This window comes from Suncus etruscus, chromosome 1, assembly GCF_024139225.1.
Source record: "Suncus etruscus isolate mSunEtr1 chromosome 1, mSunEtr1.pri.cur, whole genome shotgun sequence".
NCBI lineage: Eukaryota > Metazoa > Chordata > Mammalia > Eulipotyphla > Soricidae > Suncus > Suncus etruscus.
The window spans coordinates 191,304,278-191,367,901 of NC_064848.1; the positions used below are offsets into that span (position 1 = coordinate 191,304,278).

Consider the following 63,624-nt stretch of genomic DNA (forward strand, 5'->3'; position numbering starts at 1 on the left):
CCCGGTCAGCAGTTACTGGGACCACAATTGGCACAGGCAGATGGCACTATGGATCAAACTTCAGCTCTGAGCATCTCCTGGACTCCTAATAGGTTTTTCACTTGTTTGTTTTTGTTTCTGTTTTTGTTTTTGGGTCACACCGTGGAACTTAGGGATTACTCCTGTCTCTGCACTCAGAATTCGCTCCTGGCAGGCTCAGGTGACCATATAGAATGCTGGGGATCGAACCCAGGTTTGTCCCAGGTTGGCAGCCTGCAAGGCAAACGCCCTACCATTGTGCTATCACTTCGGCCACCAATAGATTTTTCTATGGCTGTTTTGGAGTCACACCCAGCAGTTTTGGGGGCTAGTCTCAGTAGATTGCGTTGCCAGGGATTGAAACTAGTCCTCCTGTGTTCAAAGTATGTGCTCCAGTCTAATCCCCTAATAGTGAGACTCAGGGGTTACTCCTGGCTATGCACTCAGAAAATGCTCCTGACTTGGGACACCAGGGGATAGAACTGCAGTCTGTCCTAGGTCAGCTGTGTGCAAGGCTGTTGTTTTAAATAAATAATGATGGATCTGGATGGTGATGGATGGAAGTGGATGGTGAAGGATTTCTCTCTGCCATCCCAGGCCACGTGGCTCCGCAACCCCCATCAACCGGTGGGTCTGGGGTTCAGGAAAGCGACAGGTATAGAACTCACTCACAGGCAGGCATCAGGAAGCATCAGCTTTATTCATACCCTATCCACCACATGTGTGGCCTCTATCCTAACCTTTCAAGCATTCAGCCATTCTTAGCTAGCCCTGCATCTTAACTCCTTTCAGCCATCTTTCCTTTGACCTCCATGCTGGTCAAAGACCCAAAGAGGCAAAGACCCAAAAGCCAGAGAGCCCAGCAGGGCAGAAGACTCCTAATCCCCTGGCTCAAAGGCTTATCTACCTTTTCCAAGACCCCTCCCAGGAATGGGCGGGGTCTTGCAGATAAGGTCACACATAATATCTGGTTCCCAAGACCCCTCCCAGAAATGGGTGGGTCTCAGGTAGCTACACCTAAATCCAGGGTGGAGTTACACAAGGCAAATGTCCTATTGCTGTGCCACCGCTCTGGCCCCTCTCCCAATAGTTTTTTTTTCCCCATTTAGGGGTCATGCCAGGCAGTTTTCAGGATTATTTCTGGCTGTTCACTCCTAGTGGTGGCTCAGAAGACCATTTGAGATGCTGAGGATCAAACCTGGGTTGGCTGCATGCAATGCAAACATCCTACCCACTGTATTATCTTTCTGGATCCCCCAAATAGTTTTAAAAATTACATTTTTTGGAGGTGGGACACTCCCATTGGTGATCAGGGGCGACTACCAGTTAAGCTCTTGGGGGTCACTCCTGGCAGTGCTCAGGGCACCAGAACCAGAGATTGACACCAGATTCCTTTTTTTTTTTTTTGGTTTTTGGTTTTTGGGCCACACCCGGCGGTGCTCAGGGGTTACTCGTGGCTGTCTGCTCAGAAATAGCTCCTGGCAGGCACGGGGGACCATATGGGACACCGGGATTCGAACCAACCACCTTTGGTCCTGGATCGGCTGCTTGCAAGGCAAACGCCGCTGTGCTATCTCTCCGGGCCCGACACCAGATTCCTATATGCAAAGTATATGTTCTAGTTACTGAGCTATCTCACTAGTCCTAACATTTTTTTTAGGTGCGATTTCTTTTTTGGCAGAAGGAGGGTACAACTGGCACTGCTCAGGACTTACATCTGTCTCTAAGTTCCGGAATCACTCCTAGTGAGTTCATGGGATCATATGTGGTGCCAAGAATTGAACCATGTTGATCACATACAAGGTAAATGCCCTACCTTGTGTACTATCTCTCTCTGTTCCTAAATTATTTTTTGGGGGGGGACACATACTTGGCAGTTCTCAGGAGTTACTCTTGTCTCTGCACTCAGAGATTACTCCTGGAAGGCTTGGAGGAGCCATATGAGATGCCAGGGCAAATGCCCTACCAACTGTGCTATCACTCTGGCCCTCCTAAATATTTTTTATTTTATTTTATTTTGGGGTCACACCCAGTGGTGCTCAAGGGTAGCTTCTTTTTTGGGGGGGTCACACCCGGCAGGTTCAGGGGTTACCTCTGGCTCTGTGCTCAGAAATCACTCCTGGCAGGCACGAGGAACCATATAGGATGCCGGGATTCAAAACATTGTCCACCCTGGATCAGCTGCGTGCAAGGCAAATGCTCTACTGCTGTGCTATCTCTCCAATCCTCAAGGGTAACTCCTGGCTCTGCACTTGGGAATTGCTCCTGGCAGACTCAGGGAACCATATGGGATGTCAGGAATCTAACCTGGTTCATCCAGGGTTGATCACATGCAAGGCAAGCACCCTACTGCTGTGGTATTGCACTAGTCCCTAACTTATTTTTTAATTAATTTTGTCTGTTTATAGGTCATACCTATTTTTAGGCTGTGCTCAAAGTTTACTCCTGGCTCTGTATTGGGGTATCACTCCTGGAAGACTTGGGAACCACATGGGGTGCTGGGGATTAAACTAGGGTCAGCTACACTCAAAGCAAGTACCTATTATACTATCTCTCTGGCCCCTAATATTATATATATATATATATATGTTTTGGGGCCACTCTTGGCTCAGGGGGTTACTCCTGGCTCTGCGTTCAGAAATTGTTCTGGCAGGGACCATATGGGATGCTGGAGAGCAAACCTGGGCCTGTCACAGGTCAGCTGCAAGGCAAACACCCTACCACTGTACTATTGCTCTGGCCCCTAATATTATATATTGCTTTTTGGGCCACACCCATTTGATGCTCAGGGGTTACTCCTGGCTAAGCACTCAGAAATTGCCTCTGGCTTGGGGGGACCATATGGGACGCCAGGGGATCAAACCACGATCCTTCCTTGGCTAGCGCTTGCAAGGCAGACACCTTACCTCTAACGCCACCTTCCAGGTCCCCTAATATTATATTTTTACAAGGGTCATACATTTTAGTGTCAGTGGGCAACTGGGGCCATACCTGGTAGTGCTGGGACTTAACCAGGAGTCTCAAATAAATAAAGCACATACTCTGCCACTGGAGTTGTCTCTCCAGCTTCCAGGTTCTCAGGTTCTCAGTCTTGCTTTTTTTTTTTTTTTTTTTTTTTTTTTTTTTGTGGTTTTTGGGTCATACCCGGCAGTGCTCAGGGGTTATTCCTGGCTCCAGGCTCAGAAATTGTTCCTGGCAGGCACGGGGGACCATATGGGACGCCGGGATTCGAACCGATGACCTCCTGCATGAAAGGCAAACGCCTTACCTCCATGCTATCTCTCCGGCCCCTCAGTCTTGCTTTTTTGGTGTTTTGTTGTTGTTGTTGTTGTTGTTGTTTATTTTGGGCCATACTCTGCAGTGCTCAGGACTTATTTCTGGTTTTGTGCTCAGAAATCACTCCTGGCAAGTTCAAGGGACCATATGGGATGCCGGGGATTGAACCCGGATCAACTGCGTGCAAGGCCAACATTCTATCCACTGTGCTAAAGCTCTGGCCCCTCTTTTGATGTTTTTGGAGGGGCCATACTTGGGAAGTTCACAGTGCTTGGGAACCTCTCCCCTCTCAGTGCTTGGGCATTACTCTCAGAGGTACTCAGGGGACTATGCGGTGCCACAGATCCAACCTGGAATTCAACATCCAAAGCAAGAACTTCAGTCATTAGAACTATATCTCTCTAGCCACAGTGATTCTTTTTATTTTGTCTTTTGTTTTTGTTTTTTTTTTTTTCGGGCCACCCCCGTTTGATGCTCAGGGGTTACTCCTGGCTACGCACTCAGAAATTGCCCCTGGCTTGGGGGGACCATATGGGATGCCGGGGGATGGAACCTCGGCCCTTTCTTGGCTAGGGCTTACACGGCAGACACCTTACCTTTAGCACCACCTCACCGGCCCCGTGATTCTTTTTTTTTTATTTTTTCTTTTCTTCTTTTTTTTAAAAATATGGAACACTTCATGAATTTGCGTGTCATCCTTGCGCAGGGGCCATGCTAATCTTCTCTGTATCGTTCCAATTTTAGTATATGTGCTGCCGAAGCGAGCACGTGATTCTTTTTTTTTTTTTTTTAAAAAAAACTTTAGGGGCCGGAGAGATAGCATGGAGGTAAGGCGTTTGCCTTTCATGCAGGAGGTCATCGGTTCGAATCCCGGTGCCCCATATGGTCCCCCGTGCCTGCCAGGAGCAATTTCTGAGCCTGGAGCCAGGAATAATCCCTGAGCACTGCCGGGTGTGACCCAAAAAAACCACAAAAAAAAAAACAAAAAACAAAAAAACTTTAGGGGCTGGGCGGTGGCGCTGGAGGTAAGGTGCCTGCCTTGCCTGCGCTAGCCTAGGATGGACCGCGGTTCGATCCCCCGGCGTCCCATATGGTCCCCCAAGAAGCCAGGAGCAACTTCTGAGCGCATAGCCAGGAGTAACCCCTGAGCGTCACAGGGTGTGGCCCAAAAACAAACAAACAAAAAAAAACAAACTTTATTGATTGATTGATTCATTGATCAATGAATCACCCAGTGAAGGTCAGTGTCCTCCTGGCTCTGCACTCAAAAATTGCCCCCTGGCAGGACCATATGGGATACTAAGAATCGAATTGGATCTTTCCTGGGTCGGCCGCATGTAAGGCAAATGCCCTATCACTGTGCTATCTCTCCGGCCCCCACATTAATTTTTTTGGGGGTCACACCCGGCAGCACTCCGGGACTACTCCTGGCTCTATGCTCAGAAATCACCCCCAGCAGGCTCAGGGGACCATATGGGACTCGGGGATTCAAACCACTGCCCTTCTGTATGCAAGGCAAACGCCCTACCTATCACTCTAGCTTTTTGGCTTGCTTTTACTTTTCCAGTGCTGAAATTTAAACCCAGCATGCAAAGCAAATGCTCTATCACTGAGCCACCACCCCAGCCCACCAAACACTATGCAAGTTTTCCTTTTCTTTCTTTTTTTTTTTTTTTTTTTTTTTTTTTTTGGTTTTTGGGCCCCACCCGGTGATGCTCAGGGGTTACTCCTGGCTATGCGCTCAGAAGTCGCTCCTGGCTTGGGGGACCATATGGGACACCGGGGGATCGAACCGCGGTCCATCCAAGACTAGCGCAGGCAAGGCAGGCACCTTACCTCTAGCGCCACCGCCCGGCCCCCGCAAGTTTTCCTTTTCATATTCAAAGCTTTTACTTTTTGTTTTCTCCTTCCCTTCCCTTTGCTTTGCCTCTGGGACCTACTAGAGACCTCTGACTTCAGCCTGCCAGGCAAGCATCCTACTACTAAGTTGTCCCCAGGTCCCCAGGCTCAACATTTTCAAGAAAATTTCTATCACACTGTACCTAATACCTTACAGACTAACATTTTATGTGATGCAAACTAAAGCATTTCCAGAGCTTCGAAGTTTCTGCAACAACATCATGTTCAGAGGTTGAATAGTGTCCCACTGGCTTGTTTTTCCAATTCAATATTCAACGCCCTTCAGATTGACAGCAAGAGTGTTTCCAAATTTGTTGTCATTTTTAATCATGTGGTGATGCACATTCTTGTGACTAAATCTCTGCAGATATCTATTATTCTCCTAAGACAAGCTCTTATAAGTGGAGCTTTTTGTCACGGGGCCTGCACATGTTTAAGGTTTTATTTTGTTTATTTTTGAGCCACACCTAGCAGTGCTCAGGGGTTACTCCTGTCTCTGCACTCAGAACTCCTGGCAGGCTTGGGGGACCATCTGGGATGCGGAGGATTGAACTTCGGCTGTCTGTAAGTCAGGCAAATACCCTACCACTATGCTATTGTTCTGGCCCCTGTTTAAAGCTTTGGGATGGCAGGTTTTTTGTTTTTTTGTTTTGTTTTGTTTTGTTTTGTTTTTTCTTTTCATTTTGGGGCCACACCTGGTAATATTCACATGTTACTCCTGGCTCTGTGCTCACTCCTTGCTGGCTGGGGAGACCATATGGGAAGCCAAGGATCGAATCCACATCAACTACATGCCAAGCAAATGCCCTATCCACTGTACTATCACTATGGTCCCTGGGTGGCTTTTTTTTTTTTTTTTTTTTTTTTTGGTTTTGGGTCACACCCAGTAGTGCTCAGTGGTTACTCCTGGCTCTGTATTAAGAAATCGCTCCTGACCGGCTCAGGGAACCATATGGGATACACGGAATCAAACTGGAGTCCATCCTGGGTTGGCTGCATGTAAGGCAAATACTCTATGACTATGCTATTGCTCTGGCCCAATGTTGGCATTTTTCTGACCCCAAAAGGGACCCGTCCAGAGTTGCCTCAGGAACCGTTCAATTCTAAAGAAGGTTGGCAGAGGGACAGAGTTAGAGGGTGCAGAAAAGGATGGTCACTTGACTGTGAAGATTCATCAAGCACCGAGGAAGTTTTCTGTGGGACTGGGAGGTGTGTGTGTCCAGAGGACTTTTCTTGGCCCCTTCTCAGCCCCTCCCACCAACAGCCATAAATGCAGCAGCAAACCCCTCCATGTTCAAAGCTTTCACTTTATATTTCCTTCTGGTCCAGCTCCCAGAGATCTAACCAGCACCGCAAACCTCTAGCACTCAGTGGTCAGAACAGGCTTTCAAAGACCCACCTCAGGGGTCCAGCACCCCTAGCTAGCCTCACCTTCCAGACTGAAGGAAGATCCCCCCACTCCAGATGTTTGGAGAGGGGTTAGGGAGGGAAGTGGGTGGTGGATAGGGGGCGTGCATAGCGGCTGGGATGACTCACCTGCCACCATGGGAGAAAGGGATGAGGGATGAATGGATGGCAAGGCGGAGGGAGGGGCCTTGAGTGCCCGCGTCAGATTCTGCACATCTGCAGTGCGTGGGGCTGAGCCATCCCGCTGCGGGGTGCAGGGAGAGAGGCTGGGCCAGGCTAGCTGACGTTTGCTTCCCGCCTGCTGGGTCGGCTCGGAGCTTTTCATGAATGACTCACTTCATTGTCAGGCTGATTCAGTGCTCGCCTGGGGACCTGGGTTTGGGTGGAGGGGGGGCATGCGGCAGTCACAGCCCCCTAAGTACTTTGCACACGATCTCAGGCCAGGTGGGGCTCCAGTATGTCGGGGCTGGGGTCAGGAAGGGAATAAAGAAGGGGATAAACCACCGTCTGGTCTGCCCCCGCCCCCGTTCTTTGAAGTGTAAAGTTTTTTGAGGTTTTTGTGTAGCCTATCAGTAGTTAGTGACAAATGAAACGCAAATCTCAATGTCTAAGTTTTGTGGGTTTTGGGGGGTGCTCAGGGGTTATTCCTGGCTCTGTGCTCAAAAATCACTCCTGGCTGCCTCAGGAGACCATATGGGATGCCAGGGATCAAACCCGAGTCAGCTGTATGCAAGGCAAATGTTCTACGCGCTGTGCTATCCCTCCAGCCCCCTAAAATTTTTATTGTTTTTGTTTGGGGCCATGCCTGGCAGCACTCAGGGGTTACTCTAGGCTCTACGCTCAGAAATTGTTCCCAGCAGGCTCAGGGGACCATATGGGATGCTGGGATTTGAATCACCGTCCTTCTGCATGCAAGGTAAACGCCTTACCTCCATGTTATCTCTCCCGCTCCGAGCTCCCTATATTTTACTAACCACATTTCTTTTTTTTTTTTTTTTTTTTTTTTTGGTTTTTGGGTCACACCCAGCGGTGCTCAGGGGTTACTCCTGGCTGTCTGCTCAGAAATAGCTCCTGGCAGGCCCGGGGGACCATATGGGACACCGGGATTCGAACCAACCACCTTAGGTTCTGGATCGGCTGCTTGCAAGGCAAACACTGCTGTGCTATCTCTCCGGGCCCTACTAACCACATTTCAAGTGCCCCCTTGAAATGTGTGGTTAAGTGGCAGCCCTCATTGGACAGGGCGAGAAGAAAAATAAAATTTCAAGCCTGAAAGATAGATAGTACAGCGGGTGGGGATGTTTGTTTTGCACAGGGCCCACCCGAGCATCCCAGATGGCCTCCCGACCACTGCCAGAAGTAAGCCCTGACTGAGCACAACTCAGGCTGTGGTCCAAAAACCAAAAGAGAAAAACTATCGTCAGAAGTTCTATCCCACACTGCTGGTCTGCATAGCTCTCACGCACTCAAAGCCACACCAAAAGGCACATATGTAATCCACAACACTATACATAGGCAGCACCCACCCTCCTGCCCAACCTGCAGTTCCACAGGCGCCACCATGGTCCATGTCGAGGCATACAAACATATAAACACGCAAACATACGCAGCAGCACACTGTGACTGGTGGCGCCATGTAACTGCTCTGTAGAAACACAAATTCCTGCAAAATGCTTTCCTGAATATGCTGAAATAGATACAAACTCAAGCCATGTGGTTCCCATCACCAATCTCAGCACATGTTTGCAAACTCAAGTAGGGGGGAAGGGAAGCTACATTGTTGAGCCCTTGCCAACATGCCAGGCATCGAGCTAGCCATTTCAATGCACTTCTCACTGCAAGTTTATATAGCAGGATGTTTTATTGTTGCTTCCTACATCAGGCCAATGATGCTCAGAGAGGTAACTTCACCTGCCTGATGCCACACAGCCAGTTTGCAGCAGCGTCCATGTGAACCAAGATTTGCACCACCTGCAGGAATGTGAGCAAAGAAGCATTGAAGAGTTACCGTGTTTGCTCTGGAAAATACTGGCTGTGATTATTATGGATTAAGTCAGGGGAGGGCTAGAGACAACGGACAGGGGTTCAGATATTTCCCTTCCATGTGATCAACAATCCCTGGCACTGTATGAAGTCTCCTGAACACCATTAGGAGTGACCCTAGAGCACAGAGTCATGAGTAGCCCTGGAACCACCAGATGTGGCCCAGCTGCCCGTTCGAAATCAATTATTTAAAAAGTCAGGGTAATGGGGCTGAAGCGATAGCACAGCATCAGGATGTTTGCCTTACATGCAGGATACTAGGATCCCTGGTATCCCATATGGTCCATTGAGCCAGAAGTGATTTCTGAGCGCATAGTGAGGAATAACCCCTGAGTGTCACAGGGTGTGTTCCAAAAGGCAAAAATTAAAATTAAAAAAAAAAAAATAGGGGCCGGAGAGACAGCATGGAGGTGAAACATTTGCCTTGCATGCAGAAGGACGGTGGTTTGAATCTAGGCATCCCATATGGTCCCCGGAGTCTGCCAGGGATGATTTCTGAGTGTAGAGCCAGGAGTAACCCCTGAGCACTGCTGGGTATGACCCAAACACAAAAATATATATATAAATAAAATAAAATAAAATAAAAAGTCAGGGTGATGGAATCTGAGAGGTAGCACAGCAGGTAGGGTATTTGCCTTCCAAATGACTGACCCAGGTTCTGTCTCCAGCATTCCATAAGGTCCTCTGAACCTGCTAGAAAGAATTTCCAGGAGTGTAACCCCTGAGTAGCGCTGGGTGTGGCTCCAAAACAAAGACAACAAAAAAAGTCAGGGTGCTCTGGAGACACCCCTCACTCCACTCTCCCAGCCAGGAATCAAGAGTCTTCTGAGAGCAGGTCCTTTAGTTCAGATCCCAGCACCCACTTTTCCCCGTCTCTGAACCTTTTTCTGAGAGTCCCTCCTTCTCAGGTCTGGTTCTGTGAAAAGAACCTCACTAACTCCACTTCTGAGAAGAACCTGGTACATCACTGTAAACACACGGGTCTTGCTTTTACTTGCCTTTCCTTGAGCTAGCAGGTCTAAGATGGTGAAGACATATGCTTTGGGGAGGGAGTTCTTCAACATGGGGGACTTTCCAACTCTCAATCACAAACAATCTTCTCTCTAGGGCCTGCCAGCCCCTCTCCAAAATGTTCCACCCACATTTTCCATTTGTTCCAGTCCCCACGCCATCCCATTCAGGTTCCAACAGGAGGCTGGGTGTCTGGGGCTCCTTTCTCCTCATAAGGTGGTGAGGAAAAAGCTCCGACTTGAGGCTGGAGCGATATTATGGTGGGTTGTGTGTTTGCCTTGCATAAAGTCAACCTGGGTTCAATCCCAACACTCCATATGGTCTCCCAGACTTGCCAGAAATAGGCCCTGAGCACCACAGGTGTGGCCTCACATTTAAAAAGAAAAAGAAAACAAAGCTTTCTTTTTTATTTTTCTTTTTGAATTTTGGGGTTTATTTTGAGGGGATTTGGGACACACTCGACAGCATTTAGGGGTTACTCCTGGCTCTGTACTCAGAAATCGCTCCTGGCAGGCTCAGGGGACCATATGGGATGCTGGGGATAGAATGTGGGTCTGTCCCTGATTGGCTGCACGCAAAGTAAATGCCCTATTGTTGTGCTGTCTCTCCAGCCCCTCTTTTTGGATTTTGGACCACACTAATTGGTGCTCAGGACTTATTCCTGACTCTATGCTCAGGGAGTCAGTCTTGACAGTGCTTGGAGGGATTAACTATATGGGATGCCAGGGATCGAACCCAGATCAGCTACATGCAAAGCAAAAGTCCTACCCACTAAACTATTGCTCCAGTCCAGAAAGCACAAGCTTTCCCTGCAAATTATTGCCCCTAAATGACAGGCTGTGTGAGTCCAGAATGTGCCTTCCTATAGGGGCCTCCATTACCTAATCTGTAAAGTCATGCCTCACTCCTCACCCTTCTTGGCATCTATGTAGAGATAAAATAGGCTTGTGGTTCATATTGGAAACTGGAAACTACAGTAGAGCCAAGAGTTCTTATTCCTTTTGGCCTTGGGCTTCATGATGTGCCTGAAGCTTTATCTGTCAGCCCAGATCCCTCAAAATGGACCTCAATGCCCCCATCATGACACAGGATGGAAGGTAGTGTGTACCAGTAAATAGGAGGGAGTGGGGTTTTGTTTCCCAATTTCAAAGTCCAGAGGCCTTGAGGAAATTCCTAATTTTCATGAAAGTGCAGGTTCTCCCCTGACCATCATTCTATCCTCCCATCTGACACAGGTCAGGCGAATGGGTCCAGGCAAGTAGAAAGAAGGTAAAGCTGCTGGGAGGTGAGCTTAGACCACCCCAGAAAGAGTCAAAGATGATTCAGACCAGCTTAGCAGGAACTGAGTCAGGGGTTGAGGACATGGCTCAAAGGCCACATGTGTGAGCTTTGTGTGTGGGAGATGGCATTTGTGTGTGGGAGCATGGCATGGCTCCCTGGTAACCCCCAGGTGTGGTCAAGACCAGCCCCTTCTTGTTTGTTATTTTTCTGTTTGTTTTTGTTTTTGTTTTGGGGGGTCACATTGGCAGTGCTCAGGGGTTACTCATCGCTCAGAATTCGCTCCCGGCAGGCATGGGGGACCATATGAGATGCCAGGTTTCGAACCACCAACCGTCTGCATGCAAGACGAACACCTTTCCTCCATGCTATCTCTCCAGCCCCAAGACCAGCCCCTTCTTGAAAAATAAAATAAAATATATTTTCTGTCTGCCTTTGAGTTCTCCAAAACATAGCCAAGTATCATGTTTACACAGTACTGGCAGTAAAGTCCAGGCAGTTGTTTTTCATGTGGCCAACCCTGGTTCTATCCCTGGAACTATGCATGATCTACAGAACACCTCCAGGAATGACTGTGAGCACAGACCCAGAAGTAGACCCTAAGCACAGCCAGTTTTTGTCCTCCCACTCACAAAAGCAACCAGAGCTGCCACTCTCTAGTGACAAGGAAAGAAATTGATTTAAGGCTGAACTTCTCACTATAGGCTTTAGTGAAAAGAATGTCTTCCCAGCTCTCTGGGACCCTCACTCTCTTATTTAGGGGGAGGCCCACATCTGGCAGGCTCAGGGAGTACTCTTGGCTCTGCACTCAGAAATCACTCCTGGAAAAAAAAAAAAAAAAGAAATCACTCCTGGGCCCAGAGAGATAGCACAGCGCATTTGCCTTGCAAGCAGCCGATCCAGGATCAAAGGTGGTTGGTTCGAATCCCAGTGTCCCATATGGTCCCCCGTGCCTGCCAGGAGCTATTTTTTTTGTTTGTTTGTTTTTGGGCCACACCTGGCATTGCTCAGGGGTTACTCCTGGCTGTCTGCTCAGAAATAGCTCCTAGCAGGCATGGGGACCCTATGGGACACCGGGATTCGAACCAACCACCTTTGGTCCTGGATCGGCTGCTTGCAAGGCAAACACCGCTGTGCTATCTCTCCGGGCCCTGCCAGGAGCTATTTCTGAGCAGACAGCCAGGAGTAACCCCTGAGCACCGCTAGGTGTGGCCCAAAAACAAATAAACAAACAAACAAAAAAATCACTCCTGGTGGGCCAGAGTGTTAGCACAGCGGTAGGGCTTTTGCCTTGCATGCAGCTGACCCAAGAAGGACCTGGGTTGGATCCCTGGCATCCCATATGGTCTCCTGAGCCAGGAGCGATTTCTGAGTGCATAGCCAGGAGTAACCCCCGAGCATCACCGGTGTGGGCCAAACAAACAAACAAAATTCCTGGTAGGCTCTGGGACCATATGAGATGCCAGAGATTGAACCCAGGTTGGCTACATACAAGGCAAACAAGTCCTACTAGCTGCCCTCACCTTCATCTTCACCAGCTCTCCTGGACTCAGTTTTTGAATTTTGTTCAGGGGTTGCCAGGCTCAGGCTCAGGGCAATGGCAGACTCAGGGCTTAGGGTGATGCCAAGCTCAAAGCAATGCCAGGAATTACTCCTGGCAGTGCTTTGGGACCATATGGGATGCCAGGGATTGAACTCGAGTCAGCTGTCTGAAAGGACAGAACCCTATTTTCTGTGCTATCTTTCCAGCCCCTGAACTCACCTTTTGATCTGCATCTCCTGTGTATAAACTTGAGGGCACAAGGAGTTTTATTCATTTCTTTATCCCTAGGGTCGAGCCCTGGGCCCAAGACATAGCCAGCATTGTGTCATTGATTCAATAACCCTATTGAGCATTGTGCCCCTGTGCTGAGACTACAACGCTGAACAAGCCGGGCAAGCTCCCTGCCTTCACGAAGCTCATATTCTAATGAGGAAGACACACAATAAACATGTAAAGCACAACAATGACGCATTATGAAGAGTGCTGAGAAGGGAACAATGTTGTCATGAGAGAAAGGGGATGTGACTTGAGAGAATAGATCAGATTTAAACTGAAACACGAAGGAAAGAGATCAAAACAGGTTTGCTTAACAAATATGTGTTTGGGCTGGAGAGATAGCATGGAAGTAGGGCATTTGCCTTGCATGCAGAAGGACAGTGGTTGGAGTCCTGGCATCCCATGTGGTCCCAAGAGCCTGCCAGGGGGAGATTTCTGATCGCAGAGCCAGTAGTTACCCCTGAGCACTGCTGGGTGTGACCCCCCCAAAAAAAACAAAACAAAAAAAAACAAATATTAAAAAACAAACAAACAAAAAAACCTCCAAATATGTGCTTGAAGAGGGGCTGGATTGATGGATGGATAAACAGATGAACATGCAAGCCAATAGTGTGAATTCTGGTTTGAATGAAAGTCATGATCTAACATCCAATCTTTAGGGGGGCTTCATTTAGTAGAGGCAACAGGGGTGTGAGCTCAAAGGAATCAAGGTTTCCTTCCTTAGCTCTGTCTGGGGGAGGAAAAAGGAAGAACCCAGGAGCCCTAGTGGCCGGCCGCTGGGGGGCGACCAAGAGCCGGTTCCCTTCCCCTTTAAGGCCGGAGCGGAAGCCCGGGAGCGAGAGGACTTATGGGTCGGAGGGAAAGAAACGAGACCGTCCCTTTAAGGGGGCGGAGCCACGGGAACGGCGGCGGCTTCGAATGCGGCCTAGGGCGCTGGTGTCCGCTTTGGGGCCCCCTTCGCCCCCAGCCTGCCCGGCCTCGAAGGCGTCTCTCTCTGGCCTCCCCCGGGACACCGTCGCTCTACTGCGAGCGACGAGGCTGCGAATTGAGCTGTGGGGGACCCCCCAACGGTCACCATGGTAATGCCTCGACCCCCCCTCCATTCCCCAACCCCAGGCTGCAGGAACCGAACCACCTCCCGGGGTCCCCGCTGTGAGCGTCCTGGGGCCGAGCACTGCGGCCTTAGGAGCCCTGGGAGGAGCTGGAGAGAGAGCATGGAGGTGGGGTGTTTGCTTTGCATGCAGAAGGACGGGGGTTCGAATCCCGGCACCCCAGAAGGTCCCCCAAGCCTGCTGGGGGTGATTTCTGAGCGCAGAGCCAGGAGTGACCCCCCCCCCCCCAAAGAAGCCCTGGGAGAGTTCAGTACACCACCTCCCACTGGGCCTGTGTCCCCTCCTGTCGCCTTCCAAGCTTGCTAGGGCGAGCCCTGGCTGCACCTCTCTAGGTGTCCCGGGCCTACCCTGTGCCCATTCCGATTTTGGGGTAAACAGGGTCCGGTTCCTCTCTGCATCCATGCATTTGACGCCTCTATCCTGGAGATGCGTTGGGCAGTGGAGGTTCCACCTTCCAAGGAACCTGACTTGAGGCCATGAATTATTCCAGGGGAGGGGGGACCATAGATTGATACTTTCTGCCTCTGTTCTGGGCATTCTTGGGGTGTGTGGGTGTGTGTGTTATGGTGTGTGGGTGTGTATTTTCTGGTTCTATACTCAGTGGTCACTGCTGGCAGGACTTGGCCAACCAGAGGAGCTGCTGGAGACCTAACCAAGTTTAGCGCAGGGCAAGGCAAGCAAGCACCTTACCCGTAGTCCTATCTCCAGCCCAGTGGTAGTTAATCTTTTTTGTTTGTTTGTTTGTTTTGAGGTCACACCCGGCGCCACTCAGGGCTTACTCCTGGTTCCACTCTTAGAAATCACTCCTGGCAAGTTCAGGGGACCATATGGGATGCCAGGAAATGAACCCAGGTCTGTCCTGTGTTGGTCACATGCAAGGCAAATGCCCTACTGCTGTGCTATCTCTTCGGCCCCAGTAGTTACTCTTAATATTTGCCAGAGGTTTCTGTGCTGAATTGGCGGGATGTTGTAGACCTTAGGCCAAGTGATTTCTGTGCCAGTGTAAAGAATGACCCCAACATGTAGTCTATCATCTCTTTGTACCCTCACCTCCCACCCCAGGGTGAGTGTCCATTTGTTGTTACAAGACAAGATTCTAAGTGGGAGGTTTTTTTTTTTCTGCTCATCTTTTATTCCTTCTCCAAAACTAGCAAGAAAACGAGCAGACAACAGTATACCTGATGGCCTCGCCAGAGTTGGGAAGCAGAGCCTCAGGGACAGAGTGTACTTGAAAACGGAGTTCTCCAATCTCAGTTGTTTTGTTTTCCTTTCAGGCATGCAGTCTGCAGAAGCTCTTTACTGTGGGAGAGGAGTTTGAAGATGAGGTAAGGAAGCATTGGTGACTGGGCTGGCAGAGGGAAGCTCCAAGGTCCCAGACACTTGGGTGTAGCCAACTTCCTGTCTTCTTTCACTTGAAATAATAGGTTTATGAAAGAACAGGTAAGAAATCAGTGTTGAGTGACCTGATTTTCATCCTTTTGCAAGCTGAGGGTGCTTGCCTGGTGATTGAACTCACCTGTGTGCTGCCTGGCTTGTGACAGAGTTTGTGCAGAGACAACACAGTCACTGGAGGCCTGGGTTTACCCACTGGCTCATGCCACAGTTCTTGGGCCTTTTCTGCACTCTCAGGGCTATTTTTCCTCTGGTGCATTTCACTTCCTAGGCTCTCCCTAGACAGGGTGAGATTACACCAAATCTGAAGCTGTTACCATAGACTCACCCCTTGCTGATCCTGACATGTTCTACTCATTTATTTGTTATTATGTGGTGCCAGAGAGCAAACTCGGGGCTGACAGATGCCAGGCAAGTGCTTTTCAGCTGAGTCATGTGCGCATCTCTCACTTACTCCTAGGGAGGGAGGGGTGCTTCTCACCTCTGGGGGTAGCCAGCAACAGCTGAACTAGTAATCTCTACTGTGGGCTTCTTACTCAGACCCACCGGAGGAAACCCTGAATTTGCTTGCTACCTTAGGTCCTTTTCAGAAAGATCAAGTAAGATTTGAGTGAGTAAAACCTGGTGAGAGATTTGTTTTTCTTTTTTTCTCTTCCCTTCCTCTGTTGTAATGAGCAAGAGTTGTATGTATGCTTGATTGTGATGTTTACTAACGAGGAATTGAGCTCCCATCTGTAGTGCTTTCACTCCCCCTAAACGTTGGGCCAGACTTGGGGCCCGAGTGACAGATCACTGGGTAAGGCGCTTGCCTTGCATGCGGCTGACATGGGTTTGATCCCTGACATCTCATATGGTCCCCAGAGCACTGCCAGGAGTAATTTCTGGGAGCAAAGCTCAGAGTAACCCTTAGCATTACTGAGTATAGCCCCCCAAAAAAGATTAATTTTGGGGTAGAGCCAGTGGTGCTGCTCAGGGCTTTCTCCTGGCTTTTCTTTTAAGGATGACTACTGATGGTGCTGGGAGACAATATATGGTGCAAAGGATGGAACCTGGGTCAGTTCCATGCAAGGCAAGAACCGTAACCTCTCTTTCAACTCTAGCATGAGTATCAGTGATTTTCAGCAGGTTGGTGGCAGTTTGAAAATACTTAAGAAGTTTAATCTGATTGAGGTCTTTATATTCTAAAGTTGGGGGACTCAATATCCAGGGAGTAGGAGATGGTGGGTTTTTGTTTTCTTGGGGAGAATAGAAAGGCACTTCACTGCTTCACTGCTTCTGCTTGAATTCTGCTTGGGATTCACTCTTGGCTCTATGGTTGGGGATCAGCCCTGGTGGGATTCAGGTTTATTGTGCCAGGAATCAAACTCGGGTTTGATTACATGCAAAGCAAGTGCCTTATACCTACTAGTATCTCTGAAGTCCCTGCTTTCACTTTATTTTTAATTTTGGGGCCATACTTGGCAATATTTGGGGGAACCATATAGTGCTAGAGGCTGAACCTAGCCCTCCCATATTTCAAGTACGTGCTCCAAACCTTTGATCCATTTGCTAGGCCCCTCACATTTCTTTTTGAGTGGGGGTGATTATATCCCTATATTCAGGGCTTACTCCTGGCTCTGCATTCAGGAATTGTTTCTGGTCGTGCTTGGATTCATATTGATCCATATTGAATGTCAGGAATCGAACCAGGGTGAGGCGTGTGTGCAAGTCAAACACCTAACCCACTGCTATGCTATCTCTCCAACCCTTCACATAACTTTTTTTTCCCATATCCTGTGGTGCTCAGGGGGGTCACTCCTGGTTTTGCGTTTATACTCATACCCAATTGACAAGAATCACTCATGATGCTAGAAGGATCTCAGCAGAAAATTGTCAGTTTTTGTCTTTTTTTTTTATGGGGGTGGGTTTGTAGACTTTCAGTTGGGTCTATGTTTGCAGCCATAGGAATTCAAAACTCTTGGCCTCAGGCTTGGAAGGCAAGAAATTCATCACTTACCTTCCACTTCAGAGATCGAAATTTATTGTCTCTTGGGGCCGGGTAGGTGGCGCTGGAGGTAAGGTGCCTGCCTTGCAAGCGCTAGCCAAGGAAGGACCGCGGTTCGATCCCCCGGCGTCCCATATGGTCCACCCAAGCCAGGGTCGATTTCTGAGCACATAGCCAGGAGTAACCCCTGAGCGTCAAACGGGTGTGGCCCAAAAACCAAAAAAAAAAAAAAAAAAAGAAATTTATTGTCTCAGCATCTAGGACCACCAGCCTGAATTAGATCATTGGTTTTGTTTTGTTTTGGGGCCACAGGGATGGTGCTCAGGGGTTAGTCCTTGCTCTGCACTATTGGTGGTGCTTGGAGGACGGATACAAAATATCAAACCTGTTTTGGTTGGTCATGTTCAAAGCAAATGCCCGTCCCACTGTGGCTTCAAAAGAGATCTTGGCCTTCTGCTCCAGTCAAACATACATGGAAACTACTAAACTGTGTCTATGGCCTGGAATCTCTTTGTTTTGTCAATGACAAGTTCTTTGTGTCTAATGTTTGTTGTCACCTAGAGTTGCTTTATATTCCTTAAAGGGCCAGTGTGATGGACCCCACCCCACCCCCACCCCCCAACTTCCTCTCAGGAGTGATTCCTGAGTGCAGAGTCAGGACTAATCCCTGAGCACTGCCCTGGATTTTATTTGGGTGTGGCCCCCAGATAAAAACAAAACAAAGCAAGAAATCTCTTAACAGCAGCTCACTTGATGTGTCCTGCATCCAGAACCTTTGGTCCCTCCAGCCTCCTGTGTCTTTTTAGGGATCTGGAACCTGCGGTTTGAAAGCTTTTCTTTCTTTCTCTTTCCTTTTCCCCAGGGCTTATTTCTGGCTCTGTATTCGGGATCACTCTGGGTGGTACTTAGGGGTATTTAAGTCTCCCAAGCAGATTTGGTTTTAGTTTGTTGGTTTGTTGGGGCCACACCTGCAGTGCTCAGGGGGTAAACTGACTCTGCACTTAGGAATCATCCTTTTGGGACTCAGGACCATATGGGATGCCAGGAATTGAACCCTGGTCAGCTGCATGCAAAGCAAGTGCCTTATCCCCTGTACTGTCTCCTTCCCCATCTCAAGTAGGACTTGGGGGTCCCAGTGTCAGGAATGGAATCTAGGACCTCTGTGCCAGGCATACACTTCGAACTTCTGGGCCACACCCAGCAGTGCCCAGCACTTACTCCTGGCTCTGTTCAGGGATCAGCCCTGGTGGGGCTAAGGATTGCCGGTGATTAATTGAACTTGGGTTGATTAAGTGCTCCCTTTATTGAGTTTAGGTTGACTTAAGTGATCACTGTACTCAATCTAGTCTCTTATTGCCTTTTTAAAATTTTTTTATTTAAAGGTTTTGATATTACTTGGCTTGATTCTTACTTGGATTCTTGGTGGCTGCTTTTACCAAGAATTCAGGACTACAGCTTTGTCCAGGAGATGTGTCCTTGTCTTCATCTTTCAGCTTTGAGGATGTGTGATCACAGGCTGAGAAGGTGACTGTCAGAGGACCCCTCAGGTGTGACAGGACAGTGTTTGTGCAGGAATATGACAACACCATCCCTCCCCCTTCCCTGCAATGACGCGTCATGTCAGGCGCCAGAGCTGGCCACCCTCAGGCCAGGCTTTCAGTGCTGCTTCCATTCTGAGCAAAAAATGAGTCTGGGGGCCCTCTTGGCGCGGGCCAGTTGAAAAATCACTCTGCAGCCAGACAGCTCAGGGCAGCAGGGGTAGGGGCCGTGGGGACCTTCCTGTCAGTTCAATCAGCAGTTCTGACTCAAAAACACCCTCAGAACAGGTCTGTTGATCTGCAAGGTGGCAATCTCACCTTGTTTCCCGACTGGAATCCAGACTTAATTTAACTTGCTGAAAAGCTATATTTAACTTCTGCCTGTTTTGCTGGCTCTGAGGCCTTGCTGGCTTACTGAAGGTGGTATGGTGGGGGCGAGACGTCGGCCAAGGACAAGCCCCGGGCCAGCTGGCGAGAGCTTGATGGCACGGCTGGACACCAGAAAGAGTATTTCCTGGACATGGGTCTGTGACCTTTGGTGACTGTTGGGGCTCCCGGGAGCCCTGACAATGTTTGCTCTCGCCCAGCTGCCGTCCCTTCTGTCCTGAGATGTATGTAAAACAGACGCTACTGTAGACTTAGAACTTTCCTGGCAGGAGCCTGTGGTGGTGGATGCGGGCAAGGTCAGGGGCAGTGAGATGACTCAGAGGGCTGGAGGACAAACTTCCATGTGGGAGCCCTAGCTTTAGTCTCCCTCTTCACATGGTCCCTTAGCATCTAGCCAGGAGTAGCCCCCAGGCATTACCTGATGTAGTGCTGAAACCAAAGACCCAGTAGGAGGCCTGGTCTCTACTCTGCCAGTGTCCGCACACGTATAAACACAGTGCTGCTGGTTTCCTGATGCTCGAACCCTTCTGATTCTTTGCAGGATTTCCTATCAGCCGTGGAGGACGCAGAGAGCCATTGTGCTGGCCCGTGGCCTGTGAGAGCTGCGTGCCTGCAACCTGGCCCCTCCAAGCCCCAGGACAATGTGCCGGGGTGGGCCCCTGGGCATCCACTGTCTTCTCCACCTGCACCGTCAGAGGCTTCAGGCCTGCCAGCCTTGAATCTCCGCCTTCCAGTGCACAGTCTGTCCAGGGAACGGTCTTCTGTAGGGACAGATGATCGCTGTCCCGAGTCTCCTTCCTACCATCAAAGAAGAGTTGCACTTTCCGGAGTGGGAACCCCATCCTCAGCCTCCTGTCCTGGTGTTGTCCTTGAGCACCAACAGCAGGGTATTGGTGACTTCGAGGACCCAGAGCAAGATGAATTTGATAAGGTCCTGGCAGACATGGAGCTGGAAGGGCCTGGCCTGGAGCCGGAACTTGGCCTCTACAGGGGGGCCCCAAGAACTCTGCCCTCCTGGCCAAAGGAGGACTCACAGTTGGCTTTTAAAAAGGCCCAGGATGCTGAGCTGAGCCAGTCTGGTGTAAAGGGGCCCGGGCCTGCTGCTCACATACTGGGCATCATCTCAGCCCAGGATGGGCCCTCAGTTCCTCATGTCTCTGGGCAGATGCTTCAGCCCTGCTGGAGTCCTCGTACTACGGGTGCTCCAAATGCTTCAGCGGTTCCTACTCAGCTTGCCTGCCAGAAAGCCTGGCCCCAAGGGTCCTCTTCCCAGACCCCTCATCCTCTGCTCCTTCGGAGCAGCTCTCGGAGTCACCTCCCCAGTCAGCCTTGCCCTTCTCCCAAGATGGGTGTCAGCAGCAAACCTCGCTTTTCCAGACTGCCAACTCCTAGCACTGCCCTCTCATCTCCCTCTACACTTGGCCCTGGCTCATTTCCTCGGCAGCCCTTCCCACTTCGTGCTCCCATGTCTTGTGGTGAGTCTCCTTTCGGGACCCCAAAGGGTCCCCAAGCCGCTCTGCAGACTCCCATAGTCACTAACCGCCTGGTCCAGTTGGTCAGCGCCGCCAGTCGGACTCCACAGCTGTCGCCCTGCCCTGGCCCCCACACCAAAGCCCGCCGCTTCCCTGGCCCCGCTGGTGTTCTGCCCCACCAGGTGAGTTCAGGTGCCAGAACTCCCCAACACAAGGGTTCCTGCACTGTCCAGTCCCAGAATATCTTCATTCCTGGGGAAGAAAGGGAGGAAGTGCTGAGAAGGGAGGATTTACAAAGCAGTGGGGGGGGGGGCAGGAAAGCCCCCTTGAAGAAAAGGAGGGACAGATAATACAGCGGGTTAAGGTACTTGCCTTAACTGCAACTAATCTAGGTTCTATTATGGCCCCCCAAATGGTCCCCAGAGCCCACCAGGAATGATCCCTGAGCAGACCCAGGAGTAGTCCTGAGCACCACTGTGTGTTGGGGGGGGGTGGTTATTGAACTGTCAGGAAGCAGGGTTGGGGGGAGGTAGGGAGGCACTCTGAGCTCTGAGGCCAGGTCATCCTATGCAGTACCTACTACTGACCAGTGCCTTACAGGCAGCTCCTTCATAGATACCTGTAAGGATGTGCTTTTTGGTCATTTTTCTTGGAGCTGAAAATACAAAGAAGAAAATTGCACTCATTGCAGTCCCCAGAATCCTGCCCAATTCATGTAGCAGGGAAGGGGTGTGAGGGCCCCCACTACTTTGCCAGGAGTTGTCACCTCAGGGTGTGGCCACTCCTGGGTGTACTGTGGACTTCGGTGAGTTAGGGGTAGCTGGGGAGACATTCCAGCAGTGAATTGGGAGGCACAGGTGTAGGGTCTGTGGGCTGCTGGACACTCTGCTAAAGATTTGGATTTCAGGGGCCGGAGAGATAGCATGGAGGTAAAGTGTTTGCCTTGCATGCAGAAGGTCGGTGGTTCGAATCCCGGCATCCTATATGGTCCCCTGAGCCTGCCAGGAGTAACCCCTGAGCGCTGCCGGGTGTGACCCAAAAACCAAAAAAAAAAAAAAAAATAGATTTGGATTTCAGGTGTTGAAATGTCCCCCAAATCATTTCAGATCAGGGCCCGGAGAGATAGCACAGCGCATTTGCCTTGCAAGCAGCCGATCTAGGACCAAAGGTGGTTGGTTCGAATCCCGGTGTCCCATATGGTCCCCTGTGCCTGCCAGGAGCTATTTCTGAGCAGACAGCCAGGAGTAACCCCTGAGCAAGGCCGGGTGTGGCCCAAAAACCAAAAAAAAAAAAAAAAAAAAATCATTTTAGATCAAATCCCAGATCATCAGACTCAGGTTCCTGTCTGCTTGTGGAGTGCACCCTTCACATTTCTAGCCTCTGGAATATTTCTCCCAATCATTTGCAGTTTTCCAGCATTGGGAGAGAAATCCAATGAGGCATTGTGTTCATTCCTCCGGGGCTGGGTCCCCAGAAGGCCCTTGGGCAGAGTAGCCTCAAGGCTCCTCCCGGGCTTCTCGCTTCAGGTCATTGCCCCCTCCAGGCAGCCCTGGGTTTTGCTCCTGGGCCAGCTTCAGTTCCTCATATTCTCAAACCCATCCCCTCAGCGATTTTTTTTTTTTTGCGCTGCCAATAATGCTCCTGAGACTTCGTCAGGAGAGATGTAATATGTGTTAATTGTCCCTGATAGTTTCCTGCACTTGTTATGTAATCCAGACAAGAAGCTGTACTTGTAAATAACAGCTGCTGAGCTCGCTCTCCCTTTCCCTTCTCTCTCCCCTCTTAGCACAGTGGGAGAAATCTGGAAGAAATCATGGTCTCTACACCCCAAACCCCGACTCACGGGGCTCTGGCTAAACTCCGGACCAAGGTAACTATTTCTGTGCACACGTTCACTTCCCTGGCCCTGTTAGAGCACGCAGGCCAGGCCAGCCTTACAGGATTTGAGAGTTGAGCATCAGCCTTGATGCTTGTAGGTCTCTTCCCCGGAGTCGCATTCTAGAGGCTGTCGGGGCATGGAGAGGGAAAAGCCTGGGAGGCGTGCGCTTCACTGGCAGACAGGCCAGTCCAGGGCAGGAGGGTGCAGGGACCACATGACTCGGGCTGTGAATGCAGTCTTCTTCCCTGTTGGAGTCAGAGTCCTGCTTGCTCTGTCTTGTGTGTGGAGTGGAGGCTGCAGTGCTGTCCGTGCTAGGAACCCAGAGCTTTTCTCAGGGTTCTGAGCTGGAGAAATCTGCTTATACCCAGCCACCACTTGGTTCCCCCTTGGTGGGTGAGCTCCAGATCCCCTCAGATGCTGCTAGTTGACCTACACTACCCCAAGCTCAGCAGTTTCTCTGCTGCAGCTCCACAGATCCTTATCATTTCTGGTCCATCCAGATCCCTAACTGCACATCTGGATGCAAAGGATTATACTATATAGGCTTAAGAGTTAAAATCAGGGGCCGGAGAGATAGCATGGAGGTAGAGCATTTGTCTTGCATGCAGAAGGACGATGGTTCGAATCCCGGCAACTCATATGGTCCTGCCAGGAGCGATTTCTGAGCATAGAGCCAGTAACCCCTGAGCACTGCCGGGTGTGACCCAAAAACCAAAAAAAAGAGTTAAAATCAGTCATCCCAAACAAAACAGAGACCAGGGGATGGAGCCATAGCACAGCGGGTAGGGCATTTGCCTTGCACGTGGCCAACACAGGTTTGATCCCCGATATCACATATGGTCCCCAGAGCCTGCCAATAGTGATTTCTGAGCACAGATCCAGGAGTAACTCTGTGCTGCTGGGTGTGGACCCCTAAAATTTAAAAAAAAAAAAAAAAAAAAAAGACAAGAACAAGGACAGCTAGACTTTGGTGACTGTGCTTTAGACCTGAACCTAACATGCAACAAAGTGAGATGTGCTTTTGTCACAGTGAAAGACACATGGGGCCAGTGAGGTGGCGCTAGAGGTAAGGTAGGTGTCTGCCTTGCAAGCGCTAACCAAGGAAGGACCGAGGTTCGATTCCCCTGGCATCCCATATGGTCCCCCAAGCCAAGGGCAATTTCTGAGCGCTTAGCCTGAAATTACAGAAATTACTACCCCTGAGCATCAAACAGATGTGGCCCAAAACAAAAAAAAAGAGAAAGAAAGACACCAATGTCTTTCAACACCTCACTCACTCGCATCTGGTCAGCTCAGGCAGGTCTGCATAGGTGCCCCATGAACACGGGTCCCTCTATTCTGTGTTGCCAGGTGGTTACCAGTTCTCAGCTGTCAGTGGAAGAGGAATTTGGGCAAGGTCCCTGGCTAACCATGAAATCGGCTCTGGGCCTGAATGAGAGCGACCCCGCCTGCTTCCTCTGTGCCTATAGCATTGTCATGGTGCTACGGAAGGTAGGCCACTTCCCTTCTCTACCTCCTGCCCCTCTCGGGCTTTCCCTGAGAACCAAAGCCCCACTGCCACACATAGCATCAGCATGGTGGGAGGTTGTTGAGCCGGGCCTTGCCTGGGCTGGGCTTCTGCATCTCTGGATCCCCTAGTGGTCCAGGCTATGTGTGGACAAGTGAGCACATGTGCCGGCACATTCCTGCCCTGCTGCTGCATCAGCAGAGAGGGGAAGGAGGTGGGAAGGAAATGAGGGCCCAGTTCAGGTCACCAGGGCATTGGGGTGACCCCTAAATAGCACTGATGAAGTAATGAAGCACTTGCCTTGTATATGTGAGGTTTTGCCTTCAATCCCTGATGCTTCGCCCTCCTACTTGCAGTTTGCCCCACACACATGAGCACCTCACAGCAGAGCCTAGCTGTCTCAGCAACCACTGCCCTTTGTTCCCAGGCAGCTCTGAGACAGCTCCCCAGGAACAAGGTCCCCAGGATGGCTGTGATGATCAAGTCCCTGTCCCGGAGCGCGATGGACGCTAGCGCCGTGTTCAGGGACCCCACTGGTGAGGAGTTGGGTTCTGAGGCACGGCCCCGTGAAAGGGAGTGATGGGGAAATGGAGTCGATGAGCAGCCCTTCCCAACCGGGGCCCAGGCCAGTCTCCGAGCTGACCTGGACCCAACCCAGACCCTGACAGGCTTGTGATGTTTGCAGGGGAGATGCAGGGCACGGTGCATCGGCTGCTGCTCGAGTCCCACCATGGCGAGCTGAAGCCAGGCGCAGTACTGCTGCTCAAACAGGTATGGAGGTGGGGCACAGACCAGGGCAATACACACGATGGTGTGGCCCTGGTGAAGAGAGAGCACTGAGAAGCAGCAAGTGAGGCCTGGGGAGAGAGCTCGGAGTAGTCACTAGCGTTACTGGGCCAGAACGTTGACTGTCAAGCCTGTCGCTTCAGCTAATTGCTGCTAGGAGGGGACCATTCAACACTGTTTGGGACCCCCATCCCCTGAAAAGTAAATAGAAAAATAGGGAGTAGTGCGAGTCAGTAGGCAGAGCACTTGCCTTACATGTGGCCAAGCCGGGCTCAGTTCCTGGCACCCTGCATGGTCCCCTAAGTCTGCCTTATATGATCCCTGAGTGCAGAGTCCGGCGTGGCCCCAAAACAAAAAACCCAAAAAGGTTGGGGCTGGAGCAATAGCAGTGTTAGGGCTTTTGCCTTGCACGCTGCAGACCCAAGACAGACCCAGGTTCAATCCCCGGCATCACATATGGTCCCCCAAACCTGCCAGGGGTAATTTCTGAGAGCCACTGCCAGGTGTGGGCCCCCCCAAAAAAAGTTGATGGGGGCTAAGGGGCCAGCAGACAGGCCTAGGCCTCAAGTGGACACTGACCTGTCCACATGCAGGTTGGCGTGTTTTCTCCATCGCTCCGGAACCACTACCTCAACGTGACACCCAGCAACCTGGTCCGCATCTACTGCTCCGATGCCAGGGACGGGGGCTTCGCTGCGGTAAGAACTCCAGGGTTCTTCTCTGTCCTGCATGGAGACATGGGGGTTTGCCCTGAGGTGAAGGGGGTGCCTGCCAGCCAGCGAGTCACGGCACTGAGAGAGGCGGCAGACCTGGGTCGTTCCAATGTGTGAGAGATCAGAACTGACCAAGCTGGAGGGTCCCCTGGAGGACAGTGGCTCCCCAGCTAAGACTGTATTCAGGTGGTCACAGACATGTGCAAAACAGCACATGTGCTACGCCAGCCTCACAGAAAATGGGAGATGCAGGGAGGACACTTCAGGAACTAAGGGAGATGGGGCTCTAGCACACGCTGGTCCCCTCTGGCCACTGTGCCTACGACCATGGCTTGGTGGATTGTGGGGAGGGTGTCAAGAATCTAGGGTGGTCTCAGCTCTGCTTGACATGTAACATGCCCCACAACACTCACACACACACACACACACACACACACACACACACACACACACACACATTTTATTTTTGAGAGGATACAGGAGACTTCACTGTAATCTTGTTAAGTGATGCCTTTAGCTCTGACTTTTTTTACCCATTGCCCCCAGTGTTCCCACATTGTCAATGTTCTTGGAGCTGAAGCAATAGCACAGCTGGTAGGGCATTTGCCTTTAATGCAGCCGACCTAGGTTCCATGTCTGGCATCCCTGATGGTCCCATGTGCCTACCAAGAGTGATCTCTGGGGCCAGGTGGTGGCGCTAAAGGTAAGGCGCCTGCCTTGCCTGCGCTAGCCTTGGAGGGACCACGGTTCGATCCCCCGGTGTCCCATATGGTCCCCCAAGCCAGGAGCAACTTCTGAGCACATAGCCAGAAGTAACCCCTGAGCATTACCGGGTGTGGCCCAAAAAAAAAAAAAAAGTGATCTCTGAGTGCAGAGCCAGGAGTAACCCTGAGCACCTCCACTAGGTATGACCCCAAAACAAGCAAAATTCTCTATGTGCTCTAAAAATTTCCATACTTTTTAAAAGGCATTTCTAAATTTTGTTTGGTTTTGTTTCCCTTTTTGGAGGGTAGAGGGTGCCAAACCTGGCTGTGCTCAGGGTTTACTCCTGGTGATGCTCAGGGCACCGTATGTGGTGCCAAGGATCAAACCAGGGTTGGTCAAGTGCAAGGCAGTGTACTATCTCTCTGGCCCCTTTTCTTTTCAATGTTAAGTCGCCTATTGAAAAAAATGAAAATGTACAGAATAAAGCAAAACATGAGATTTACCTCCCTTGCTCCCAGGCTCTAGGGCAAACCATAGTTAATGGTTTAATTATGAATTTTAATTACCTGCTCATAAATTAGGCAGTTTGGGGATTGTTAACTGCTAATATCCAGGCCTAGACATACTCCCAAACACGTTTCTGAATGGCCTCTTTACTCCCCTGGCCCGTTTTGTGAGATTTCCAGAAACCTCAGAGATTGGCACAGTTGGAAAATCGACTCCAAAAGTTTTTCTTTGTTTTAAAAAGTTATTGGGGGGTCGGGAACAGGCAGTAATACAGCAGGTAGGGCATTAGCCTTGCATGTGACTGACCAAGATTTGATCCCTGGCATCCCATATGGTCCCCTGAGCACTGTCAGGAGTAATTCCTGAGTGCAGAACCAGGAGCAAAATCCCTGAGCATCACTGGATGTGGTTCCAAAACAACAACAAAAAAGTTATCAGTTGGATCCGGAAGCAGGCTCAAAGTGAGGTTGGAACTCATCCTTTGTATATGGTAGGTCCTGAATTTGATCTCCACACTGCATGGTCCCCTAAGCACCGTGCTGGGAGCAGTTCCCAGCACTACCTAACACCCCCCAATTTTTTTTTTGTTTGTTTTTTGGACCACACCTGGTGACGCTCAGGGGTTATTCCTGGCTATGAGCTCAGAAATTGCTCTGGCTTGGTGGACCATGGCTTGGTGGATTGTGGGGAGGGTGTCAAGAATCTAGGGTGGTCTCAGCTCTGCTTGACATGTAACATGCCCCAAAACACAGTACGCGCGCGCGCGCGCGCACACACACACACACACACACACACACACACACACACACACACACCATTTTATTTATTTATTTATTTATTTTGGTTTTTGGGCCACACTCGGCGGTGCTCAGGGGTGACTCCTGGCTGTCTGCTCAGAAATAGCTCCTGGCAGGCACGGGGGACCATATGGGACACCGGGATTCGAACCAACCACCTTTGGTCCTGGATCGGCTGCTTGCAAGGCAAACACCGCTGTGCTATCTCTCCGGGCCCACCATTTTATTTTTGAGAGGATATAGGAGTGATGCCTTTAGCTCTGACTTGTTTTACCCACTGCCCCCAGTGTTCCCACATTGTCAATGTTCTTGGAGCTAAAGCGATGGGACGCTGGGGTGGGGGTAGGTCGAACTGTGGTCCGTCCTAGGCTAGCGTGGGCAAGGCAGACGCCTTACCACTGTTCCACTGTTCTGGTCCCAACCCCCTCAATTTTGTGTGTGTGTGTGTGTGTGTGTGTGTGTGTGTGTGTGTGTGTGTGTGGTTTTTGGGTCACACCCGGCAGTGCTCAGGGGTTATTCCTGGCTTCATGCTCAGAAATTGCTCCTGGAAGGCACGGGGGACCATATGGGACGCCGGGATTCGAACCGATGACCTTCTGCATGAAAGGCAAACGCCTTACCTCCATGCTATCTCTCCAGCCCCCCAAATTTTTATTTTAAGTTGGGGTTTAAAGATAGTATAGCAAATAGGGTGTTTGCCTTACATGCCATTGGCTCGGGGTTGATCCCCAGCACCCCACATAGCCTCCTGACCATACCAGCAGTAGTGAAGGGTAAGCCCTGATTCAGAGCCAGGAGTAACCTACTATATCTTCAGTACTTCCCCAATTAAAAACAAAAAAGTTCTGATGTACATGTTTGTTTGTTTGTTTGTTTGGCCACACCCAGAAGCACTCTGGTGTTACTCTCGACTCAGTGCTCAGAAATCACTCCTGGCAGGCTCAGACTATATGGGATACCAGGGATTGAACTTGGGTTGGCTATGTGCAAGGCAAACTTCCCACTACCCACTGTGCTATTGCTCTGGCCCCTGACATCATTTTCAAAATGTTTACCTTTTTGTTCTCTTGGGTGGTACTTGCACCAAGTAGGATCCTAGAAATGCTATTAGTCAATGTGTCCTATACAGCAGAAGTGAAATGATCTATTAAAAAGGCTGGAAAGATAAAAAAAAAAAGGAGGGGGGCCCAGGGAGATAGCACAGCGGCGTTTGCCTTGCAAGCAGCCGATCCAGGACCAAAGGTGGTTGGTTTGAATCCCGGTGTCCCATATGGTCCCCCGTGCCTGCCAGGAGCTATTTCTGAGCAGACAGCCAGGAGTAACCCCTGAACACTGCCTGGTGTGACCCAAAATCCAAAAAAAAAAAAAAAAGGCTGGAGAGATAGCATGAAGATAAGGCATTTATTTGCCTTTCATGCAGAAGGACGGTGGTTAGAATCCTGGCATCCCATATAGTCTCCTGTGCCTGTCAGGGGCGATTTCTGAGCATAGAGCCAGGAGTAACCCCTGAGTGCTGCTGGGTGTGACCCAAAAACCAAAAAAAAGAAAGAAAGAAACCAGAGGGCCTGAACAGTGGCGCAGGCAGTAGGGCATTTACCTTGCACGCGCTAGCCTAGGATGGACTGTGGTTCGATCCCCAGTGTCTCATATGGTCCCCCAAGCCAGGAGCAATTTCTGAGCGCATAGCCAGGAGTAACTCCCGAGCGTCACCAAATGTGGCCCAAAAAACAAAAAAAGAAAAAGGGTAAAGAAACCAGGGGGCAGGAGGATCAGAGTGATAGCACTTTGGGAGGATTCCTGTTTGCTTGCCTTGTTGCACACGGCCAAACCTGGTTCGATTATTGGAATCCCATTTGGTCCTCCAGGCACTGCCAGGAGTGGTCCCTGAGCATAGAGCCAGAAGTAAGTCCTGAGTATGCATGATGTGACCCAAAATATTAGAAAAATCTTTTTTTAGGGGGCCGGAGAGATAGCATGGAGGTAAGGTGTTTGCCGTTTATGCAGAAGGTCATTGGTTCGAAACCCAACATCCCATATGGTCTCCCAAGCCTGCCAGGAGCGATTTCTGAGCATGGAGCCAGGAGTAACCCCTGAGTGCTGGCAGGTGTGACCCAAAAACAAAAGAAAGAAAAATCTTTTTTTAAAAAAAGGAAAAAAATTGGGTAGGAGCAATAGTCTAGAGCAGGGGTCTCAAACTCACGGCCCATGGGCCGTTTGCGGCCCTCCATACAACATTTTGTGTCCCTGCCCTAGAAGAATCTTTTTTGTATTTTTTTGTTTTAGTTGTTTGGGTCAGACCCCCCAATGTTCAAGGCTTACTGCTGACTTTGCACTCAAGGATCACCCCGACTTTGCCTCCTGCAGCCCCCAGGTAAATTGAGTTTGAGACCCCTGGTCTAGAGGGTACAGCACCTGCCTTGCACATGACTGAGCCAGCTTTGGTCATTTCAAATGCCGCGCGACCCCCCCCCCCCTCCCGCCCAAGCCTACCAACAGTGATCCCTGAGTGCAGACCCAGGAGTAAGCCCTAAGCACTGCTGGATGTGCCCTCATCCCAAACAAAATAAAGAGAAAGCAAATTACAAGAAGATTACAAGAAGTTACAAGAAAAAACTAATCTCGTGCATGGGGCATCCTGATCGTCACACTTAGACCAGAAAGACTTGTCTTTCCTGAACCATCGCCTTTCTTTGAGGTTGTCTGAGGTACCTCCCACACAAGGATTCTGGGGTCACAGGCATTGTTAACCACATCATCTATCCCCAGGATCCAGCAAACTCCCAAGATGGCCTGCTGGAGGACGAGATGGAGAGATCTGATAAAGGCTACAACCTAGCCCAGACCCCACAGACAGAGGTACCCCCTGAGGAAGAGCTCCCAGAAGCAGGTAAGTTCTCAGTCCTCCCAGGAGGTGCTCTTCGCATTAACCCTCGGTTTGGGATCATACCTGATGGAGTGGAGAGGGGGGCTACACACTGCTCAGTGCTTGAGCAGTCATGGGCTGAGGTCAACCCTGGCGCTCCCACATGCAAAGCACACTGCAGCCCTTTAGGCTATTTTTCCAACCTCTCCAGCTTGGACTCTACCTGATAAGAGTTTAGGAGCTACTCCTGGCTCTGCTCAGGGGTGAACCCTGGCTGCACATTAAGGATTACTGTATTGGGGATTGAATCAGCATGAAATCACTGCATGCAAGGCAAGCTCCTAATCCTTGCACTCTCTGGCTACTCCTCCATTCACCTTTGATGAGCTCAGCCAGATATTTCTGGCTGCATTTTGTTCCTCTTCCTATGATTTTTTTGTTTTGTTTTGTTTTTTGGGCCACAACCAGCAGTGCTCAGGGATAAATCCTGTTCTGCACTCAGAAATTGCTCCTGGAAAACTCGGGACCAAATGGGATGCCAAGGATCGAACCTGGGTCAGCCACATGCAAGGCAAACTTCTTATCCACTGTTCTATATATATATTTTTTTTTTTGGGGGGGGGGGCCACACCCATTGACGCTCAGGGGTTACTCCTGGCTATATACTCAGAAATAACCCCTGGCTTAGGGAGACCATATGGGACTCCAGGGATCGAACTGCGTTCCGTCCTAGGCTAGGGCTTGCAAGTCAGACGCCTTACCTGTAGTGCCACCTTTCCGGCCCCACCCACTGTTCTATTACTCTGGCCCCATTCTATGAAGTTTTGGATCTGATGGAATCTTACAGAAATCAGGTGTGTTGCTTTCCCTGGCAAGTTTATAGCAACAAATGGGTTTCACGGTGCCATCAGGGCCACATAAAACAGATGGGTTTGGAGTGATAACACAGCACATGGCCAATCTGAATTTGATTCCCAGTACCCCATATGGTTCCCTGAGCCCTACCAGGAATAAAGCAAAAATAAAGAGTATAATCTGTGAGCTTTGTATCCTCCACAAGGTAGATTGGCACCTCTATGGGATGATCACCAGGCCACAGTGACAGTCCCTTTGCCTGACTAAGTTCAGTGCCCAACCAGGCAGTGCTGTGTCCAGATTTAGGAGGCCAGGTACCAATTTGAGGGGCCCATCATCAGCTGGTTCCTCAGAAGGCTGCATCAGCTGGGGGAAACACAAACCTAAGATATGCTCAGTAGGGTTTTTATTATTTATTTTTTTCCATACCTGGGCACGATCAGGGCGTAGTCCTGCTTTGTGCTCAGGAATTACTCTTGGTGGTGCTTGAGGGACCATATGGAATGCCAGGACTGAGTCTGAGTTGGTCACATGCAAGGCAAGTTCCTTACCAGTTGTACTATTGCTTTAGCCCCCAAGATCTGCTCCTTATTATTATTATTTTTTTTTTTTTTTTTATAAATTCAGTCTTGGGGCCAGAACAATAGTACAATGGCTAGGGAACTTGCCTTTCATGTAGCCAACCTGGGTTTGATCCCCAGCACCATTTATGGTCCCCTGAGCCCTGTCCTGGAGTAAGACCTGTGACTCAAAAATTGAAAACAAGAACGTTTCAATTTTGTCTGTCCTCTAATGCACGAAATCCTGGTTGGGTATCTCACATTAACCAAATTCAATTGGGTAAACCACACAGCCCATTACTTTATATGCTATGAAAAAGTATCTTCTTTTTGGCAGAGTGAAACCTTGCGTGTGTAAAGCCCTAAATTTGGTCCCTTGCACCATACAGCCTTCCCCTTCCTACTCTTTCACTACCCAGGATTATCTCTTTTTTTTATTATTATTTTATTATTTTTTTGTTATTTTGTTATTTTATTTATTTATTTTATTTTATTTTTTTTGTGATTTTTGGGTCACACCTGGCAGTGTTCAGGGGTTATTCCTAGCTCCAGGCTCAGAAATTGCTCCTGGCAGGCACGGGGAACCATATGGGACGCTGGGATTCGAACCGATGACCTCCTGCATGAAAGGCAAACACCTTACCTCCATGCTATCTCTCCAGCCCCTATTTTATTATTTTTAATTATTTTTATTTAAATATTTAATTATTTTAATGTTTTAAATATTATTTTAATATTTATTTATTTATTTATTTATTTTGTGGTTTTTGGGTCACACCCGGCAGTGCTCAGGGGTTACTCCTGGCTCCATGCTCAGAAATTGCTCCTGGCAGGCACGGGGGACCATATGGGGTGCTGGGATTCGAACCGATGACCTTCTGCATGAAAGGCAAACGCCTTACCTCCATGCTATCTCTCCGGCCCATATTTTATTTTTTTTATTATTATCCCACGTGGTGGTGCTCAGGGGTTACTCCTGGCTCTGCACTCAGAAATCACTCCTGGCAGGCTTGGGGTACCATATGGGATGCTGGGAATCGAACCCAAGTCTGTCTCAGGTCGGCCTAGTGCAAGGCAAAAACGCCTTACTGCTGTGCCATCTCTTGGCCCCTATTTAAAGAAAAAAGGAAGGGGAACCAGAGAGATATTATAAGGCACATGACTGACCCCATTTTGATCCCTGACAAAACATGGCCCTTCAGTACCTCTGGAAGTGATGATGAACACAACTGAGAATAGCCTTGAATGTCACCAGGCGTGACCCTCCCCCCCAAGATAGAGTAAAAAGATAGTCATAACTGGGAGAGACAGCTCAACTGTCCCCATGTCCTTCCCATGCACTCACAGCACTGCAGTAAAGAGCCCTTGGTTTACCTTGAAGCCTGGAGAGATGGCTCAGTGGTAGAGCTCGTGTTTTGTCTGTGGGAGACCCTGAGTTCAGTTCTTGGCACTGCATAAACCAAGCAAAGGAGTTCATGATAGAAGCTGGAGTGACAGTACAGTTGGGAGGGCATTAACCTTGGTTGTGACCAACATGAGTTTGATTCCCAAGTCCCCTAAGCACTGCCAGGAGTAATTTCTGAGCAGTGAGCAGAGCAAGCTTTGAGCATCACCAGCTGTGGCTCCAAACCCAAATTTAAAAAAGTCACTAGTCTGGGGCCAGAGAGATAGCATGGAGGTAGGGCGTTTGCCTTGCATGCATCTCATACGGTCCCCATGCCTGCCGGGAGCGATTTCTGAGTATAGAGCCAGGAGTAACCCCTGAGCACTGCTGGGTGTGGCTCAAAAAAAAAAAAAAAAAAGGAGTTACTAGTCGAAGCTACTGGGGTTACAAGATGAGCGCTGCTTCTAAATTCTTAGGTATAAGCGCCACTTGAAAACCGTAGTCAGGACCTCTTTACTCCCTACTCCCATAGAGGCACCTTGGAGACCACATTATATCCTACAATTGTTTCATCCTTAAGGAACAGTGGGGGCCAGGTAGGGCTCCTGCCTTGCATGCGGACAGCCGGGATTTGGTCCCTGGCACCTCTTAAGGTCCATAGTACCTGCCAGGAGTAAGCCCAGAGCTTACTCATATGTGTATGTGACTCAACACATAACACTCTCTTCCTGCTTCAGTGATTGGGTTGCCCTGCACAGGTGATGGAAGTGGTCACTGCTGTGCCCTCTGGTGTGTTTTGGGGTGTGGGGAGCAGAGGTCAGAAGAAGGCAGGCCCAACATAGTCCCCTTGGCAAGGGCCCCCAACTCTACCACTGGGTGTAGGCCCTCTGGGCTGATGTCACTGACATGTCCTTCCCTGCAGATGACTTGGACGGACTCCTGAGCGAACTCCCAGAGGACTTCTTCTGTGGGACCAGTACTTGGGGCCCCTCAAAGGCCGGAAAGCCACCATAAACAAAACAGCAGCCTCGAAGTAGCCCTTGAATCGCAGCCAGGAGCCAGGGAAGAGCAACAACCCAGGAGGACTGTGCAGGCTCTTGATCATTGCCCAGGTGCCTGCCCCTAGTCCCCCTACCCCACTGTCGTCACTTTAACTTCTTTTGGCACAATTGAACCAGCTGCCCACCCTCCTCCAGGCAGCCTGGGCCTTTCATAGTCTGCACAGAGGAGCACCAGGTGTCCAACCCAGAAAAGGCCATGCTGAGACTTTTCCTTCCTGAGGTGCAGTGCTACAGTCTACTGCCAGGCCTTCCCTGCTGAGGTGTGTCTGGTGCCTGGTTTCCCTTCCCTCTGCCTGGCTCCTCATCTGTCCTGCCAGGGGCTTTTGGCCTAACAAAACCACGTCCTCCTTTTCTTTGTTTCTTCTTTGCTCTGTCTTTTTCTTTTATTGTTTTGGGGCCACATCCAGTTGTGCTCAGGGCAGACTCCTTGCTCAAGGATCATTCCTGATGGATCCTATGCAGTCCTGGGGGGTATCAAACTGGAGTTGACCATATACAAGACAAGTCTTACACATTGTATTATCTTTCTGGGCCCTGCTCTGTTTCTCTGTCTCAATAAATTTTCTTTCCAACAACTTCAGATATTCAGGATAGCGTAACAGTACACTCCCCCACCATATATCCCTCTTATCCCTATCTTATCTGAGTGTGGGTATCTTGGAGAGCCATTTCTGGTACTTGACTTGAAAACTTGACTCTGGGCACCACATAGTATTGTGGGGTCTCAGCTTGCTGTTTTGCAGAAGAAACCAGAGAGTAACAGGACAAGGTATATTTCGGCCAAGGGTTGTGGAGCAGGTTGGATTTTTTTTTTTTTTTTTGTGGGTGGGGAAGGCAGGTTTGGGCCACACCCGGTGGTGCTTAGGGGTTACTCCTGGAAGACTCAGAAGATCATATGGGGCACTGGGGAGCCCAGATTGGCTGCATACAAGGCAATCACCTTACCTTTTTTGGGGGTGTTCCCCTACTCCCCAACAGCCCCCATCACCCTACCATTGTACTATGACTCCAGCCTCTTGTTTGGGTTTGGGTAACACATCTGGGAGTGTTCATTTTACTCCTGGGTCTGTTCAGTGTTTATTCCTGGTGGTGCTGGGTATCAAATCAGAATGGCGATCAAGCTGACCAGCCAGCTACGGACCATGCAAGTGCCTTATCTGCTATACTGTCTCCCTGACATCTGGAATTTTGTCTTGTCTTGTAAGTAGCCCAGGGTTGAATGTTTGGGAGAGGATGACCCCAAAGATAAGGTGCTGTTCCCATATCACATCAGGGGTTGATGTTGACCCTAGCCATGGTTTAAAAGGTCTTAATATGTCCAAGTAAACCACCTTACTGCTTTCCTTTCTGGAGTGAAGAGAAGAAAGGAAGATTCTAACTGATGGCAGAGTAGTTGTGGGTTAAAGACCCCAGTCTCAATTGTCACTAAGCAGCCATCCCATCCTGGATCTCTGTTGAGTCTCAGACCGCCCTGCAGAGGTCTCCATCTCCCTTTCCCCAGTAGCAGCTGCTGTTGAGCCGCCTGAAGGCTGGGCCGTGGGGTGATGGGGTGCCAAGAACTTCCATCTTGGCAGTGGAGAGAGCTCAGCAGGCTGGAGCACCTGTTTTGCATGGAGGAATTAGATCCTGAGTTAGATCCCTGGCCCCATTCGCTGATCCTGAGCATCATCAGGCGTGGCCAAAAACTCCACATTCAAGTCGGGGCTACGGCTGAGCAGGACATATGCTTCTGCCTGTCCTAGGCCCTGGATACCATCCCTGGCTCACAAAACTGCCATCGAGCTGAGCTGGCCACTGGTTGCTCTCTAACTGAGTAGACTGTGCTCTTTCTATCCCACAACTGCCCATCCCTGCACTTGTCCTGCAGTGTTCTTCCCAACTTGCCTTTGGAGCCCAGGTCCCTACTGCTCGGTATTGACCAGTGTCCTGGTTTCATGAATGACTGCAATGCGCTGAGGCCGGCGGGGCGTCCATCTCCTTGACACATTGTTCCTGCCAGTAGAACTGGCTCCCTGTGGGCTCGTGTGCAGGTTGTAGTGAGGGCCTCCTTTTTTCTGCCCTCCAGAAGCTAGTGCTTAGGGCAGGGAGACAGCCTATGGTACCTGGGAGGTGAGCTACAGGCCTGGGGGACCCGGGACTGTGGAGCGTGCTGGGTGGCGCCACCTCTTGGGGCCTGAAATGAAGGCTTGGCCCCTCCTGACCTTGCCAGCTCCCCTCCCTGGGAATCCGGCTGTGGGTGCCAGGCCAGGCTGTGGGCGAAGCAATTAAACCGCTTGACGGGGTGCCAACAAAGTTAATCATGCCTGTGGATAGAGGCGCCTTTCTCTGAGCAGCCCCGTGCCCTCTCCGTGCATGATCTCATTTGTTCTCTGGGGTCCCCCGCCCTAGAACATCGCCCAGAAGCTGGGGCCAGAATGTGTGGGCAGGGTGAGGGCAGTTGCTGGGAACAAACAGGTGGCTGCCGCCCCCGAGGCCAGGTGAACAACTTAACTTGCTGGGGAGAGAGGACCCGGCCTATCAGGCTGCACTTCTGCTGCCAGCCAAGTGCCACCAAGACAGACTGTGTCTCGAGATCACCAGGCCTCGGCCAGCACCATAACCCAGCATGTTAATGACCATTTTCAGCAGATGTACTGGTGTTTCACAAGGTACTGAGTGTGTGTTGGGGGTGGGTCCCAGAGTTGGGGTGTGGCTGAAGGCATTCTCAGCTGAGGAGAATGGGGAGGTTTGTCATGAAGGCAGAAAATTAGCCGTTTTATTTCTCCTCAGAACCTGACCTTCAGGCCCTGGAGATGTGGCTAGAGGCTGGGAGAGACCAGCTAGAGAAGCTTCCCGGGGTCAAGTGAGGCCAAGCCACAAGCGGAGCTGCAGGAGCTGCGTGCACAGTCCCCTGCCGCCCTCTAGAGGCTGCCGGCTGCAAAGCCGCTCTCTGGCTGGCGAGTTTCCTGGAAGTAGCTTTGCTAGGGGTCCCTAGAACTGGAAGGTCCACCAGGAGGTCCTCAGATAAGCAGGGAATGTGCCTTCAGGAGTGGGAAGGAAATTCCTGAAGTCTGCTGCTACCTGGTGAGGAGTGGTCACCTCTCAAGGTGTCTTTCAGGAGAACCCCCACCTAGAATCCTTGTCCTGGGTCCCCGACACAGACTTTTATGACCCTGAGCAAGTGCTTTGTCCTTGACTTAACTTAATGTTCTATGAGTCAAATAATATCATCCATGTCAGGACTGCTCAGCGATGCTAACTAGCTAACTCGTTCTGGAATTTACTGTTAAAACCTGATCTGGGGGCCCAGAAAGATAGCACAGCAGTAGGGCGTTTGCCTCGCAAGCAGCCAACCCAGGATCAACGGTGGTTCGAATCCATTCCATATGAATTTCCCCATGCCTGCCAGGAGCAATTTCTGAGCACAGAGCCAGAAGTAACCCCTGAGCGTCGCCGTTGGTGTGGCCTACCCCCAAAAAAACTATGAATGACTTTGTGAATCACAATAGTTTAAGGATGTATGCTAAGAACGGGGAGGCAGGTGGTCAACACAGGTGGTGGGAATTGCCCCAATTCACCGGCACTATGTACCTTAAACATAACTGTGAAAGACTTGTAATTCATATTGACCTCAATAAAAACATTAAAAAAAAAAAAAACCCTGATCTGCTCTTTACATGACTCAGGATGGTAGAAGTGATTTATCCTTTTATTTTTGGTTTTGGGGTCACTCTTAGCAGTGTTGGAGAAGGAGGAAGGAGAGATGCTGGGGATTGAAGCTGGGCCTCTGGCGGAAGTGAAGGTCTGGGGGTGGTGGAGAGTCACTCCTGTGACTGCCCCTCACTGGGAGACCTCATTGGATGTTTCCCCCCCATCTTGACTGCCTGGGTTGGGGTCTGTGCTCTGCAGTGACACTAGACAGGCAGGGCAGGGGCTGGAGCGATAAATAGTTCAGTGGGTAGGGCATTTTCCCTTTAGGTGGCCAACCCAAGTTTCATCCTTGATCCTTGGCATCTTATTTTAGGTTTATTTATTTATTTAGGTTTGTGTGTCACACCCGGCAGCGCTCAGGGGCTACTCCTGGCTCTATGCTCAGGAATCTCCCCAGTAGGCTCAGGGGACCATATGGGATGCCGGGATTTGAACCACCGTTGGTCAGCAAGCAAGGCAAATGCCCTACAAATATGCTATCTCTCCAGCCCCATCCTTGGCATCTTATATGGTCCCCTGAGCACCACCAGGAGTAATTTCTGAGTACAGAGCCAGAAGTGACTCCTGAGCACTGCTGAGTGTGACCCGAAAACTAAAAAAGAGAGATGGGCCAAAGTGATAGTACAGCATGTAGGGCGTTTGCCTTGCATGCGGCCAACCTAGGTTTGATCCTCGGAATCCCATATGAGCCCACCAAGAGTGATTCCTGGAAGCAAAGCTAGGAGTAACACCTGAGTACTGTTGGGTGTGGCTCCAAACCAATAAATAGAGAGGTGAAGTGTGGGAGGGGGCTCAATTCTGGCTCTGCCTATCTTCACACCCAACCCCAGGGGATTCGCCTCCCCCCCCCCAAAAGAGGAAAGATGCAAACTGTGAATTTCAGGGTCCTTCTGAGAGTACCCAGGGAATGGAGTGGCCTTGCCACTTCCTTGGCTTCACGAGTCTCACTCTAGACTAGATCAACTTTGCCAGCATGGCCTATTTATAGCCCCCAGCTTCTCGCTCTCTGGGTGAGGGGCAGGGTGACGCCTCAAACCTGAAGTGCCAGTGGGCTGAGGGACTCCAGCTCTGCCCAGCACCCCCAGGTCCCTCCACATGGCAGGAACCTTCCCTGTCACCTCATCCACATCCCGAGCTCTGCGTCTGCAGCAGGAATGGCTGGAGTGGGAGGACCGGAGGGCCGCAGCACAGCAGGCCCGGAGTCGGAGGGGCCCTCCATGTTCCTGGGCCCAAGTCAGCAGGCCCCGCCGCTTGTGCCGAGACCCAGCCGTCCACAGTGCCCTGCTGGCCGGTGACCTCCCACAGGTCTGCGCCCTGATCCAGGACAGAGAAGCCGCCAACATGGTCCTGGAGACAGTAAACAACCAGCTGGCCTGGTCGGCTGAACAGGGTAGGAGTTCTAGGTGGGGGACAGCATTGTGGGGACATGGGGGACTCAGAACATCTCCACTTCTTCCAGCTCCTTCCCAAACCCCAAACTGGCAGAGACACAGGAGGGCTGGGGCAGGGTCTCTCTTAGCATCACAATTCTATGAGTCATAATAATATTGTGATATTCTAATGCGATCTCAAAGTATATTCATACAGGCATATGTTTTTCTTTTATAGAATGAAATCATATGCCTTGGGGGAGGTGCAGGGAACATGTAAAAGTACTCAGGGCTTAGTCCTGGCTTTGCACTCATGGATCACTTCTGGGGTCTAAGGGGATCCTATGGGGTACTTTGGAATGACCCCAAGTCAGCTGCTTGCAAGATAGGTGGGGGCTGGAGAGATAGCATAGAGGTAAGGCATTTGCCTTGCATGCAGAAGGTTGGTGGTTCGAATCCCGGCATCCCTTATGGTCCCCTGAGCCTGCCAGGAGCGATTTCTGAGCGTAGAGCCAGGAGTAACCCTTGAGTGCTGCCGGGTGTGGCCCAAAAACAAAACAAAACAAAACAAAAAAGACACGTGCCTTCCCCTCTGAACTATCTCTCTGACCCCTTTACTTGTTCTAAATAGCCCTAGGACCAAAATCATGTTCTTGCTAGGCAATTTCCTTAAGAGTCTCAGCTGAGGGGCCGGGTAGGTGGCGCTGGAGGTAAGGTGTCTGCCTTGCAAGCGCTAGCCAAGGAAGGACCGCGGTTTGATCCCCCAGCGTCCCATATGGTCCCCCCAAGCCAGGGGCGATTTCTGAGCACATAGCCAGGAGTAACCCCTGAGCGTCAAACGGGTGTGGCCCAAAAACCAAAAAAAAAAAAAAAAAAAAGAGTCTCAGCTGAAACTGAGTAACTGATCTGTCCCTGTCCGGAGACAGCAGGAGATGACTCAAACCCCACATGGAGGGAGGTGACCTCACCAAGCTTGAAGGATTTATGTTCTCCACCCCTTTTTGTTTTTTGGTTTTCTTCATTATACCCGACAGTGCTCAGGGGTCACTCCTGGCTCTGCACTCAGAAATTGCTCCTGGCAGGCTCAGGGGACCATATGGGATGCCGAAGATTGAATCTGGGTCCGTCTCAGGTCTGACGCGTGCAAGGCAAATGCCTTACCGCTATTGCTCTGGCCTCATGTTCCCTCTTCCTAAGCTCCCAGTTCCTACTTGATGCCAACTGTCAGGTGTGACCTAGCATTTCACCTTACAGAATGTCACCCCAAAACAGAATTTGGCCCTCACTTCTTTATTTTCTTTTTCTTTTTGTTTGTTTGAGGACTATGCCCAGCTGTGTTCAGGACTTACTCCTATTTCTGTGCTCAGGGATCACTTCTGATGGATCTCAAATGGGGTGCCAGGGGTTGAACCCAGGTTGGCTAGGTGCTGTCTCTCCAGCCCCTTGACCTTAATTTCAGTGTTTTGTTGTTGTTGTTGTTTGTTTGTTTGTTTGTTTTGAGTGGCCTCCTTAGTGCTTGAAGGCTCTGGGACTGGAGGTTGACTTCGGACATTACAGGTCACCAGAGCTGCCCCTGTGGTGACTAAGATTGAGCTCGCTTGAGGGGTAGGGAATCTTTTTTTTTTTTTTTTTTTTTTTTTTTTTTTTTTTTTTTTGGGCCACACCCATTTGACGCTCAGGGGTTACTCCTGGCTATGTGCTCAGAAATCGCCCCTGGCTTGGGTGGACCATATGGGACGCCGGGGGATCGAACCGAGGTCCTTCCTTGGCTAGCGCTTGCAAGGCAGACACCTTACCTCCAGCGCCACCTACCCGGCCCCAGGGGTAGGGAATCTTGATTGTGTGATAATTATGCACTCTGCCTTATTTCTTGGATCCCTTCCTTTTCTTCTCTTTTAGCCACACCCAGCAATGCTCAGGGGTTGTTCCTGACTCTGCACTCAGGAATTACTCCTGGTGGTGTTCACGTGACCATATGAGATGTTGGTGATAAGACCCAAGTTGGCTGTATGCAAGGCAAACACCCTACCTGCTCTGGCCCCTTCAACCCCTTTCAGTTGTTGTTGAGGCTGGATATGCTGGAAGGGAATGAGATAGAATGGCTGGGCCCGGAGAGGTAGCACAGAGGTGTTTGCCTTGCAAGCAGCCGATCCAGGACCAAAGGTGGTTGGTTCGAATCCCGGTGTCCCATATGGTCCCCCGTGCCTGCCAGGAGCTATTTCTGAGCAGACAGCCAGGAGTAACCCCTGAGCGCAGCCGGGTGTAACCCAAAAACCAAAAAAAAAAAAAAAAAAAAAAAGAGATAGAATGGCAATTCCTGTATGCAAAGCCAGTCCTTTGAGTCATATTCCTGACAACCTCTTTTTTTTTTTTTTTTTTTGGTCACATCCGGCAGTGCTCAGGAGTTACTCCTGGCTCTATGCTCAGAAATCGCTCCTGGCAGGCTCGGGGACCATATGGGATGCTGGGATTCGAACCACTGACCTTCTCTATGCAAGGCAAATGCCTTACCTCCATGCTATCTCTCCTACCCCTCTGACAACCACTTGCTTAAAATTTCAATCTTATTTTGTTTTTGGACTTCATCTAGGACAGGGGTCTCAAACTCAATTTACCTGGGGGCCGCAGGAGGCAAAGTCAGGGTGAGGCAGGGCCGCATAAGAGATTTTACACACAAAAAAAAAAGTCCTCAAACGCCATTATTAACAGTTTTAATTATTTCTTCTGAACATGAATAGAACATTGAGTGAAGATCATGGACAGTTCTTCTGACCATGGCATCTTTTGCCTATTCCTTGCTGCCAGAGACTTGACAGCATTTCTTTTCACAAATCTGAACCACATTTGGCTTTAGAAAGGAAGCAGTTGAGACCCTCAGTATGGCTTGAAGATGATCTTCATTAAGTCTAGACCTGTACTTTGACTTATTGAAGTTCAATGTGGAGAATAACTTTTCACACAAATATGTGCTTCCAAAAAGGCACATGGTGCGCTTGAACATTCGGGAAAGCTCAGGGAAGCTGGGGGGCAATTCTCTCAAAAATTGCCCATGCATGTCTGCTTTTCCACTAATCTCCCTGAACTTGCCTTTGAGATCAGAGTTGCATTGCAGGTCAGTGAGCTCCATTTGAAGCACAGGAGGGGTATCTTGCACATCAAAGGAAAAGGGGTCCACAAAAATTTGGAAAGTGGCTCTGTGCTCTTTGAAGTCTGCAAATCTGTGATCAAATTCCTTCTCTAGCTTAAAAATAGCATCAACATATTTCTCACCACTGAATGGTATGCCTGCATCCACAAGTTCCTTGCATGCTGGGAAATGGCAAAGGTTTGTCTGAGAGAGCTGGGATTTCCATAACACAAGTTTTGTGGCGAATGCTCTCACGTTGTTATAGGCAGCACTGATAAGCTGCCCCGGGCCTTGTAACATCTTATTTAGTACATTCAGCTTATGTGTGATGTCAACAAGAAAAGCTAAGTCCATGAGCCATTTGTGATCACTCAACTCAGAAACAGCATTCCCATTCTTCTCCATGAAGGCTTTCACTTCTTCTCTCAACTCAAAAAATCTTTTCAGGACATTTCCCCTGCTGAGCCAACGTACCTCGGTGAAATAGAGCATATCTCCATATTCTGACTCCATTTCCTCTAAAAAAAAAAAAAAAAGCATGGAACCTCCTGTACTTTAAGCCCCTGGATCTTATTTGGTTGATGCATTTTACAACAACAGATATCACATTGTCACATGGCAGGCATTTACTGCAAAGGGCCTGCTGATAGATAATGCAATGAAGAGCAATGGCCTTCTCTACACCCTCCTCTTCAAGTTTTTTTTTTTTGAACAAGTGCCACAAGTCCATTTTTCCTCCCTGTCATCAATGGCGCTCCATCGGTTATTATTCCAACAAACCTCTTCCATGGCAAACCTGCATTCTCAATGTCATCACACAGATGCCGAAATATCTCTTTAGCGGTGGTCTGGCCATGCATTGGAATTATTGTGAGCAGCTCCTCTGTCAATTCAAAATTGCAATCAACACCACAGACATAAATTGTGAGCTGTGCAGTGTCTGTTATATCTGTGCCCTCGTCAAGAGCAACTGAGTATGCATCAAAGCATTTGGCTTTCTCACACAGTTGATGATAAATGTCACTTGACATGTCAGAAATGCGCTCTGCCACAGAGTTGGCAGAAAGGCTGATTTTGCTAAACTGACCTTTCTTTTCCGGACAGTTAATACTTGCAGCCTGTAACATGCCTTTTTTTTTTTTTTTTTTTTGCCACACCCGTTTGACGCTCAGGGGTTACTCCTGGCTATGTGCTCAGAAATCGCCCCTGGCTTTGGGGGACCATATGGGACGCCGGGGGATCGAACCGCGGTCCTTCCTTGGCTAGCGCTTGCAAGGCAGACACCTTACCTCCAGTGCCACCTACCCGGCCCCCCTTTTTTTTTTTTTTTTAAACAAACTCTCCTTCAGTGAATGGTTTCCCTGCCTTAGCAATCATCTCACTAACCATGTAACTTCAACTGATGCAACATTCTCTTTGGTTGCTTTTTTTTTTTTTTTTTTTTTTTTTGGTTTTTGGGCCACACCCGTTTGACGCTCAGGGGTTACTCCTGGCTATGTGCTCAGAAATCGCCTCTGGCTTGGGGGGACCATATGGGACGCCGGGGGATCGAACCGCGGTCCTTCCTTGGCTAGCGCTTGCAAGGCAGACACCTTACCTCCAGCGCCACCTACCCGGCCCCTTGAAGAACTCTTGTTGCCTCATTAGACATGCTTTAAGACTGGCAACCCGCTTGGCTCTCTCATTTCCTTGATATTTTGCACATTCCTCAGCATGTTTAGTTGAACAATGGCGTTTCAAGTTGTATTCCGTGTGCACTGCAACTTTCTTTGAGCAAATAAGACATGTGGGGATGCCCCTGTGCTCAACAAAGAAATACTGCATCTCCCACTTGTCCTGAAATTGTCTGTGCTCGACATCAATCTTTCTCTTCACTGCAGGCTTTGATGAAGTCATGATGAAGGTATGACAAAATCTAATTCTTTTTTTTGGGGGGGGGGCACACCCGGCGATGCTCAGGGGTTACTCCTTACCTACATGCTATCTCTCCAGCCCCTTTTTGTTTTGTTTTTGGGTCACACCCGGCAATGCTCAGGAATTACTCCTGGCTCTATGCTTAGAAATCACTCTTGGCAAGCTCGGGAGACCATATGGGATGCTGGGATTTGAAACACTGTCCTTCTGCATGCAAGGCAAATAACCTAACTCCATGCTATCTCTCTGGCCCCTGAGGCTTCTCTTTCTGTCTCTCTTGCTGAATGCCCTCTGAATCTCTCTCAGAATCCCCCTTAAACCCCTGAGGCAACCCCTTTGTTACCTTTCATAGACACCTCCCAGATGTGGGCTGGTCTGACCATCAGGCAAGATTAGCATTTAGATGGGGCCGGTCGGTGGCGCTAAAGGTAAGGTGCCTGACTTGCCTGTGCTAGCCTTGGACGGACCGCGGTTCGATCCCCTGGTGTCCCATATGGTCCCCCAAGCCAGGAGCAACTTCTGAGCACATAGCCAGGAGTAACCCCTGAGCGTTACCGGGTGTGGCCCAAAAACAAAACAAAACAAAACAAGATTAGCATTTAGCCTAGGGAGGGGTAACAGGTGGGCACCAATATCCTGTGAATAGGCTTAGCCATTTCCACAATTTGAGTTTATTTGTTTGTTTGTTTTGTTTTTGTTTTTTTGGGCCACACTTGGTGACACTCAGGGGTTACTCCTGGCTATGCGCTCAGAAATCACTCCTGGTTTGGGGACCATATGGGATGCTGGGGATCGAACGGAGATCCTTCCTGGGTCAGCTGCATGCAAGGCAAATGCCTTATCAGTGCACTATCTCTCAGGCCTGTTTGTTGTTTTGAGTTTTGGGGCCAGACTCTGGCTATTCCTGGCTTCATAATATGGGGTTGCTGCTCCAAGGACCATATGCACTGTCAGGAATGGAAGTGGGGTCAGCCCCATGCTAGTCTTTTTTTTTTTTTTTGGGCCACACCCCTTTGACGCTCAGGGGTTACTCCTGGCTATGCGCTCAGAAATCGCCCCTGGCTTGGGGGGACCATATGGGACACCGGGGGATCAAACCGCAGTCCGTCCTACGCTAGCGCTTGCAAGGCAGACACCTTACCTTTAGCGCCACCTTCCCGGCCCCTCTAGTCTTACATCTATACTGTCTCTCTGGGCCGGTTTCTTGTTGGGATCCATCGACAGTTCCCTCACCTCTCCCGATCTCTCTTTCCCTATTCCACCTCTTCTTTTCCACCCCATTCTTTTTTTCCCCCACCACATTCTTTACCTCCCACTTCTTCTTCAGTCTCCCTAACCCCAATAGTATTCTCAAGTCCAGGATCCCTCAGGCTTATTCATTGGGCCCCTCTCCCTCAAGCTCAGCTTCAGATTCTCTTCCATTTATTTCCATTCCCAAGGTGTGCAATGAACAAAAAGAGCCAAATTCAAGACTAGGAGCACTGCAGCTAGAGTGATAGGTAATACTGTGATTTTTTTTTTTTTTGCTGCCAACACAGGTTTGATCCCTAGTTCTCTGAACCCCACCAGGAGTGATCCCTGCGCACAGAGCTAGGAATGAGCTCTGGGCACTGCTGGGTGTGGTCCATAAACTAAACCACAATAATCAGATTTCCTTAAGGAGACAGTTTTTCCAGCAGAGAGAGAGAGAAAGAGAGAGAGAGACAGAGAGAGAGAGAGAGAGAGAGAGAGAGAGAGAGAGAGAGAGAGATCAGAAGTGATTCCTAAGCATAGAGCCATTAGTACCCCATCCCCAGCACATGTAACACCAAATCATGACTGAACTCCTTTTCCCAAGAGGCCCCACCCCAGAGATAGTAGTAGCTTCCCACTCCCAGAGCCACTGAACAAACAAAACAAACAAACAAAATAAAAGGAACGGGGGTGGAGAGCTAGCATGGAGGTAAGGCGTTTGCCTTTCATGCAGAAGGTCATTGGTTCTAATCCAGTCCCATAAGGTCCCCCACTCCCCAGCCAGCCAGGAGCGATTTCTGAGCGTGGAGCCAGGAGTAACCCTTGAGTGCTGCCGGGTATGACCCAAACCCCCCACCACAAAAAAAAAAAAAAAAGGGAACAAAAGGAGATTCAACCCCCTTGTTAGTTCCTATTAAGGTTTTGTTGGTTTGGGTTTGGGAGCCATACTCAGCGGTGTTAGGGGCTCTTCTGAGCCCAGTGCTCATTTACCCACTCACCACAAAGAGGAGTAGATGGATGCTGGGCAACATCCTGAGTGCAGGCTCAGGGGACCATTTTGGATGTCGGAATTCAAATCACCGTCCTTCTGCATGCAAGGCCTTACCTCCATGCTATCTCTCCAGCCCCGACATTGACATCCTGAGTGTTTAGCTGGCCCCGGTCACTGGTCTCCAGGATGAGGTCACTGTACTTCATGCCGGCTGAAAGATGTCACCATTCTCCTGCTTACAGGCCTAGTGGCCCTTCTGCACAGGAGAGCCTGGCAGAGCATTTGTGCTCACCTAAACGTGCCAGCACAATGGGGCCAGAGAGATAGCATAGCGGTAAGGCATTTTCCCTGGCACGCAGCCAACACAGGACAGACCCCAGTTTGAATCCCAGCATACCATATGGTCCCCCGAGTCTGCCAGGAGCGATTTCTGAGCACAGAGCCAGGAGTAATTCCTGAGCGCCACTGGGTGTGATCCCCCTCTCCTCCCAAAAAGATGCCAGCATGAGCTGCACATGTCACACTACTACCCTAAACCCTCTTCTCTCCCTAGGATTCTGGGTGCTGACTCCCAAGACCAAGCTGAAGGTGCCCCTTGCTGTAGCTGCATCTCAAGGTCATACTGACTGTGTCCGCCACCTAATCCAGCAGGGTGCTGAGTTGGATGCTCGAGTGGGGGGCCAGGCTGCCTTGCACGAAGCCTGCATTGGGGCCTGGTCTGACTGTGTGCGGCTGCTGCTGACCTTCGGTGCCAGGGCCAACGTGCTGTCTGAGGAGGGCTTGACCCCCTTGCACCTCTGCACAGCCCCCGAGTCCTTGCTGTAAGTGCTCAGGTGACACATCTGGGCAGGGATGTGTGGAAGAGAAAGAGAGAGAGCTCACATTCATGAGGGAAGCCCCTTGCATATGCATCCTCATAAGTATCCAAACAGGCTCCAGCAGCTGAGAAAAGGGTGATGGGGAGACAGTACAGGGAAAGGTTCTTCCCTTGCACACAGCCATTCAGCGTTTGATCTCTGGTACCACATATGGTCCCCTCAATGCCAGGAGTAATCCCTGAGCACAGCCAGGTATAGACTTCTACCTCAAAAAGTCATAAATGAGGGGCCGGAGTGATAGCACAGCTAGGGCTTTTGCCTTGCACAAGTTCAACCCAGGATGGACCCCGGTTCAAGGTCACCCAAGCCTGCCAAGAGCAATGATCTCTGAGTGCAGAGCCAGGAGTAATCCCTGAGTACCCCCCCCCGCCAGTGTGAACCAAATCCCCCCAAAATTAATAAATGAAAGGGTAAAAGACCGGAGTGATAGCACAAGGGGTAGGGCATTTGCCTTGCATGCAGCTGACCTGGGTTCAATCCTTGGCATCCCATATGGTCCCTTGACACTGCCGGGAATATTTTTTGAGCCTAGAGCCAGGCCAAGAGTAACCCCTGAGTGTTGGTGGGTGTGATCCCCACCCCCCAAAAAAAAAACGAGACAGAGACAGAGAGAAAGAGAGAAGGTGGCTTGTTTAAGATCCTATCACTAAGCCACAAGGCATTCCTTATTGCTTTTTGAGGTAACCTTGGTTGTTTTTTTGTTTTGTTTTGTTTTGTTTTGGGTCACACTCAGTGGTGCTCAGGGGTTACTCCTGGCTCTGTGCTCAGAAATCATTCCTGACAGGCATGGGGGACCATATGGGATGCTGGGATTCAAACCTGGATCGGCTGCGTGCAAGGCAAATGCCCTACCACCATGCTATTTCTCTGGCCCCGGTAACCCTGTTTTTATTGCAGTTTGCAAGGCCCTGTGAACTCTCTGTAGCCACAGTCCAGGCTAGGGATTTTTGTTTTGTTTGTTTGTTTGTTTTTGTTTGTTTTTAGTTTTTGGGTCATATACAGTGATGCTCAGGGGTTACACCTGGCTCTGCAATCAAAAATTACTCCTGGAGGTGCTCAGGACCATATGGGGGGACCGGAGTGATAGCACAGCTATACGGCATTTGCCTTACATGTGGCTGAACCCAGGACGGACCCGGGTTCAATCCCTGGCATCCCATATGGCCCCCAAAGCCAGGAGCAATTTCTGAGCGCATAGCCAGGAGGAACCCCTGAGTGTCAACGAGTGTGGCCCAAAAGCCAAAATAAATAAATAAGAAAAAAAAGGAGCTGGAGAGATAGCATGGAGGTAGAGCATTTGCCTTTCATGAAGAAAGTCATAGGTTCAAATCCCGGCATCCAATATGGTCCCCTGAGCCTGCCAGGAATGATTTCTGAGCCTGAAGCCAGGAGTAACCCCTGAGCGTTGCCAGGTGTGACCCAAAAACCAAAAAAAAAAAAAAAGAAGGAAGGAAGGAAGGGAGGGAGGGAGGGAGGGAGGGAGGAAGGAAGGAAGAGAAGGGAAGGAAGGGGAAGGAAGGAAGGAAGGAAGGAAGGGAAAGGAAGGAAGGAAGAGAAAGAAAGGAAGGAAGAAAGAAAGAAAGAAAGAAAGAAAGGAAGGAAGGAAGAAAGAAAGGAAGGAAGGAAAAGGAAGGAAGGAAGGAAGAGAAAGAAAGGAAGGAAAAGGAAGGAAGGAAGGAAGGAAGGAAGGAAGGAAGGAAGGAAGGGAAAGGAAGGAAGAAAGGAAGGAAGGAAGGAAGGAAGGAAGGAAGGAAGGAAGGAAGGAAGGAAGGAAGGAAGGAAGGGAAAGGAAGGAAGAAAGGAAGGAAGGAAGGAAGGAAGGAAGGGAAAGGAAGGAAGGAAGGAAGGAAGGAAGGAAGGAAGGAAGGAAGGAAGGAAGGAAGGAAGGAAGGAAGGAAGGAAGGAAGGAAGGAAGGAAGGAAGGAAGGAAGGAAGGAAGAGAAAGAAGTAGGTAGAGGTCAGAGTGATAGCACAGCAGTAGGGCATTTGCATTGCATACTGCTGATCTGGGAAGGACCCGGGTTTGATCTCCAGCATCTCATATGGTCCCCCGAGCCTGCCAGGAGCGATTTCTGAGCACAGAGCCAAGAGTAACCCCTGAGGATTGTCAGGTGTGGCCCCAAAACAAACAAACAACAACAACAACAACAAGCAACAGCAGCTAGGGATGTGAGCTTGGCAAGGAAACACTTGCCTCTTCAATCTGGGGCCCTGGTTTGGTCTCTGACTCAGCCAAAACAAACAGAATTAAACAAACAGTAATTTATAATTTAAAAGTCAGAATGGCCACTCAGGAAATGTCACAACATTGACGCCCCAGGGGACCTCTGATGGGGGGGGGGAGGGCACATGAGCTGCCAGTTAAGTGCAAACTACAGAGTTTCTTTCAGTAACTTCTAACAAGGAGTTGAATGTTGTGTGTAGCTTTGGGACTACCGGTACATGTAGTGTTCAGGATTGCAGAAGATAACGCTCCTAGATACAAAGTATGCATCAGATCCCTGAATCTTTAGTTCATGAGTTAATTTTTGTCTCAAAATACATTAAAAAATTAAAAAAAAAAATTTAAAAAGTGACGTAGGGGCCGGAAAGATAGCATGGAGGTAAGGCATTTGCCTTTCATGCAGAAGGTCATTGGTTCAAATCCCGGCATCCTATATGGTCCTCCGTGCCTGCCAGGAGTAATTTCTGAGTGTGGAGCCAGGAGAACCCCGGAGCACTGCCAGGTGTGACCCAAAAACAAACAAACAAACAAAAAAGTGAAGTAACACTGAGTTCAAATACTTTGAATTATTTATTCTCTTATTTAAAAAAATATTTTGGGGGTGATAGCACAGGGGTTACGGTGCATACCTTGCATATTGCTAATTCTGGTTCAGTCCCCAGCACCCCCATGTGGTTCCTGGAGTATTGCCAGGAAGGATCCATGAGGGCAGAGCCAGGAATAATGTCTGAGCACAACCGAGTGTGGCCAAACCACACCCCTCCATCCAAAACAGTCTTTTATAGGTCAGCAGATAGCTCAGGGTAAAAGTATTTGTTTTGCATTAATCCCTGGCTAATTATTGTCCCTCTGAGCACCACCAAGAGCAACCTCTACGCATGCCTGGTGCAGCCCCCAAAACAAAAGTCTTTTTGAATTATGTGCCCAGAACTTGAAAGTCTCGGGCTAAAAAATTCACATCTCTTTCCGGGTGCCACCTCCCTAGATCTGGTGGAACTGGGGAGAGGTCACCATTCATGGACTATGGAATGTCTCCCAGGACCATTGCCCCATCACTGCCAGGTAATGAGCAAACAGCTCAGGAAAGTGTCAGAGAAACAATGGAAAGAGGGAGAGGAAGTTGGGAAGGCACCAGGCCAGATCGCATGGGCTCTTGGGTGCTGGAGTAATAATACAGTTGGTAAAATGCTTGCCTTGCACTCAGCATCTCATATGATCCTGAGTACCATCAGAAGTAATTTCTAAGTGCAGAGCCAAGAGTAATGCCAGGTATAGCTCCAAAGAAATATAAATAGATAAATAAATAAAGGGACTGGAGAGAATAGTACAGTGAGAAGGCGTTTGCCTTACACACAGCCGACTCGGGTTCAACCTCAGCATCCCATGTGGTCCTTTGTTTATTTGTTTGTTTTGGGGCCACACCCAGAGACGATTAGGGGTTACTCCTGGCTATGCGCTCAGAAATCGCTCCTGGCTTCAGGGGCCATATGAGATGCTGGGGATCAAACCAGGGTCTGTCCTGGATCAGCCTCGTGAAAGGCAAATGCCCTACCACTGTGCTATCACACCGGCCCTTTTTTCCTTTTTTATGTTTTGGCTTCCTAAGCAGTGCTCACATCTGGTGTTCCTCATTTGATCAATGGTTGAGTTTGTGTTTGCTTTGCCCTACCTGTGTTAATAATGTGTATTTATCTCAGCAAGGCCCTGGCTTAGGGCTGGAGATGTAGCTTAGCAGTGAAGCACTTGCCTTGCCTGAATGGAACCCTGGGTTCAAACTGTAGTACCACAAAACAAACAAAACAGGGGCTGGAGTACAGTACAGCAGGTAGGCCTTACATACCGCTGACCCAGGCTTGATTCCCGGCACCCTATATGGTTTTCTTTTTTTTTTTTTTTTTTTTTTTGTGGTTTTTGGGTCGCACCCGGCAGTGCTCAGGGGTTATTCCTGGCTCCATGCTCAGAAATTGAGCCTGGCAGGCACAGGGGACCATATGGGACGCCGGGATTCGAACCGATGACCTCCTGCATGAAAGGCAAATGCCTTACCTCCATGCTATCTCTCCAGCCCCTTATATGGTTTTCTGAACATCACCAGCACAGAGCCAGGAGTAACACCTGAGCGAGCATCACTGAATGTGGCCCAAGAAACAAACAATGTTCCAGTCTGTGATTTCCCCAGAACCAGAAGGTTAGAACATGTGCTCCCCAAAAGCAGTGGTGCTAGAAATAGGCCCAGAACCCCACTTAGGGCAGGCTGTGCTCTGAGCACCTCTGGGCCCTGGTTTTGTTTTCTCAAAGGGAAAGAGCAGAAAATGGAATATGTGGCTGGTCTGCAAAATTGCTCTTCAAGGCTGGAGGAAAGAATTATCTGGTCTGCATTGTTTAGTTTCGCTCACACTCCACCTTTTGGAGGGGATAGGGAGGCCTATACAATACTTAGGGGCTGTTCCTGGCTCTGTGCTCTGGGTGAGCCCTGGGGGCGCTCAGTGGGACCATATATCTTGCCAGGGGTTGAACCAGGTAGGTCACACACGCAAGGCAAGCACCTTACTGGTTGTATTATTCTTTATTTTTTTTTCTTTTGATTTTTGGGCCACACCCAGTGACACTCAGGGGTTCTCCTGACTTTGTGCTCAGAAATTGCTCCTGCCTTGGGGACCACATGGGATGCCAGGATTCCAACCACCGTCCGTCTGTATGGGCTAGTACAAGGCAAACACTCTATCATTGTGCTATTTCTCCGGCCCCTTGTTTGTTTGTTTTGGCTCTGCACTCAGGAATCACCCTTGTCAGGCTGTGGGGGGAACTTATGGGATGCTGGAGATCGAACCCGGCTCAGCAAATACCCTCCCCACTGTGCTATCGCTCTGACTCCCTGCAGTACAATCCTTCTGGCCCTCCTGCTGGAACTTTCTGTGCTTTCCAGTGTTGCAGATTTTCAAAACATTGCTGTCACAATGTTCCGAGATTCATGGCCGATGATTCAGAACTAGGCCTTGGGTCCCAATCAGATGGAGTAACTCCTAAGTCTGAGGAGGTGCTGCCTGACATGTGACCAAGGCCCAGAACTTTCTGTGTCCTTGGTGGCATGGCCATTCCTCTGCGCTGAGTGTGCTCCTAGGGACTCCAATGGGCCTTCAAGCTAGGGTTTCTTTTGCCAGGGATATCAGGCAAAATTGAATGACAGAACTGAGTGAAATGAGTGACAGAATTGAATGGGAAGAGAGGGTTTGGGGGCCCGAGAGATAGCACAGCGGTGGGGCATTTGCTTTGCATGCGGCTGACCTGGGACGGACCTGGGTTAGATTCCCGGCATCCCATATGGTCCTCTAAGGGGCTGGAGAGATAGCATGGAGGTAAGGCGTTTGCCTTTCATGCAGAAGGTCATTGGTTCGAATCCTGGCATCCCATATGTTCCCCCGAGCCTGTCAGGAGCGAGATTTCTGAGCGTAGAGCCAGGAGGAACCCCTGAGCGCTGCCGGGTGTGACTCAAAACAAAACAAACAAAACAAAAAAATATATGGTCCTCTAAGCCTGACAAGAGTGATTTCTGAGTACAGAACCAGGAATAACCCCTGAGCACTGCCGGGTGTAACCCCAAAACCCAAACCTCCCCCCCAAAAAGGGGGGAACAGAGGGTTGGGGCGAGTGTACAAGTTGGGGAGAGGTGCAGGCTGTCTCCCCAGGCCCTCCAGATTTACTCCAGGTCTCTCCCCTGTCCTCCAGGTGTGCCAAACTGCTGCTGGAAGCAGGCGCCGAGGTGAACCTGGCTGCGGGGGACAGCGAGGCCACTGCTCTGCATGTGGCCGCTGCGCGAGGCCTAGAGCAGCACGTCGCCTTGTACCTGGAGCACGGGGCCGACGTGGCCCGCCGCACCCTGCAGGGCGAGACAGCGCTGAACGCGGCGTGTGCTGCAGCCGAGGGCCCCAGTGGGCCTCTCCTGGCGGTGGCCCGGCGGCTGCTGGAGGCCGGGGCGGACGCGCAGGCGGCAGGGCGCAAGCGCCACACGCCGCTGCACAACGCCTGTGCCAACGGCTGCGGGGCCCTGGCCGAGCTGCTGCTGCACCACGGGGCCTGCGCCACGGCCCGCAACGCAGCAGGCCACACGCCCATGGACTGCGCGCTGCAGGCCGTCCAGGACGTTCCTAACTGGGAACCTGAGGGTCTCTTCGCAGCGCTGCTGGACTATGGGGCTCCTCCGGTGCACCCCAAGGTACTCTGGGGAGAGACCCTAAGTGGGGCCTCCAGAGGCCGGAGCTATATAGTACAGTGGGTAGGGCACTTGCTTTGCCAGCAGCCAACCTGGGTTCAGTCCCAAGTACCCCATATGGTCACCTGAGCTCCACCAGGTATAATTCCTGAGCACAGAGCAAGGAGTAACCCCTGAGCACTGCCTCCAGGTGTGGCCCCCAAAATCAACAAATGAAAGAGAAGAGGCCCTAGTCTCTTTTCGCAAGTGGGGGACCCTTCAGTAGGAACTGTTGTTATCATGGAGAGTGGGCACAAGTTTTGGGGAAGGGTTACCTGTAATCAAAGTTCTGCTTCCCATATAAGAGGAAGGAGAGGAAGGGGGTCATACATCCCAGGAGCCATCTAGAGCCCCTAGGTTGAAGCTCTTTTCTTTTTGTTTTTGACTGGCTTGGGGGACTCCAGGGGTTGAACTTGCAGTAGCCATGTGCAAGGCATGTACCATACATACAGAGCTATTATTCTGCCCCCAGTGTTACTCTAAGGTGTGATAAACTGAGGCAAGGAGCAGATCAAGAAGTGGTTTGTGGGAATATATTTTTTTGCGGAGAGGTGTAGGTTTGGGCCACTCACAGCAGTCTTATTCCTGGCTCTGTACTTAGTGATCACTCCTGGCAGAGCTCAGGAGACCTTATGCGGTTCTGGGGATCGAACCAGGTCAGCCTCATGCAAGGCAGCAAGGGCTCCACCCACTTTTTTTTTTTTTTTTTTTAGTTTTTGGGTCACACCCGGCAGTGCTCAGGGGTTACTCCTGGCTGTCTGCTCAGAAATAGCTCCTGGCAGGCACGGGGGACCATATGGGACACCGGGATTCGAACCAACCACCTTTGGTCCTGGATCAGCTGCTTGCAAGGCAAACACCGCTGTGCTATCTCTCCGGGCCCTCCACCCACTTTTCTATGGCTCCTGGTTAGTGGGGTTTGTGTATGTGGGGGAGATGGTGCTGGGAAGCAAAACACTGGCTGCTCTGGGTGGGAGAGTAGTGCCTTTATCCTGTGTTCCTTCCTAGAAGTTGCAGCTCTGTGCCAACTGCCCCCGGGCACTGGAAGTGCTGCTGAATGCCTACCCAAGGGTGCCCCCAAGCAGCAACTGGGCAGAGACTGTGCACCCCGAATTGTGGCAGGTAAGGCCTGAGGCCAAGCTTTGGGGGACAGAAAGGAGGCATCCCGTGCCTTTTCCTCTAGCACAGGTTCCATGAGGGAAGAACAAGTACCGTATTTTCCAGCGTATAAGACGACCGGGCGTATAAGACGATCCCCTAATTTTACAGTTAAAACATAGGTTTAGGCCTATATTTGCTGTATAAGACAGAATGTTCCTGTGCTGCAACTGTATCTTCCACAGTGAGCCAATCACAACAAGCAAAGGTCCAAAGGTTATACTGTCATAGACTTCCTCTCTGACTCTGGCCAATCTGAGCAGGCTTTTGACAGTGTAGATTCGGTCCAGAACATTGTCTAATTTGCCTGCATCAAAAGCCTGCTTGGATTGGCTGAGTTAAAGAGGCGATCCGAGCAGGCTGGCAGTGATTGGTGCAGGATCGAGTTGGAAAATTCGTTTTGTGGCAATATTCAGACAATTTTCGTTTAGCGGCATATTGCAACATTTTTCAGGATATATTCGGCGTATAAGACGACCCCTATACGCCGGAAAATAGGTAAGCATTTGGCCACACACCTCTCCAGCCTCTCTTATGTGGGGGTACTTCTGACACAGGGGGAGCCCTTTGCAACCTCTTCAGAATGAGTGGGTGCAACTGAGCAGCCCTGTGTCTCTGGCTCTGAATCTGAAGCCTTCAAACTGCACCAGACACACGCAGGGTGGGGTGCACATTACAGAATCTTAGGGTCCCCGTGAAGAGGTCACTTCCAGAGGGAAGGGTGCAGTCCCAGGGGGCTCGGACCATCTGACCACGCCCCTCTCCTGGCCTAGGAGCACGAAGCTTTCTACAGCTCAGCCCTGAACATGGAGAACCAGCCCCGGCAGCTGCAGCATTTGGCGCGACTGACGGTGCGCGTTCAACTGGGGGCTCGCTGCCGCCAGGCCATCGCCCGCCTCCCACTGCCGCCAGGGCTCAAGGCCTACCTGCTGCTACGCGTGGAGGGGAGCATCCAGTGAGCCCCAAAGTGTCCTGTCTTCTGTCCCGATCTATCTTAGCCATACTCAAGAAGCACCCCTTCACCTCCTGCAAATCTTCACCCCAAGCAAGTAGCACCTGCTTGCTGAGGGGACAGAAGACTCCGCTCAGCCCCCTTTTCTGCTGGGCCCTAAGTGCCCAAACCAAGAAGCAGGGACCTTGGTTGCCCTGTCCACTGTGTCTCCTTTTGGGATGACAGACCGCTGCTAGCTACTTCTGCTCTGCCTTAAAAGTAAAGGGAGGTTCAGAGAGATAGCACAATGGTAGGGTGTTTGCCTTGCACGTGTCCAACCTAGAACAGACCTGGGTTCGGTTCCCAGCATCCCATACTGTCTCCTGAGCTTGCCAGGAGCAATTTCTGAATGCAGAGTTAGGAGTGACCCCTGAGTACTGCCAGATGTGGCCCAAACCCTTCCCCCACCCCCACCCCCCAAAAAAAGAGTAAAGGGAACACCTCACTGATTGAACTTGACCCCCATATCCTGCAGGGCACTGGCACCATCTTGGGACTCACAGTTTCAAGCATGCCTTTGCTTAGACGTCCCAGGCTACATCAGGGCCCCCCTGGCAGACAGACATAGCTTCCAGCTCAAGCTCTCCGGCCTGCTGCCGTCCTTATTGGAGTCTCTGTCTTCCCTCACTAATAAACTGGCTGCCACAGGCTGCTAAGACTCCTTTGCCTCCAAGCATCCATATGTGCTGGTCTCTCTGCTTGGGTACCTTTTTCCTGGTGCCGTCGAGGCTGGCAGACCCAGGAGCTCTCTTCGCTTAGTCTTCCTCCAGCCTCCCAAAGGGACCAGGCCTGTGTGATGTGGGGCTCGAATTTCCTCAACAGTAAATAGTTGGAACAATAGAAATGTGGATAAAGCATTTGCCTTGCGCGCAGCAGACCCAGGTTCAAACCCTGGCATCCCATATGGTCCCTCGAGTCTGCCAGGAGCGATTTCTGAGCGCAGAGCCAGGAGTAACCCCTGAACACCTCTGGATGTGGCCACAAAACAAATCAAAACAAAAAATATCCAAAACTTTTTACAGGGGCCAGAGTGATAGCACAGTGAGAAGGGCGTTTACCCTGCATGTGGCTGATCCAAGACCAACCAGGGTTCGATCCTATGACATCCTTTATGTTCGATCCTTGACATCCCCGAGCCTGCAAGGAGTGATTTTTGATCACAGAACCATGAGTAACCCAAGCACCACTGGGTATGGCTAAAAGAAAACAAAAACAAAAACAAAAAAGGAGAATATGATTTTTACTTTTTCTTGTACAAGGCAAACGCCCTAGCCACTGCACTATTACTCCAGCATTGGGGGGAGGAATTACACGCTACTTCTTACTTAGTGCTCAGGGCTTACTCCTTGTGGGACCTTGAGAGTTCCAAAAAACGTATCAGCCTCCCATAGCAAAGTGTTTGCTCACCCCATTGAACTGTCTCTGGTCTCGAAATTTATGTATCTCCAAGCATAAGATTGTTGTCAAAATTTGATTGTTTTTTGTTTTTGGTGCCACACCTGGAAGCGCTCAGGAATTACTTCTGGCTCTGCACTCAGAAATTGCTCCTGGTAGGCTCAGGGCACTATATGGGATGCCGGGAATTGAACCCAGGTCTGTCCTGGGTCACCGCATGCAAGGTAAATGCCCTACAAGTGTGCTGTCTCTCCAGCCCCATTTTGTCTAAACTTGAATTAAATTTACTTCATCAGGGAAAAAAAAGCTTTTACAGTGCTTTAACTGAGTTTCATTCTTTAACTGTGTATCAAGAGTCCTTGAACCTGCTTTTCTCTGTGTTTGGAAATTTGCTTGGCAAATCTCTACTTACTCAATCTACTTACTCAAAATTCTGTTTAATTGTGTTTCAATCTCTTCTATGTTCTTCAAAATAAAAACACTAAAGTAGTTTTGTTTAGTTTTTGGGCCACACCCGGCGGCACTCCTGGCTTTGCATTCAGAAATTGCTCTTGGCAGGCATGGGGACCATGTGGAATGCCTGGGATTGATACAAGTTGGTCTGGATTGGCTGCGTGCAAGGCAAATGCCCTACCGCTGTGCTATCTCTCTGGCCCCAAGTGCTTTTTTTTTTTTTTTTAAATCTTGTAACTGAGATCAGAGTGGTAACACAGAAGTAGGGTGTTTGCTTCGCATGTGGCTAATCCAGGACGGATCCAGATTTGATTTCTGGCATCCCAAATGATCCCCAAGCCAGGAGCAAATTTTTTTTTTTTTTTTTTGGTTTTTGGGTCACACCCGGCGGTGCTCAGGGGTTACTCCTGGCTGTCTGCTCAGAAATAGCTCCTGGCAGGCACGGGGGACCATATGGGACACCGGGATTCGAACCAACCACCTTTGGTCCTGGATCGGCTGCTTGCAAGGCAAACGCCACTGTGCTATCTCTCTGGGCCCGCCAGGAGCAATTTCTGAGTGCAGAACCAGGAGCAACTCCTGAGTGCTGCTTGGTGTGGTCCAAAACAACAACAGGGGCCAGAGAGATAGCCCCACGGTAAGGCGTTTGCCTTGCATGTGTAAGGTCTCTGGTTCGAATCCCGGCATCCCATATGGTCTCCCAAGCCTGCTGGGGGCGATTTCTGAGCGTAGAGCCAGGAATAACCCCTGAGCATTGCCGGGTGTGACACAAAAACAAAATGAAACAACAACAACAACAACAACAACAACAAAATCTTGTAGTTGTTTTGGTGTCACAGCAGGCTGTACTCAAAGCTTATTCCTGGCTCTACGCTCAGGGATCACTCTGGCAATGCACTAGGACTGCATTTGGTATTGGGGATCAAACCTGGGTCAGCTGCGTGTGCAAAGCAAGAACCCTACCTGCTAAAACACTAAAGCTTTAACACAAACAGTGCATGTGCACAGGAATATGAGGCACTGGGTTCAATAAGTGGCAACACATACATACACACGTATCTAAACATGCCCAATTAAAAATATCCTGGGCTGGAGAGCTAGCACAAAAGTAGGGCATTTGCAGTCGACTCAGGACTAACGGTGGTTTAAATCCAGGCATCCTATATGGTCCCTCAAGCCTGGAGCAATTTCTGAGCACATAGCCAGGAGTAACCCCTGAGTGTCACTGGGTGTGGCCCAAAAAACAGAAAACAAAAAACAAAACAAAAGAATAATACAACCAGTAAGGTGCTTGCCTTTTAAGCCTGCCAGGAGCGATTTCTGAGCCGGGTGTGACCCCCCAAAAAACTATCCTACTGACAATTTTTCACTGCCCAATTAAACTATCATACTGAAAAAAAGGGAGGCTCTAAGGAAATAGTTCAAAGAGCTAGTGGGTGTGCTTTACATGTAGGAGACCTACATGTTTCAGTTTCTGGCACTGTATAAGCCCTTGAGCACCACCAGGGAGCAATCTCAAACCCTGAGCTGGGAGTAGAACCCTTGAGTAACTGCTGTGTGACATTCCCTGACCCCCACTGAAAAACAAGTATGGGGGCCAGAGTGACAACACCGCAGGTAGGGCATTTGCTTTGTATGTGGCCATCCTACCGCTGTGCTATCTCTCCGGCCCCAGGTGTTGTTGTTGTTTTTTTTTTAATAGCCCTAAAACTATTATTGTCTATAAAAAAAACTCAAAATGTGCGCGTACAAAGAAATTAAAACAGAACTTTTCATTTCACAAACATGCTATAGATCAAAAGAACTTAGGTGAAAGAAGTGTAAAAAGGAACTCATACATTAGTGTTCATAACAGCATTAATCACAATAGCTCAATGGAAATAACAACAACAACAACAAAACCCAGAGTGATGGGCTAGAGTGATAGCTCAGTGATAAGGTATTTGCCTTGAAAGCAGCAGACTGGGACAGGCCACAGTTCCATCCCCAGAATCCCATACAGTCCCCTGGGCCTGCCAGGAGCGATTTCTGAGTGCAGAGCCAGAGTAACCCTTGAGCACCGTTGGGTGTGGCCCAAAAGCCAAAAGAGAGAGAGACAGAGAGAGAGAGACAGAGACAGAGACAGAGAGAGACAGAGGAGAGAGACAGAGAGAGAGAGCACCAGGGAAATAGATGAACAGGTTGGGTCACATGCTTTGCATGCAGGAGGCCTGAGTTTGATACTCAACACCACACAGTTTCACAAACACTGCCACAAACTACCCCTGAAGCTGGAAGTAGCTTCTGAGCATTGCTGGGTGTGGCTCCAAAACAAAGTAGCTTCAGACAATTTCTCTTTGTCTTTTTTGTTTGCGTAGCCACATCCTGCAGTGCTCAGGGCTTTCACTGCTGACAGGGGCTTGTACACAGGGATCAAACCTGGGTCAGCCACATGCAAGGCAAGTGCTCTGTCTGCTGTACTATTACTCCAGCCCCTGAAATGATTCCTCTTAAATGAGTTCCTAGAAAAGGCTAATTCTTAGTAGAGAAAAATAGAGAAGAGTTACTGTTTAACTATAACAGGAAGTATTATGCTGAATATTGGGAATGTATTTAAAAGCTACTGAATAAAGGCGGGGAGAATTAGCACAGCAGATTTGTACCTGGCGAGGCCAGAGCGGTAAGGCATCTGTCTTGCTGGCGCTAGCCTAGGACAGACCGTGGTTCGATCCCCTGGCGTCCCATATGATCCCCCAAGCCACGAACGATTTCTGAGCACATAGCCAGGAGTAACCCCTGACCGTCACCGGGTGTGGCCAAAAAACAAAAACAAAAAACAAAAACAAACAAAAAATATTTGTTTCTGGCCAACTTGGATTCGACTATCAGAATGACATAGGGTCCCCTCTGCCCTGCCAGAAATAGTCAGAAGTAAGTACCTAGCATCACAGGGTGCACCCTCCAAAAAAAAACCAAAAAAAAAATACCCTCACTGAATTAGCCATAAAAAATGCTTGAAGTGGGGCCGTAGAGATAGCTTGGAGGTAAGGCGTTTGTCTTTCATGCAGATGGTTCAAATTCTGGCATCCCATATGGTCCCCCGTACCTGCCAGGAGCAATTTCTGAGCGTGGAGCTAGGAGTAACCTCTGAGCACTGCCAGGTGTGACGCAAACTCCCCCCACCCACCCCACCCCCCCCCCCAAAAAAAAACTTGAAGTGGAATTATCAAGTATACTTTATTTTTTTTTTTTTTTTTTTTTTGGTTTTTTTTTGGGCCACACCCGGCAGTGCTCAGGGGTTACTCCTGGCTCTCTGCTCAGAAACAGCTCCTGGCAGGCACGGGGGACCATATGGGACACCGGGATTCGAACCAACCACCTTTGGTCCTGGATCGGCTGCTTGCAAGGCAAACGCCGCTGTGCTATCTCTCCGGGCCCTCAAGTATACTTTAAATGGGGAACCAAAGCAGAATTCAATCTCTGGCAACCCAAGTACTGCCAGGAGAAATTCCTGAGTGCCGAGCCAGGAGTAATCCTTACTCCTGGCACATTCAGGTATGGCTGAAAAAGCAAACAAACAAGATTAAAAAAAAAAAAAAAAAGGTTTTCCTCTTTTTTTTTTTTTTTGGTTTTTGGGCCACACCCTGTGCCGCTCAGGGGTTACTCCTGGCTATGCGCTCAGAAGTTGCTCCTGGCTTCTTGGGGGACCATATGGGACACCGGGGGATCGAACCGCGGTCCGTCCTAGGCTAGCGCAGGCAAGGCAGGCACCTTACCTCCAGCGCCACCGCCCGGCCCAAAAAAAAAGGTTTTAAAATGGCTAAATGCAAGTATGTAGGAGGTCTAAGTCTGATTCCAGCATATGATCCTGGGGCCGGAGAGATATCATAGTAGTAGGGCGGCTTTGCATGCAGAAGGACGGTGGTTCAGTGGTTCAAATCCTGGCATCTTGGTCCCCCGAACCTACCAGGACTGATTTCTGAGTGTAGAGCCAGGAGTAACTCCTGAGTGCTGCCGGGTGTGACCCAAAAATCAAAACAAAACAAAAACAAAAACAAAAAACAGAAGGACGGTGGTTAGAATCACAGCATCCCATATGGTCCCCCCAGCCTGCCAGGAGGGATTTCTGAGCACAGAGCCAGGAGTAACCCCTGAGCGCAGCTGGGTCTGACCCAAAAAACAGCACATGATCCTTAGAGCATGCCCTGGACCACAAGGCATCACATACAAGCCCCAAACCATGTGCAGGTAAAAAAAAATAAATAATAATAAAAAAAAAAAGGACAAGACCAGAGAACTAAAATGACTGAACCCAGAATAATGAGAGCACTCTTCTCTTTGGAAGTTGTCAACTAGAAAGAGTATCAAAGGGCCTCCAGAATTATTTTCTATTTATTTTTTTTTTTTTTTTTTTTGTGGTTTTTGGGTCACACCCGGCAGTGCTCAGGGGTTATTCCTGGCTCCAGGCTCAGAAATTGCTCCTGGCAGGCACGGGAGGACCATATATGGGACGCCGGGATTCGAACCGATGACCTCCTGCATGAGAGGCAAACGCCTTACCTCCATGCTATCTCTCCGGCCCCATTTTCTATTTATTGACCTGAAAGCTGCTTTCACCAATGTGTTAATTTGGTGAAAGTCAACGGGCTCCTGACTTTATGAGCATGCCCACCTGCATTATTTCTATTTCGAAATTCCCCATAAAGCATCATCCCTCCTAATATGTGTTTCAAGGTGGGGGAGATAAATTTAAATTTTTATTTTATTATTATTTTTTTTTTTGGCCACACCTGACGGTGCTCAGGGGTTACTCCTGGCTCTGGGCTCAGAAATGACTCTTGGCAGGCTGGGTGGGGTGGGAAACCATATAGGATGCCAGGTATCGAACCTGGATCGACCTAGTGTAAGGCAAATGCCCTACCCGCTGTACTATGGCTCCTTTCACCCCCCCTTTTTTTTTGGAATCAAATGTCCTCTTATGCATTTATTTTCAGTATGTATTTAGGCACTCTTACAATAAACTTTTTGGGATTATTTACTGTGTTAAACATCAACTTTGCAAAATTTAATGTATAAAGATTTTTATATCAGCATCTTTATTACACCTTGGTTACAAATATGATTGTAGTTGGGTTTAAGTCATGTAAAGAACACTCCCCTTCATCGGTGCAACATTCCCACCGTCAATGATCACTATGGCTCCTTTCCTAAGTGTAAAAGTTTGGTTACAATTCTTGGAACGGTATCCGTTTTTGCTGAACTTTTTCTTCCTGTCTTTTCTGGGCTCCCATTTTTCTTTTATCTTAAAATTGCACCGAGAGGCCGGAGAGATTACACAGCGGTAGAGCAAAAGTTTGCCTTGCATACAGGATGGACAGTTTCGATCCCAAGCATCCCATATGGTCCCCTAGCCAGGAGTGATTTTTTTGAGCATACCGCACCGGGTGTGACCTAAGAACTAAACTAAACTAAACTAAATTAATAAAATAATAAAACAAAATAAAATAAAAATAATATAATATAATAATAAAATAAATAAATGAACTGCACCGAATCTGAGTATTCCCCAAATTCCCACAGTGTTTGATATCCCAGTCTCAGAGAGCCAGAGGAGATGCTTCCTGGCTGTCCCGACTAGTTTTGTGCTCTATAAAATCGGAAACTGGTCCTTATAGACCCCAGATGCCCAGAGCGAGCCCTGAGTGTCAGAACATTAAAA

At 49.7% G+C, this 63,624-nt stretch overlaps 2 protein-coding genes and 1 non-coding gene across 3 annotated transcripts; 2 read left to right on the plus strand and 1 right to left on the minus strand.

The window, feature by feature from the left end:
- Positions 1–3,955: 3,955 nt before the first annotated feature.
- Positions 3,956–4,062, minus strand: LOC125995722 (U6 spliceosomal RNA). Its single transcript, XR_007491160.1, has one exon. It is a non-coding gene; the product is annotated as a U6 spliceosomal RNA (small nuclear RNA).
- A 6,651-nt stretch (positions 4,063–10,713) lies between these two features.
- On the plus strand, positions 10,714–34,365 carry HROB (homologous recombination factor with OB-fold). Its single transcript, XM_049768143.1, has 12 exons — positions 10,714–10,751; positions 13,567–13,765; positions 13,868–13,903; positions 15,138–15,188; positions 19,706–20,818; positions 22,423–22,506; positions 23,866–24,006; positions 24,450–24,558; positions 24,708–24,793; positions 25,402–25,506; positions 30,297–30,417; positions 34,115–34,365. Exons 1-12 carry the CDS (start codon positions 10,714–10,716, stop codon positions 34,204–34,206), a joined length of 2,175 nt encoding a protein of 724 aa, XP_049624100.1. The 3' UTR covers positions 34,207–34,365.
- Positions 34,366–39,038: 4,673 nt separating this feature from the next.
- Positions 39,039–56,046, plus strand: ASB16 (ankyrin repeat and SOCS box containing 16). Its single transcript, XM_049780069.1, has 5 exons — positions 39,039–39,333; positions 47,132–47,399; positions 53,407–53,893; positions 54,938–55,051; positions 55,861–56,046. The coding sequence occupies exons 1-5, from the start codon at positions 39,039–39,041 to the stop codon at positions 56,044–56,046; spliced, it is 1,350 nt and encodes a 449-aa protein (XP_049636026.1).
- Positions 56,047–63,624: the final 7,578 nt, after the last annotated feature.

What these genes read in the sequence shown, in the direction of transcription:
- ASB16 (XM_049780069.1), top strand. Translation starts at nt 39,039, where the DNA reads ATGGCAGGAACCTTCCCTGTCACCTCATCCACATCCCGAGCTCTGCGT. An exon ending in GGCCTGGTCGGCTGAACAGG is followed by an intron (nt 39,334 to 47,131) that starts GTAGGAGTTCTA and finishes TTCTCTCCCTAG; the next exon opens with GATTCTGGGTGCTGACTCCC. An exon ending in ACAGCCCCCGAGTCCTTGCT is followed by an intron (nt 47,400 to 53,406) that starts GTAAGTGCTCAG and finishes CCTGTCCTCCAG; the next exon opens with GTGTGCCAAACTGCTGCTGG.
- HROB (XM_049768143.1), top strand. Translation starts at nt 10,714, where the DNA reads ATGGACCTCAATGCCCCCATCATGACACAGGATGGAAG. An exon ending in CTGGTGTTCTGCCCCACCAG is followed by an intron (nt 20,819 to 22,422) that starts GTGAGTTCAGGT and finishes CTCCCCTCTTAG; the next exon opens with CACAGTGGGAGAAATCTGGA. An exon ending in GGGACGGGGGCTTCGCTGCG is followed by an intron (nt 25,507 to 30,296) that starts GTAAGAACTCCA and finishes ATCTATCCCCAG; the next exon opens with GATCCAGCAAACTCCCAAGA.